The sequence below is a fragment of the Sceloporus occidentalis genome, unplaced genomic scaffold, assembly GCF_023333645.1.
Source record: "Sceloporus occidentalis isolate IW3139 unplaced genomic scaffold, rSceOcc1.0.p SCAF_135, whole genome shotgun sequence".
Classification (NCBI taxonomy): domain Eukaryota; kingdom Metazoa; phylum Chordata; class Lepidosauria; order Squamata; family Phrynosomatidae; genus Sceloporus; species Sceloporus occidentalis.
In genome coordinates, this window is record NW_028317115.1 from 1,405,126 (window position 1) to 1,465,157 (window position 60,032).

At 43.6% G+C, this 60,032-nt stretch overlaps 2 protein-coding genes across 2 annotated transcripts; one reads left to right on the top strand and one right to left on the bottom strand.

The window, feature by feature from the left end:
• Positions 1-11,941: 11,941 nt before the first annotated feature.
• Positions 11,942-25,641, bottom strand: LOC149281330 (O-phosphoseryl-tRNA(Sec) selenium transferase). The gene is made up of 10 exons (XM_089499433.1): positions 25,519-25,641; positions 24,501-24,655; positions 23,434-23,552; positions 23,197-23,355; positions 22,576-22,729; positions 21,859-21,961; positions 21,416-21,637; positions 17,127-17,220; positions 16,458-16,548; positions 11,942-12,248 (listed from the first exon to the last, which is right to left on the bottom strand). The coding sequence occupies exons 1-10, from the start codon at positions 25,630-25,632 to the stop codon at positions 11,942-11,944; spliced, it is 1,518 nt and encodes a 505-aa protein (XP_089355559.1). The 5' UTR covers positions 25,633-25,641.
• A 15,693-nt stretch (positions 25,642-41,334) lies between these two features.
• LOC149281331 (phosphatidylinositol 4-kinase type 2-beta-like) lies at positions 41,335-52,776 on the top strand. The gene is made up of 10 exons (XM_089499435.1): positions 41,335-41,632; positions 43,467-43,621; positions 44,424-44,624; positions 45,693-45,824; positions 47,706-47,859; positions 48,524-48,615; positions 48,907-48,997; positions 49,554-49,687; positions 50,551-50,610; positions 52,603-52,776. The coding sequence occupies exons 1-10, from the start codon at positions 41,335-41,337 to the stop codon at positions 52,774-52,776; spliced, it is 1,491 nt and encodes a 496-aa protein (XP_089355561.1).
• The last annotated feature ends 7,256 nt before the right edge of the window (positions 52,777-60,032 follow it).

Here is a 60,032-nt window from a genome sequence, read left to right on the forward strand (position 1 = left end):
GCTGGAGTGATAAAGCCACTTCTTCAAAACCTTACATTAGACTCACATTACACCAAATTGGCAAAGATAGTATTTACTCACACACATCCACCAACAGTGACTTTACCTTGGGCACGGCCCCCAGTAGTTATTGACTGGGGTATTTACACACTAAATGGACTCCCCATGATATAGTCAGCCATTACTGTCTGAACACCATAGGCATTGTAGACTGGGGTAGTTGTGGCTAAACTTTACCACCCCAGGTATTGTAAACTAATGTTTTCATGTTGTGCAGGTTCATGATTCTCTGCAGCTACTACTACTGTGATCATATCAGGTAGGCAATGGGGATGAGGTAAGGAGCTATTGGGGTGGAAGAGGAGAAATGTGGGGAGAATATTTTGCCCCCCCCCAAAAAAAATAATTCCGCGGACGCCATGCAATTCTTGGCATTATGCATCTTCAGCTTGAATGCTCAGCCATGGAAACCCATTTCATGAAGCCCCTGACGCACAGTGTTTGTGCTGATGTTACTTCCATGGGAAGTTTGGGGGTGCTACAGACGACAGGTGATTTTTACGAGGTAGGTGAGTGTGTGTGGTCTACCTCTTCATGGCTGTTACTCCTAGATGCTTCACAACCATAGTACCAACAGTGTACTGGGGCAGATCTGGCAGGGCAGAAATAGTCATATAGTATACTTGGAAGCCCTTTTGATTAATCAGACCCAAGACTCAACATATGGATTTTTATACCTATTTTCTGATCTAACAGGTCAGTGACTGATTATTAGATAGCATAACATGACTGGTCATGCTTTATCATGCAATAAAGACCAATTTATCGTATTACCTTCAGATGTTCCTTGGCGTGCTAATCATCTCCAACTCCAGTAGCCTGGTTGACATGGTGGCTGATAAATACATCATATTGTAGCATCCTGTTATTTATATGTCGGCAAAGATCCCATAGTCTTGAATTAATTGTTTATTAAGTCATACCATTTATTGATTATTCCTTGTAGTATTTGGTTACTAGAATGCTCTATTTTCTCAAAACCACTTCCTTTTTAATATTTTATAAGCTCTACCCACACTGGATCTAAATATTTTAGGCTTTAGATTTACCGGGACAGGTCCAGGTCTTAACTCTTTTTCTCCCAGAAACCACTGGACTGGTTCAATAAGGGCCAGGTAATGTAGTCTTACGTGACCCATTGGTAGTAGCACGGCAGCTCGCACTGAGGACAGCCTGAAGCGGAGACAGGCTGAGGCTTAATGCAAGGTAAGTGATGTCTGAGTGTCTGTGTGTGTTAGTGTAAGTGTCTGGGTGTGTATGTATCAGTGTCTGGATGTGAGTGTGTGAAAGCACTGAATATCACAAAATATATATCTGTGGTCTTCACAATGGCAGAGGTTTGTACCCACAGTAATATGTTTTTTCTTTATTATATTGCGCTTGTGCATATTGTAAAATATGGTACCATAAGACAGACATAAATATATTCATCTTATTCATTGAGCTATACACTTTTAATACCTATAAAGGTATGACACACAAAACCATTCTTTGCATAATGACATGGCACAAGTTGTTACTTCTTGAGTAGTTTTAATCTTCCTCTTGGGACTTTTGTTTTATTTGTATTGTTTTCTATTTGCTATTATGTACTTTTTTTGCATTGCACCAGTAGAAAACTACACACACACACTATACAGTACACTAGCGCACACACAGACTCTAATACTATACACTAGCGCACACACACACTCTAATATTATACACTAGCGCACACACACACATTCTAATATTATACACTAGCGCACACACACACTAGCCCTCATACACTAACACACACACACTAGCCCTCATACACTAACACACACACTTACTTAACTTCCAGGAAGAATACATTTAGAGGCAGCTGGCACCATGTGCCTCAGATACAGGGGTGCTGCAACTGCCTTAGCGTGCTTTAATGTAATGCTTATTTGCAGCAAAACAATATATGGTTATATAGCGCGATGGAATTCCTCATATGTATGCTTGTGATCCGTGTTTTTAAATAACACTGGCAGTAAGTATTTGCTGGATATGTGCTGACTCCTTGGTTTGTTAAATAACTCATTTTATAACACTTATCTGTGTAAATTCTGTCACTCTCTATAACCGCTTCATTAATCATGCCAGTAGTTTTCTGCAATCAGCACACAATGCTGCAGAATATACAGTAAAGGAAAAAATAGATGCACTAAGTGTGGCTAGTGTTGAACAGATGGTATACAATGACGATAGGAGATTCTTTACATTCTACAGAGCCAGGCTTGGACTGGCCATCTGACACACCGCGGCCAGCGGGTGGATATCCCCGGCTGCATGCTGCATAAGCGTAATAACGTAGCCACGGCTGTGTATATCCTCCCAGGGACGTCTCTTGTTCGCCAGTCCAGCCTTGATAAAGGCAATAATGTCTGATAATTTTCCACATTGTGGGTCTGTTCGCTCAGCCTCGTGCATACATGTATCAAAAAGTTTGTAAGGATTTCGAAAATAACCCTTGCAATACTGGCACCTTTTTGCCTTTTAAAATCAATTTTATCCAGGAAATTAACAATATCTACATTATTATTATTATTATGAAATTATATATACATATGCATTACCTAAACTACCTTATTCTGTCTTGCAACGCAATGCCGGCTCATGATAGTCTTGTGAGCAATTAATTACCAATGAGTTAAGTATTCTAGGATTGATTTGACAGATTCAAGTGAATAATATAATCCAGTGTACGAATTATAATGAACAAATTCATAATTTCTACTATTTATTTGGTAGATTCATGTTTGCTATTAACTATTTAATAAAATATATCCTATGTGATGACATTATACACTTTCTATCTCAGTATAGAATTACAATAACATCCTTCAATTGCATTCTAATTTGTTATTCCCTTTTTTTAATTCCTTTGAGTGACCCTTTTTTATGTTTTTTTTTTCTTGCCGTATATAATATTTTTATGGATGTTGTCTGCATTGTACCGAAGCCTCAAAACATTCATTAATATAGTTCCACTAATTGTTACAGTTTGTGGGCGACTGTACGGGGTCTGATTGCCCAATTGCACCAATAATCACTCATGGCCAGAAGAATGGAAGTCACTGATGTTCGGTGATGTTCAGCGCCCTGCTGGACAGGCTCATTTGTATTCAGCTCTCTGAAAAACAGCGATAAGGAGCCAAAAACTCCAAGGAAACAGCACCAATGAAACCACGTACTCTCCAAGGCGCGATATTTATAGAAACAAAATATCAGCATTTTCCACATTCACGCACAGCAATTTCAGTCCTTTGTACTCTGTGAAAAGAGCGTTCATTTGCATGACGTCTCGTACTCCACTTGAGTACAAAACGACCGCAGGAAGCTTTCAGCTTAGAATAGCCGATTAACTAAACCTAAACCAAAATTTGCCGGACACAGCCAATGAACATAGTGACGCCAATAAATAAGGAGATTTATAGAGTTGGATAACATGTAGCATGACGGGTGTTAGAATGCGCAAATTGTACAGTTTACATTGTTATTATCGAGCGGCCCTTTAACTGTAAGTGTTGGTTCTGGGTCGGGGGCACAGGTTGCCCAGTAATGTTTTGTCAGTACTCAGCCCCATTCGTTCACTTTGCGATGAATACGCACAGTCCCAGTTCATTCTCCTTTGCAGTGCGGTTCAGGTCCAATTTGACTGAATGAGCAATTAACATATCTTGAAGGGTTTTTAAACTTTGCTTAAACTGTGTGGAATTTTTGAAACCATGATTTTTTTTTTACTTTTTCCCTCTTCTCTGTATGAATAAATATTGCGGTACATTCTAGCTGGTCTCTGCGTTCCTGTATGCTATATGATGTCATATGTTGGCACCTTGCCTCTTAAGGACAGAGAGCACCAGTAAAGATACTATGGAGCCTGTCTAACTGGTCCTATTACATGGCGGATCGATGATCTCCCCAACTGGCCTTTTGAGTAACGGGTGCTCGGGGGATCGTGATCACCCAATAGGTGACCTGCCCCTGGTTATGCGGTAGAAGAGCCCCCCAGACCTGCTGGCCTAGGACAGAATACACTATGTGTATCAGTATGGTTTAAAAAAAAGCCCTTCTTGTCCTGAAAAGCAATATATTATTTGTCTGGTTACACTAAACATAGGAAAAAGGCAAATAATGGACTTTTAGGCATTTCCAGCTGTCTAAAATTTCCACCTGGGCCATTAAACACTTCCTTTCTCGTTCTCACCTCCCAGTGTTTTCATTTTCTCTCCTTTCCTCCCATTTTATGTCTCTCACCCCCTCCCTTTCCATGTTTCCTCCATCCGCAGCAACCTCTAGTCTCCCCCATCCAGTTTTTTCTAGTACATAGACACATAGATAGTGATGACAGAAAATAACTAATTGTCCTTAAAATCCCCGGAATTTGTCTTTAAGATCAAATCTATTTTAGGAACATGATACCTATTTTAGATTCTTGCAAATGTTCTCCTGTCGGCTTCTATGTACTAAAACACACGTCAGTTGATTTGCGCATGGCTTGTAATTGCTCTCTATTTTGTTTGCCGTCTCAGTGTATTTTTCAGCCAACTCAATTGGCCCGAAGTGCTTACGCTTTTAATTCCTGCATTTTCAGAGCTTCCTGAGCATGAAATGATCCAAAGGCGTAGGCAGCAGGTGTCTGTCTACATATCATTAGTTCAAGTTGTTTTGGGTCTTCGCTCTGGTTGATATGGTACAGATGTTACTATAAAGCGAGATTTAACCCTTTCATTACCTGCGTGCAAAACTTTCAACTAATCTTTTCCGTATTAGAGTGATAAATATGGCAGAACTGAAAGGGTTAACGAGTGCATTCAAACTCTATTTGGTTTGTGTTCTCTGTTTTCTTATAGTAAATATATCTTTAGATCTTAAAAAAACAACACAGTATTAAGCATTCCGTAAATGGATGTGAAATTTGATTTAAACTTAAGCCAAGCGTTAGGCGGTGTGTGATTTATAATGCTCGTTATTTCTTGGAATTTATTTTTTTTCATTTAATTTATTTTATTGTAAATAACCATACAAAGAATAAAACAAATAGCCGTTACACTGTATTAATTAGTTGCCTTGTCCCTATACATCTTCCTTATAATTAATCACCCTGTAAATACATTGTTAGAATGCTGTAACTTTGCCAAATACCAGACACACACACAAAAAATCCACCTTATTAGATATTACAGTATTATAAATTAACTTAATACTGGCTTGAAAAATGAACTGTGAAAGAGAAGAAAATATATATTATAAATATATATAATATATATATATATATATATACTGTATATATCCTCAAACCATTGTCAAAACGTCTGGTTAGTAACACAAGAGCTAGTATAACAAGTAAACAACAAGAAACCTTACTGGCCAGATAGAACACAGCTACTTAAAGAGGAACTCCCACCATACATTACAGTACAGTCTTTCTTCACTTAATGTTGCATGAAGGTTCCTGAACCTTTGACTTTAAGTGAAAGGACGTATAACATGCCGTATTTGCTCGATTATAAGAAGAGGTTTTTTCCCCCCATTTAACACCCCCCCACACACACACTTACCGGTGCTTCCTGCTGTATTGCCAGGGCAGTGGGTTGACGTCTACGCGATCCGCGTAGACAACGTCTGCTGCAGCTGGAAGGAGGTATGGCTAGCAGCGGGGGTTTGTCTGCGTCCGTCGCGCATACCTTCCCCGACTGTCAGAGATCTGATCTCTGACAGCCGGGGAAGGTATGCGCGACGGACGCAAAATTGGAAGCACCGGTAAATGCGTGTGTGCGTGTGTGCGTGTGTGTGTTAAATGGGGGCATAGGGCATTTCTGGAATGCCTTATACCCCTATATGCCACTCTGGCACTTAGGGGGTTAAAAGGCATATTATGGGGCAGAGTGGCATATAGGGAGTTATAAGGCATTTCAGGAGGCAGAGTGGCATTTAATAGAGCACTCTGCCTCCTGAAATGCCTTATACCTCCCTATATGCCACTCTGCCCCATAATATGCATTTTAACCCCCTAAATGCCAGAATGGGATATAGGTGTATAAGGCATTTCTGGAGGCAGAGTGGCACATAGGGGGTCAAAAGGCATACCATGGGGCACAGTGGCATATAGAGGGTTAAAAGGCATATCATGGGCCACAGTGCCATATTGGCGTGGCAAGCCTGGGGGCAGATGTGCGTAACTGAGGGACAGGTTGGAAAATACAAGGAAATAAAAACAAGAAAAATATTTTTCTCAATCATAGCTTTTATTTAAAAAAATAGTTTACATGAATTAACATTTACTGGTAAAACTTTTTTCCTTTAGGGTCGTCTTATATTCAGGCTTTTTCTTTTTTTCCTAAGTTAATATTCAGATTTTGGGGGTCGTCTTATAATCAGGGTCGTCTTATAATCGAGCAAATACGGTAATTCCAAAGTCTCCCTACTTTCTTCACCGACCGTTTCCGTGTCCCTGTCTTCTTTCCCGCATCTCTGCTTCTGATCTTGCATCTTCTTGTTCTTCAGTCTTCTATCTTCTTTCTTCTATCTTTGTCTGCTTTTCATAGTGTCTTCTTTTTTGGTCCGTTTGTCCGTAACTCAAATCTCACAGTGCCCTTCCGCAAACGGGCGTAGCTTCTGGGAACATTCTCTCTCCCGACTGGAGTAACAACTCTGATTCACAGACCAAGAAAGGAGACACTATGAAAAGCAGATAAAGAGTAAAGAATGAGAAGATGCGAGGCCACCAGCAGCGGTGCCGGAAAGGAGAAACGGACACAGAAGCGATTGGCAGAGAAATCCACCTAATTTCTTAATCTCTCTTCTTTACAGTTGCTTTACTTATTCCCCCAACCTCTTCAAATTGCTGCGCATGTTCATTGGGTGAAATCCTGTGGGTTAGTGTGTGGTGTAGTGTGAAGTGTATTAGGCTTCTAAAAGAGAAATGTGTACATAGGGTGTCCAAAAGCATAGCGGATTGTTACATGTAATCTTTAATACACAGGTTTGTATAAATACATTTGTGAACATGTACCCTCTACGGGGATTGTTTGATTTCCTGTGAAAAGCATCACTTCTTCTGTACAAGCAAAAAGCTCCCCTCATTCCAAAAACTCTCTTAGCAGATTAAACTGCCATGATTTCTTCAAAATAGCTTTCATTTAGAGTACACTTTGTTCTTTAAAGCATCCCAGATTTAAAGATTGTTATGTTATGTGTTATGACAGGTCCTGATTGTACCCCTGGCGTGATTTCTGCCCTCGCTATCCAGGTGTGCATTCGAGACGGCGTGATCACAATCAACGCTTCTTTCTAGAGCCAGCAAGTCGGACACCTGCTCCTCTCGTTTTGCTGAAGATATTACAGTTTTCAACAAGAATACAAATTGAGAGCGGTCTCTGAACAGCTGGCACTGGTAGCGCTCCACCTTTTTATAGATCACAGCCACCTGGACATTTGCTGACATAAGACTGTGGTAGAAGGGGAGAGGGATGGAAAAAAACCACGGTTAAGCTTCAAGTTACTCCACAAATATAAATAGCTGGCGTTTTTGCACCTGAATGTTTCTCAACGTCATATAGCTGGGTGATTTATTTGAGATAGCAGCAAGTGCGTATGGGGGTCATACTTGTTGCGAGTTGTGTACTAAGATTGTGTTGGCTTAAACGTCAATCCAAACAATTGGGCGAGCGACCGTCTTGGGTTGTTTTATGGGTTGGTGACAAGTATGTTCCAAGGATTCCTAAAAAATAGAAGGAAAAAAAACTACTTTTTTCTGTTCCATCAAAATATAATATTGGTTATGGACCTACTTCAGAATTAATACGAATTTAGTAATTAAGTAAACAATGCCTGCTACAGAAATCATCTTAATGTAAAATGAATAAATGCTAAAGGACCCTACTTATCTGATATAATAGATAATATCATCAACACGAGAATGCACATATAATCCCATTGCCCTATGTTGCAAAAATACAAAAATTGTTGGTTACTGTGGCTTTAACACAGAATTTATTAGAAGTCAGTGATTCCTTTATACAAAATATGTCTATATGAATGCAATCGTCTTTAGAAACCTGAAGCAAAAAGTGTAATTTGGGTGGTATGATGTTTACTTCCGTCGTAAAAGACAGAGTGTCAACATTGTGACCACCTGCCTAATATTGTGTGGGTCCCCCTTTTGCCGAAACAGCCCTGACCCGTGGGGGCATGGATTTCACGAGACCTCTGAAGGTGTGCTGTGGTATCTGGTACCAAGGCGTTAGCAGCAGATCCTTTAAGTTGCGAGGTGGGGCCTCCATGGATCAGACTTGTTTGTCCAGCACACCACACAGATGATTAATTGGATTAAGATCTAGGGAATTTGGAGGCCAAGTCAACACCTTGAACTCAAATCATACCTGCCAATACCATCAGGGAATACCGTGTCCAACAATGCTTAGGTAGGTGGTACATGTCAAAGTAACATCCACATGAATGGCAGGACCCAAGGTTTCCCAATGTCTGCTGTCTCTGCCAGCTTGCCTTCTTCCCATAGTGCATCCTGGTCCCATGTGTTCTCCAGGTAAGGGATGCACCCGACCATCCACGTGATCTTCTGATCTCCTCTCACTCGCCTAAGAAGATGTAAAGTCAGTGATGTTGGAACAGATACCTCCATTGTGGCCATATGATCACATTGCCACCTAGCAACACTAGATTCTAGTAAGGTGGGTGGGTGGGTGGATGACCCTTCTGACACTGCCCACTCTGTGACCTCCCCACACACATCTTGGGCCGGGCCCTTCCCGTTCCTCACTCTAGCTATACACCCCAAAACCATTAAATGTCGGGGGGGGTATTGTGACATCACTGTCATACCTGGGTATTCACCTGGGTGAAACTCTGCTTTTCTGTGAGTTACCGCGGGGTTACTCCAACATCGGCAGGCCCACCTACCCGCATCCCGCAAAGGGAGGGCTTGGGGTAGCCCAGTTCCCATGTTTTATCACCGTACCTGATGCAGGAAAGCAGAATACAAGAAACTATCTTTTTTCCTTAACCAAAACTCAAGAAAACGCAATTGTGTAGAAAACAGTTTAAGTATTTTAGAGGAGGAAAGAAAAAAGACTACTTTTTCTCTCCTACAAGTAAAACTTTTTAATCTTATTTTTACATTGTACGTATAATTTGCAGACATTTAATTGTTGGAAGTTTAATGTTAAGGTTGGGAATTTCTCCCTCGGCACTCAGCATCAAACAATATGCTAATGGTTCACACCCACAAGTTTATCTCGAACTATAATTTGGTTCAATAACACTTGATCATCATTTTCTTTCCTACTTGTTTAGAAATTGTGAAGTTTCGCGTTGACCATTATTTGTAAAAGTTGGCCATGCAATTAATCTTTCAATTAATCTCCAATTAGCTTCATCATTTCTTTTAGCAAAGAACAAAAAAATGCTGAGGTCGAGCAGTCTGGAGGAGTATATAAGTCTCTGGACTCCAGCTGTCCTGAAAATGATGATTATACACTACAAATGACTTTTCAATAATGTGCTTTCAGTTTGCATGGGCTGAAGTGCAATGCCAGCATTAACATTTGCAACATAATCTTTTTCTCCTCCCCCACCTACTGGGCTCTGGAGACTCCATGCATCTGGTCGCCATGCTATGATCTCTTCGAATAAAGAGCCCATTTCAATAAAAGCAATATACGCTGTAACTACCCAGCATATCGTACCACCCCCTGCTGATTTTATAGCCCGGTCGGACGGTCTACATTTTATTCTACATTGGAGTTATACAGTAATGCAGAAGAATAAATAACATGATTTCAACTACCCAGCCAATTCTTACATTATGGAAGCCTATTTGAAGGTCTATTCACTAAAATGTCATACTTTTCACTTGCCCCAAATGACCCCCAAGTTGCTTGTAAGTTGGATCTTAGACACGTTTTAATCAATTATGGGTTGACTAGAGCTCCCTTCTCTTACATCATTTACTTGTTTGTGGGTAGAGCTCTTTGGGGTTTATTCGCTAGAGTTGGATCCTAGTTACTTGAGTTCAATATACATTATGAAAAGCCAGCTCCTTGTATCGGGAAGAGCTTCACTGGCCCTGTTAAATGAATAGGTAAATCAGCAAGATTTCTCAAAGTCTCTTCACCATTTGAATTATGCATTATACAGGGCCAGCTCAGCCCTTCATACTGGAGAATTCTGTTGATGCTAAATCTTTGTATCGAAGTCCACATTACAAGTGATGGAAGCTCATCTGTAGCTTGGAGGAACAGGGAGTTGTTCTGGGATAAAGTTAATTAGGCCCAACTGCACCAGTACTAGTTGAATTAAGTTTTAGCCACAGGGTGCCATTCAGTGTGATGTTCATAAAACTTGGTGATCAGGTGTATATCAGCAGTGAACAGTTAAGAACATAATTCATCACACTATATTATCAAGCACTTAAAGGTCCGTACACGAGGAAATGCAAGTGTATTTTTGCACAGGGGCACCACTACAGAACAGGGGCCCTGATGGATGAAATCAAGAGGCTCTGAAAACACTTCCATCAGCATTAAGGCTAGAGGACCAAGATTTCCCTCTCATAGCCAAAATGCCTTGTAATGAGCAGCATTAGAAATACAAAACGCCTGGCTGTAGCCACCATCCTCACTGGGTGATCGGCGGCTGAGTGTGATGACCGTTCCAGCCAACAGCTGGAGTATGAGACAGGCTATCCAAACATGCTGCCCAGTGAATGCTGGCTCTTAATTCAACATCCTATATATTATTTGGAGTACAATTATTGTCCAGTAAAGTGTATTTTACTCACACATGTATGCATAGAACTGTACACTCATCGTACATTATTATTGGATATGTTCCAATAAGACAGTTTGCTCTTGTGTAGGGTCAATGCTTCATAGCTAGCTCTCCTTTGGACTGAAGTGTTATTTGGCTCTGCCACCAACGAGTATCTCCTTTCCATCACCTACCTGATGAAATCTACAAAGATTCCCTCTTTCTCTTACGTTCTGTTTAAGAACATAGAAAACTTGGAAGAGATGTCTCATAGGGTGGGTAAGACCTCGGCTGCATAGGAGAAGACAGGGAGTGTGTGGTTATTTATCTAATAAGACTCCCCTTAACACTAACAGCACTTTGTAAGTTCTTGCATCTACTCTTTTAAAGCAGGTGTGATTATTTTTGTCTTTCATATTTCAGTGTACAGTGTGACCATGGCTGAATCTAAACGTTCAATGTGTAATCAAACAATTCCTTTTTATACCATGTGTTGGGGGATGCACAATACTAGATAGTACGGTATATTGTATTGCATGAACATCATGTAATGAGACTGTAAAACCCAGAACAAGTATAAGGAAAATAGTACATTTTAAAACTGTTTCTTCTGTGGTCTGGGTTTTAAAGAATTACAAATATAGATTGTTGTAAGATCTTAGGGTTTTTTGTTTTTTTTTTTGATACGAGGAGGAGTCTCACATATGTGCTACTTGATTTGGGTATCAGATTAGTAAGCCATTTCCTAATAACAAAAGAAATAAGAAATTGAGCCACCAACATAAAATTTATTAATAATTCGCAAAAAAAAAAGGCACTTGCTCAAAATTGACCTGCTGCTGCTGCAAAGCCATGATGCAGATTATACTCCAAGTTTGTTTATTAGCAAAATCATTACCCCTCTGGGATGCTAAGGTAATATATACTTAGGCTAGAAGGTGATTTTTAGAACCATGTTTATGTGCAGATAAATGTGATGCAAACAAAAAGGACATATTCTAAAATTACATATATATTATATATAATTGTTCATTATGAGCATGTATACTGATCAACTGCATTGCAGTTCCACTAGAAAGTACTCCACGATCTCTTCCATGTATCAAGTAAATAGGTCTCCTTCCACAGCCTCCACTTGTAAATACTCTCCAAGGTCTTGAGCCAATTCCGAGACATCATCGCCTTTGGTTTGTAGAGTACATTCAGGTTCTTCCTCTGCTGAAGTTTTTTCTTTTGCGCAGAGTTTAAGGCACTTGTCAAGTCTTTTAATGAACAGGTCAACATCCTGCTTTTTAATGCCGATGGCTGATGCAGCATTCAGGTAAGCACAGGGGTAGTTATTACTGTGAGACATAAAACCCTTAAAGACGTACCCATTAATGGTCTGTGATGTCCCAAGGGGAACCACCCTAGAGGAAAAAAAGCTTGAGATGACATATCTTCTAACAACTATTTTTAATATAGTACATTAGGTTACTCAGTGCTTAAAACATACCTTATTTTAATAATAAAAAACTTTCTCCTGAAAATAAGGCGTTGCTTTGCTTCCTCCCTTCACCTGGCATTCGCACAGGCTTATGTGCGATGCCTCGATTAGTATACCGTATTGGCTCGAATATAGGCCGCACTTTTTCCCCCCACTTTAAGTCTTTAAAGTGGGGGTGCAGCCTATATTCGGGGTCTAGCGCCCGAGACATGCAGTCCCGGGCAGGCAGGGGACCTGCATCCTACTCTCTGATACACTCAGACAGCCTCTCCTGCCAGCACTTTCCACGGGGGGGGGTGCCGGCACGGGAGGTTGTCTAAGCGCATCGTGGGGACGGTCACCGGCTGCGGAGGTTGTTTACCCGCATCGCTGCAGCCGGTGACCGTCCGCACGATGCGTTTTACCTCTGCCCCTAAGACTTACCAGAGCAGACTCCCGGGCAGAGTGGCAGCATATCTCGGGGGTGGGGGAGACAGAGTGGCAGCATGTTTTTTTGGTGCTTTTTTAAAGAAAAAAACTCTTTAAAAAGCACCAAACTTTTAGGGGGCGGCCTATATCCGAGCCAATACGGTATTTATTGGATACTACTACGTGAATATACACTTTATTAGGTACGCCTGTTCAATTGCTTGTTAACACAGATAACTAATCAGCCAATCACATGGCAGCAACTCAAATCATTTAGGGATGTAGACACAAGCTGCTGAAGTTCAAACCAAGCATCAGAATGGGGAAGAAAAGGGATTTACGTGACTTTGAACGTGATTGGCTGATTAGCTATTTGTGTTAACAAGCAATTAAACAGGTGTACCCAATGAAGTGCCCGGTGCTGCTACAAAACATAACCGTCTAATTGCCCGTTTACTAGAATTACCAGGACCGGTGACAAAACCCCATCTGAATGTGATGTGTAAGACTGCAGGGACGTGGCACGGACGGGGATACAGCAGAGATGTTCAGAACAATTCAGAGTAATGAAGCATTTTGCCCCCAAGTAGAAATGTTCCTCAGCATTATTGGAGACGACAAAATCACTGAATTTATAGACTAAATATATACTTTCTTGCAGTGGCGGATCTACCGGGGTCGCAGGGGTCGCGACTGCGACCGGGCCCCGGCGGCAGGGGGGCCCAAGCCAAGGGGCCGCCCGAAATCTTTTTTTAAGTTTTTTTTTTATTTTTTTTTTTAAATAAGGCAGGGGCGTCCAACATGCGGCCCGCGGGCCAAATGCGGCCCGCGAGACCTCGAGGTGCGGCCCGCGTAAGATCGGCAGCCAGGGCAACCGATCTTACACGAGCCGCACCTCAAGCCCTGCTACTTACTTGTGGGAGGGTCTTCTGGACAGCACAGAGGAAGCGGAGTTCACGTGACTTCCTACTTCCTCTGTGCTTTAGCAGAGAAGGCAGAGGGAGGCCGCGCCCCCTGCTGAAGTCTGTGAGCGGCATCGAAGGGAGATGCAGTGCAGGTAAGGGGGTGGGGAGGGTGTTTGAATGAGTGTGTGTGATTAAGGGAATGAATCTGTGAATTAATGATTATATGAATAAATGAGTGTGTGTGTGTGTGTGTGATAGCATGGATGTGTAAGTGCTGGAACCTAGGCATGATGGGACTGTGATTGCTGTTAGCAATCACACTCCTATCATGCCAAGCCAGCCAGTACATGCTGAAACCTGGCCAGCTGCCCCCCTTGTGTAGTGATGCTGCCAGCAGTATGGGGTCTGCACTTACAGCCACCCTGTACCAGCGTGTACTGGCTGACTTGGCATGATAGGAGTGTGATTGCTAACAGCAATCACAGTCCCATAATGCCTAGGTTCCAGCATTTACTGGATGGATGTGTAAGTGCTGGAACCTAGGCATGATGGGACTGTGATTGCTGTTAGCAATCACACTCCTATCATGCCAAGTCAGCCAGTACATGCTGAAACCTGGCTAGCTGCCCCCCTTGTGTATTGATGCTGCCAGTTGTATGGGGTCTGCACATCACTTACAGCCATCCTGTACCAGCGTGTATTGGCTGACTTGGCATGATAGGAGTGTGATTGCTAATAGCAATCAGAGTCCCATCATGCCTAGGTTCCAGCATTTACTGGATGGATGTGTAAGTGCTGGAACCTAGGCATGATGGGACTGTGCCTACTGTTAGCAATCACACTCCTATCATGCCAAGTCAGCCAGTACATGCTGAAACCTAGCTAGCTGCCCCCCTTGTGTAGTGATGCTGCCAGCAGTATGGGGTCTGCACATCACTTACAGCCACCCTGTACCAGCATGTACTGGCTGACTTGGCATGATAGGAGTGTGATTGCTAACAGCAATCACAGCGAGCACAGTCCCATCATGCCTAGGTACCAGCATTTACTGGTTGCCTAGGCTAACAGCAATCACACTCCTATCATGCCAAGTCATATTGCTAATTTTGTCCAATTGTGTGTTACCTACTTTTATTAAACATGTGAGTTTTTATTATTATTTTTAAAAGGTGGGGGTCATTTTCGGTTTTGGCTAAGTGAACCCTGAATGTTTTGGTCCAGAATTTTCATTTTAGTTCATCCCTAGGATAAATCTAGGGAATCCTGAATTTGTAGTCGCAAAACTTTCAAGGCCCAGAAATCAGTGAGAGGAAGAGTAAAGGTTTTGTGTCATTTTACTTTATTTTAATCTGCATATTTTATTAAAGGCCATATTTTTTGTCACAGGGAAAAATGAGTGCGGCCCGCACACGTATACAATTCTGATGAAGTGGCCCACTGCAGAAAAAACTTGGACACCCCTGGATTATGCCCTTTGTACATGCGCCCCTTTTTCTTTGATTTTTTTACAGATATGATTCAATATGTAAATTGAATTTGTTGAATTAGTTGAAAAATAATTGTTGGGTAAAAATCATGTTTTTGGGGGGGAGTGGGGGGGGCCCTTAACAGATTCTCGCACCCGGGCCCTGAGGCGTCTAGTTACGCCCCTGCTTTCTTGCCCTGCTAAAATTACTCAACAAAACCGGAGCATGCCTAGTAAGGAGGTCCGATTATTAAATATAAGAAGACACCCACCTAGCATTTCATGTTTGTGTGAATGTGTACCACTTCATTTTATGGCAATTACCACCCAGGAAAAAATCTGCATTAAATGGGCAATTTATATTATTGTTTAACTAAAACCTAAATAAAAGCATTGATCTACAGCCATTAAGTACATTCAATGAAATAAAAACAAATGCTGCTGCTCAGTTTTAGCGAAATGCCTCCCGTAGCAAATGAGGTCACTGAATGATCAGCCGTCTTTTCTCTCTCTCACCGCCAAACTCTCCACATTTAAAAGCACATGAGACTTCACTTGGAGACGGAAGACTCTCATTTACATTTAGCCACACAAGACCGCGGCTGGAGGCTGGGAGAAGGCGGCTGATTAGCTCGGCAGGGTTGCCAGTTGGCTGCTACACAGAAAAACAAGCTATTTTCACCCCTATGTTCCTTGAAAAGGGGGGCTTCAAAGTCCCACCAAGTATGGAGTACTTGGTTTGCCTCCAGGGTCCACTTGGCAAATGGCGTATCCGTACGTGTCCGGCACTCAGTAATTCTACTTCCCGCAGTCAGCAGTTTTACCTCTAATTGTGCCCTGAAACTTCACACTTGAGGTTGAGGTTGAGTTTCTTGCACAATAATTTTTTTGCAGTTTTTTTTATTTTTATTTTATTTTAAGTTTGCATTTTATCCCCAAATGTGTCTTCATTAAATCTGTAGTATTTATTATCTGTAGTAACTTATTATTTGACCGTGTGGTCAGTAATTTGCCGATACTTTACTGGTGACAGCATCGCTTGGAGAATATTAACAAGGGGCCTTTGGCTGCATAGATCTCAGGAAGGTGAAGAGGGACAGAGAATTAATCCTCATCATTAGCTGGCAGCGTCACTACAAACTAGAAAGGCTGTCGGAGAACAACTTACAAATGAGGCTTCTATCGTGTGCAGCAAAACGATACAACACAAAATGCCTCTACAACATTGAAATAATTAGACAGACCTTTTGTGAAACATTAACGAGAATCAGTAAAACGTTATTTGCGGATTAAACGGCTGCCCGCCCATAAAGAGGAAACGTGCGCGGCCGGTGTATCAGATCCGCAGACTCACCTCGCGCCAGAAACTTGTCTCGTAAAGAGCATTGATCCAAGCTGCGTGACGGCAGCACCGCTCTGAGCGCTCAGATTGCCTAAAGACAAAGCTAAGGAACATAACAAAAACATGAGATAAACACGTTAAATGCATAAGTATTATAATGCAAAAAAATAAATAAATTACAAGAGCAATAGCTTCTCACCGGCCATGGGTAAAACTGGTAGGGGTACTAGTGAATTAAAGCCCCCCTTTTAAATAAATAAATAAATGATTATATATATATATATATATATATATATATATATATATATATATAATAGTGTAGGTGTAGTCGTGCCTGCACTTACTTTAGGTTAATAATTGTATGGCTGTGGAGTTAATATGGATCTGATAGCTTAGTCATACCAAATAAAATGGGCAATGTATGCAATAAAACACCTATTGTGTATGGCAGGGAGAAAGCACTAGCTTAATATCTGCATGACCCCCCCCCCCCCCCCAATATCTTAGCCTTCCTTTACTACCATGTTGCTGATTGTTGTTGATTGGCCGAGGAAGCCTTTTGAGGGCGCGGCTAGGAGATAGGCATGAGCTTCAGGACAGGAGACGCCTTCCCAGCCAGGCGACCAAGAAGTATTGTGGCAGATTGCGACACAGAGGCTTCAGCATTTATCCGTCACGTACCTAATGAGATTGGATTGTGTGGCGTTTCCAGTAATCGTTCGTTGTTCCTTTTAGCCAATTTCTTCAGTTCATTAGAAAGGTATGTATACATTGCCTGGAGGAAAAAAAAAAGTTTATAAATCAATCATTTACATTTCAGCTTATAAAAAAAAAAAAAAAAACAAAACAAAAAAAAAAAAAAAATAAAAAAAAATCAAATCCAAAGTTTGCTGTTCATCGAGTATTAAAATATTGGTTGCTACAGAGCTGAGTGCATCGGAACCTGGCAGGTGGAACCCTTCAGTGGCCATCGACAAGGCTTATATGCTATGTGGTTACATGTCTAGGGTACGCTAGTCCAAGGGAAGGCTAGCTTCTTCAACACACACTGAACCTCTGTGACTGTGGTGGGTATGGGGTTTATTCACTAAAGGGAATGTTGGCAGCACAGATTACAGGAAAGTTTCAACTCCTTCACTGCATTACGAAGGTGAACACTGGCAGGTTTCTGCAGCAAGAAGGGCTGAGCTGGCCCTGTATAATGCATAATTCAACATTGAGAAGACTTCTCATGGATTTAAAGAAACATTATATAGGGATAGTCACTGGGGTTGGCCCTTCATAATGTAGAATGAAGTCAAAGAGTTCGATGCACAACTCTACTGCAAGCTCTACCGATAATCACCCTTCTGTGATTCTCACTAGTTTTGGCTGACAAGAACCAGCGCTGGAGCGGGCCGACCTGATCTTTACACGAGCACCGCAAAGGAAATAGACCAAATATATAGAGGATGATTAGAGTGCATATGTATCTTCAAGTGACTAAAAGCATTATTTATGACACTATGAGCTCATTATAGACCTGGAATCACATGAGACTATATAGAATGAACATAGAGTGCTTTTAAAGTACATATTTAAAACGTGGTTTATTGACATCACCAATACGTCTACAATGCAACATATGCTTTAATATGAAGCTACAATTTACTGACTATTGCTTCTACTGACTTCACTTTGCAGAATGCCGAGCTGGCCCTGGACAATGCATGCAAATTCAAAGCCATCTTATTATGCAAAGTCAAGTTCAAACATTAATCTCTCCTGCAAACTCCTGGTTTAGTAAATGGAGCTTTTTATCTTATTTGCGGACAGAAGGCAGAGTCCTTAGTAGGTTGGGATAACTTCAGTGCTGCAATACGTTAATACAAAAACACAGAATCAGAGAGGCTTCCAAGACCACAGAGTTGACTTTTTGTTTTTGTTTCAAAAACCTTAAAATGTCATTTAAGAAACATTTTGGAAAATGCAACACTTCGGGGGGGGGGCACGCAGACATTGCAGTGATTGACATGCGTGCGGCCAAGTCTGAAGAAGTTTTGTTACTCATGATGAAGATCTTGAAGCGGTAAATCAAATGAGATAATTTTGTTTAATCAGATAGGAGGCAGAAAAAGCCAAAATTGTGTCTTCACCTTCAGCTCGACCGGAGATTCCTGCACCGATAGCTGCTCTGGCTTTTACCCATCAATAACATGTATTGGGTATCGGGCTCCTGTTCTATGAAACAGAATACCAAACAAGCTGATGCGATCAATCATTCTGACCGCTTCCACGTTCCAACTCCGACAATAACTTCACTGCTCCTTCGCCTCCAACGTCCGCGCATCCGGTCGGCTCTCGCACAAACACAGATGGAGATTCAATTTAACGTAGATTAATAGTGCTTCTGGGCTTGGCGCGTTTCTTTCTGGGGTCAGATCGATAACAGGCCTCTTTCCTGAGCGACTTCTGTGGCGATCGTAATAGTACCCCAAGCAAACATACAAGGAGAGGTCTTATTTCAAAGAAACGAGATGGCAAGGACATTGATTTTTATGTACTATATTTAACTCCGAACATTTCTAGTCAGATGAACAATCGGTAAATTCTCAGAAAGCCAAGGTGCGCCGTTTGCCTGCATACCAAACAGCGGCTTTTAGTTTGGTGGTAAAAGCCACAAAATAAATCAACGTAAAAATTGTTGAAGGTACTGCGTTATTTCTGTGTAAACAGAGGTCAGTATAAAGTGAACACATGATTTAATGCCATGCGTCCCAACATGTCCACTTGCCAAAGCAGGATACCCGTGTTGCAGACACACTCCACCAAAAGGATCAGATCACAACTGTGCAGGACAGAACCATAAAATTAGGACTGTTCCATGTGAATCAGGGAAGTTGAGATGCCCTTTCTACCTTGGTGCCTTTTCTCTACCATTCTTATTCACAATACTCTTCTCCCTTGAGTTCCTCAAGTCATTGTTTACCTATCAAAGAGGACAGACAGCGACACGCTGTTTCTTAATCTGTATGGATTCCACCAGAGGTTATAACAGGGGCGTCCAACATGCGAACCTCGGGGTGCGGCCCGCGTGAGATCGGTAGCCAGGATCACAAGAGCCCTGCTGCTTACTTGTGGGAGGGTCTATTCTCTGCTCCTGCTTCCTCTGTGGGGAGAGCGAGGGAGGCCACGCCCCCTGCTGAAGTCTGTGAGCGGCATCGAGAGCTGTAGAGCAGGTAAGGGGGTGGGGTAGGTTGTGTGAATGAGTATGTCTGATTGAGGGAATGAATCTGTGAATGAATGAATGTGTGAGTGTGATAGCATGGATGTGTAAGTGCTGGAACCTAGGCATGATGGGACTGTGATTGCTGTTAGCAATCACACTTCTTTTCATGCCAAGTCAGCCAGTACATGCTGAAACCTGGCTAGCTGCCCCCCTTGTGTAGTGATGCTGCCAGCAGTATGGGGTCTGCACTTACAGCCACCCTGTACCAGCATGTATTGGCTGACTTGGGATGATAGGAGTGTGATTGCTAACAGCAATCTGCTAACAGCAATCACAGTCCCATCATGCCTAGGTTCCAGCATTCACTGGTTGCCTGGGTATAAAAAGAGTGTGGTTGCTGTTAGCAATCACACTCCTATCATGCCAAGTCAGCCAGTTCATGCTGAAACCTGGCTAGCTGCCCCCCTTGTGTATTGATGCTGCCAGCAGTATGGGGTCTGCACTTACAGCCACCCTGTACCAGCATGTATTGGCTGACTTGGGATGATAGGAGTGTGATTGCTAACAGCAATCTGCTAACAGCAATCACAGTCCCATCATGCCTAGGTTCCAGCATTCACTGGTTGCCTGGGTATAAAAAGAGTGTGTTTGTTGATTTTTTTTTGTCCAATTGTGGTGTGTTACTTTAAATAAAAGTGTTGTTACACACTAAAATTGGACAAAAAATATGATGCCCAGCCAAGCAGTACATGCTGGAATCTGGGTATTTCTGAGATTGCTGTTAACATAATATATAATTTTTTTGTACAATTTTGGTGTGTAACTTACTTTTATTAAAAGTGTGTGGGGGGGTCACTTTCAGTTTCGGCTAAATTTTGTAATTGGATTTTAATTGCACATGTGTTGATGACGAGTAATCTCACCACTCCCCCCTTTTTGTTGCCTTACTTAAGGGAAACAAATTCAGTGGTGAGTTATCTGTGATAAAGAGCGGGGTACCGCTTGAAACGCGTCAGATTTGGGGTTTCCTGTATATTGGATGCACAGGTGTGAACTATGCTTTTTAATCATTAAGTAAAATAAAGCTGGAAGTTTTTTTTTTTCTTCAAATGCTGGATCGATCCCTTTGTTTTTTTTGTGTTCGGCTAAGTGAACCCTGAATTTTTGGTTTTGGTCCAGAATTTTCATTTTAGTGCATCCCTAAAATAAATAGAACTATTTTATTTTTACTTATACAGAATCCTGCATTTGTAGGCCCAGAAATCCCAGAAATCAGTGAGAGGAAAAGTAAACGTTTTGTGTCATTTACCTTATTTTAATCTGCATATCTTATTAAAGGCCATATTTTTTCTCAGTGAAAAATGAGTGCGGCCCTCGCATGGATACAATTCTGATGAAGTGGCCCACTGCAGAAAAAACTTGGACACCCCTGGGTTATAACATCTTTGCTGATCCTCCCAGGTCCTTTTTCCAAGCTTACCAACAGTACCCATTCTAAACAACCACGTTTTTGTTCCAAATCATTATTGTGAAAGCATCCTGTGGTTTGATGTGACCCTAACGCTTTGTTAGACCACCAGATTTTGCATTTTATACTGAAAATCAAATAAATGGACAGTCACGCTATTTTATATGGCCCTTTGGGGACTTCTCACATGGAAAAATGCCACTAAATTAAATAAAATAAAGAAAATAGTTCATTGCTATGCTATGGATCCCAGTCTCTCCCTTTCTCCACATACACATGCATATGCAAACCTACCTTTCTTTCTTTCAAGAGATCTTTATATCCCTTTGCACCAAGCGAAAGCAGCGTTATGAGGACATCCAAGGATGGAGAGGCAGATGCTCTTCCTGGGTACATTTTGCTGATTTCTTGAAGAAATGCATCGTTAAAACCAGCAATAACAGCTCCACCTACTGGAACCATGAAATTCTTGTCCAGGCTTTGAACAAAAGCATCAATCCTTCCAACACGAGCACCCTTATGCCAGGAAAATAAAATAAAAACACATTTATGCGCATTAAAAGTATAGAATAGGTTCATGATGGCCTTTATTACAGTGTGTCCTGAATTCTAAGTTGTTAATGACATCAAAGGTCAAACAGAATATTGCATCACTACTTTAATTCCAACTATTTTTAAGTGTATAAGTATACTTTGAGCAGTGAATTTCTCAAAGTAATGCTAGCAATTCTCAATACCTGCTGGATAAGATGCATGCACTTTGAGGACTGCACACCGTAAGCATTATTGACAATGTGCGGGATGCTGTGCTTGGCACAGATGACTGCCAGTTCCTCCAGCCTGTTAAACAATAAAATCGGGGTTACACCAAAGCTGTTCCAGATTCCAGCATTCAAAGACAAAATGTTTTTAGGTGTATCTTAACATATTGGGACAAAACAGAGACTTATAGTATAAAGCAGTACAGGTAGTATAGCAGTAGTGGGCAGGTTTAATTTACTGGTGGCTGCACCTTCTACCCCTTCATGCCCCCTCAATGTGTTCTCCCCATTCATGCCCCCTCAATGTATTCTCCCCATTCATGCCCCCTCAATGCATTTTGCCCATTCATGCCCTCTCAATGTATTCTCCCCATTCATGCCCTCTCAACGTATTTGCCCTAAGTACAAGGATAAGTACATTGCACTGTGCAACAAACACATCCAAAGAGAATGGCAGGACAAACTTTCATAAGAAACATCGTTACAGTATGAATGCAACACAACTTCAACAATGACATCATTTGAAATCTATAGTTACTATGTACCAGCACTGAAACACTGCATAGGTATTGATGTTATAAATGATGTTGTAACTTGGCAGAACCTGGCTCTTTGCTCTTACCTGAACACATTGGATAAAAGGAAAAAAGAGCAGCATTTTTATCTGAATGTAACGGATGATGTAAGGCTCACCTGTCAGGCACCCGAGGAGCAAAGCATGAAGTTGTAGAATGAATACACAGAATATTTTCAGCTCCCAGTTCCTGGATTTTTGATTCTATGGCCTCTAGGTCTGTGCGTAACTCATCTCCTTCCAACACATTCTCGATCACTACTGGCTCAAAACCTAATCGTGCAAAGATATTGTCCCTTTTACGCAATATATATACCTGAAGTATATCTACAGTATGTAATATGATTATCCTTCTACATTTCTAATATTTGGGTATTTATGCCGTTATTGGAGATGTTTTGTATGTTGTTCTAGAGACTTTACAATATTTGCACCAATTACCCTTATTGTGTTTGGCGCACATGAAGTCAAAGGTTACGGTGGGAGGAATTTGATGGTAACGCGACTGCGATGGAACTTCAAATATCAAGAATGATCTTTTTAAGATCTTTGTCATCTTGGCAGAGCAAAACTAGAGGAAGTTTGGGAAGAAGATTAAGCAAGACCTTAATGAAATCGAGGAGCCAAGATGTCCGAGGTAAGGCCTATGGGACAACAGTTGCCTTTCTGTACACTTGTTGTTAAGTCAAGGAAAAATAAAATATTTAAAAATACATTGATAAGTATATACAAAAGGTTACCTGCTGTGATCATGGATTTAAAACAAGACTTCTGGTCTATTCTGGGCCAGATAATGTATTTAGCCTTTGGTCTCCTATGCCGTAATGTCAGAAAGCAGAGGGTTAAGCTCATCCCAGTTGCCATGGGAACCACAAAGCAGCTGGTTACGGACTGTACACCTAAGATGATAAAACAAATTAATAGAATTACTCGGTGTGTTGACGTGTTTTGGGGAGGCAAAAGTTGAATGTACTCACCGGCCATTTTTAGAATATCCAGCATGACGGAGTTTGTAAGTTTGTTCAGAAGACTCGAGCCTGCGGCCTTCGGCTGGACAGCAGAAATATCTCCTGACCTTCCTATTCCATGGATAAGCCTAGGGGGGGCGGAAATACAACTACTTCAACACTCATTATACTAAGCCGGAATCTAAATATAAAAGCATAGTCACGTCTCCATTTATCTACATGCTAAAGAGATGAATAATTCCACCTCACCTTAGTAAATTTAGTGATTATATCAGGATTAATTGATACGATGATAATATACACTGCTGCAGGAGGGAATTTAGCAGATTACATAGTCTTGCAGAAAGGACAACAACAAATGTAATTTGGCACACTTTGAATTACCCTCAAACCTATATTTTGCAGTCTATACGAGTTGTGTGCTCATTGGTAGAATACCAATGCACCATTAGTCAAGGCAGCGTGTCAAAATGAAATAATTTCAGTATTGGAGCAGTGTGTGAAAACAGCCGACATTCCCAAAGCATTTATAGAATTGTGTGAAAAAGAAAATAAAGATATTTGAATTCTATGGTTTTACATATCAGGTCTAAAAATTAGGTAAATACTACCTCAGACGAACAACACATGACATATTACACCGGGTTATGATTTATTCAACAAAAATAAAGCCAAAATGAAGAAGCCATGTGTGAAAAACTAAGTACGCCCTTACGCCAGCCAAATTTCCTCAACAACAACGTAAGAGACTGATAGTCATACAGAAAATGATTACTTACAAGTAATTGCTGCTAAAGTTGGTTCTCCAAGCTATCAATGGCTTCTCTATTTCAGCTTCATTTTTGTTGAATAAATCATGACAGTGTAACATGTCATGTGCTGCTGTACTTATCTAATTTTTAGACCTTTTAAGGAACAGATAATATAATTCAAAGAGGGTGTACTTTCTTTTTCACACAATTGTACATACATGAAAAATGGGCATCACTGCACCTTTAAGAAAGATGTACACCACAAAGCTATAACATAATGTTACATTCGCATTGAGTACAGTGAAACACTGGAATGAGGAGTACCGATAGTGACGACGGGAAACCATACCAGACGCAACTCTTCCTTCGCGCTCACCAACACCACAATTGCCAAGGAAATTATTGCTATCCATGACTGCGAGCTCCTGCAGGAAGAGTTCAATGGTGCTCTCATCCCAGGCATCTGGTGGACACTTCCCCTAATTTACAAGATATTGGGTGAAAAACAATGTTTAGCACAAATGCACCGTATCCCGTACCAGTGCTGGGTCACACAAGGAAGACAGCCCACATCCCTTTAAAAGGGGGAAGAATCCCACCCCCAAAAAAATCTTCCCACTGATTTCAATGGGAGCACATTCCTGCCACCGATTGGCTGCTTAAGCCAATGACAGTGCATACGCCCACTGATTTAATTAGAAGTACATACTGTCACTGATTGACAGCTTAAACAGCCAATCAGTGGCATAAAAATTCAGATCATATAGAATCAATAAGATTTTGCAGCGTGGCTATAACGATTGTGTCAGGTATCAAGCCTCACTCTGCACGGTACATCTGTGAGCGAGTTACTAAAGCAACCTTTTATGGTGACCAGATTTTAGAGCTCGCTCCTCACAGGTAACAAACGATATGATTTGTGGCTGGGGCGCCCGTGATTCCTAGAACCTCTAACCTGAATGTAACAGCTGATGGCCCGCTAGTTCCCGTTACAACAATATTTACAATTACGATGGACATGTAGGACACGGACCATGACATGAAGACATGCAGGTACAGAAGACTCTTACAGCTTACCGGGAGGTTTGGGGGGAATGAGAGAGGGTGAGGATAATCTCATTGTAGTTAAAGTTATGCAGGACAGTGGTGGTTGCAGTCGCAAGATACGTATGGTGTTGCTTGACTATTTACTAAGTGACTGAAAATCAGACTTAATAACAATAACCCCCAAACATCTCAAGACCAGCAGGGAGCAACCAAACGAGGACTACAAGTACCAGACTGCTTTGCAAATGAAGGGTCACGTGACTGCGTCATGAAGGCCCGCTAGCGATTCGCTTACTTTTTCTAAGAGAAGCCGTATAAGCTGCTCGTGACTACGCCGAGCCTCTTTACCCTGCCGGATATAGGCTGGGGACACCAGCTTCTCGCCGGCTCGCAAACTCTCCCCGTTCATGACAGTCACCACGTTACAGCCGAGGAAAGCACCACACCGGGTATGACACAGCGGTGTCTGGCACCGCCCTGTTTAGCGTGATAGCCAATAACGATGGAGTGTCACAAACCAATCGCAATTCAACAGGCAGATTGACAAGCCCAGCCAGGAAAAGGGCGCTATAGGCTAGATTGACACGCGACTTTGCGGCTCACGCCTCGTTCCTATAAGCGGCATCTTGCGCTGTGGTTGGCTGAGGCGAATGGGCATCCGATGAACCCTTTAGTGTACTGGTGTACCGCAAGTATGTACATCTACGGACTGGACCAACACATGTACCTGGCGTGAACTTGCTGTAATGCGGTAGTGTTTACGGGAGCCGTTTTGTTAGTGCATGATTAGTGCTCCCTGAGTGACCTGAATTAGGACTTTATTATAATGGGTTCTCATGGTTCTGGTTGATGTGCGGCCCGGTTATTCCTCTATAACCCCCGTGATTTATTCTGCAGGTAGCTTCATGCAGTCCGGAGGATTTGTTCATTGAGGTGAGTTGCAGTGGAATAATGTCATCGTCATTATTGATTGACAGGTTCCTGGAAAGGACTGAGTTGCATCTTTATAATAGATAAAGGTGAACTCAAAAAGTAATATTTTTCTTATGCATATTTTACATTGATTTGTTATGTGTTGCCACAGCCCCTCCCTCATCGAAGCGGGTGTTCTTTAATCTACATATAAATATAAACATAGTTACAAGATTTCTCCAGGGCTGCCCCTATCCTCTGGAATGCCCTCCCCTGGTCTCTCAGTCTCTCGCCCTGCCTTCGGTCCTTCAAAAAAAATAGGTTAACGCTCTGCATACAAACTGTACCACTCCCATTGAAATTAATGGGAGTAGCAGCAACAGCCAATCACAGATACTCTATCAGAACATTGATGAGCAACTAGAGACAAAATGGTCAAAATATTTAGTAGCATACGTATTTTTTGTCTTTGAGTCTTATAATAATAATAATAATAATAAAGCCTTCTCACTGTTGGAATTGTTGGTCATGCTGGATAGGGCATATAGTGCTGCTATCCATCGTTCTTGAATAAGTATTAGGTGCTGAAGGCCTGGAATAGTTGCTGCATGCGGTGATTGGTGATATCACAGAACAGGACACAGGAGTCTCCAGCTGGATGAAGAAAGATAGCGGGAGAAAGGGAAAAAAATAGCTAAAAAGGCTTGTTTGGCGCATCATTTTAACATAGGGCAGTGTGCTACTCATATAAGAGGCCTTATTACCGTATTTGCTCGATTATAAGACGACCCCCCAAAATCTGAATATTAACTTATGAAAAAAAGAAAAAGCCTGAATATAAGATGACCCTATAGGAAAAAAGTTTTACCAGTAAATGTTAATTCATGTAAACTATGTGAACAATTGTTTGTTAATAAAAGCTATGATTGAGAAAAATATTTTGTTTTTATTTGCTTTTTTTACAACTTGCCCCCCCAGTTATGCACATTTCAGGAGGCAGAGTGGCATTAAAGGGGTTAAAAGGCATTTCACAGGACACTCTGCCTCCAGAAATGCCTTACACCCCCCATTTAACACTCCCCCTCCCTCCTCCAAACTTACCGGTGCTTCTGAGTTGGGGGGGGCGCATAACACAGGAGGATCCAGGTCCCCTGCATCTGAGCCCCTGGTGGTTAGTCCGGGCAGCATGTAGAGCTCCACGCGAATCGCGTAGAGCTCTACACGCTGCCCGGACTAAGCACCGGGGACTAAGAAGCACCGGTAAGTTGGAGGGGGGGGGCATAACACAGGAGGATCCAGGTCCCCTGCATCTGGGTCCCCAGTGCTTAGTCCGGGAAGCGTGTAGCGCTCTAAGCACTGGGGACTCAGAAGCACCGGTAAGTTGGGGGGCGTAACACAGGAGGATCCAGGTCCCCTGCATCCTCCTGTGTTATGCCCCCCCCCTCCAACTTACCGGTGCTTCTGAGTCCCCAGTGCTTAGTCCGGGAAGCGTGTAGAGCTCTACGCGATTGTATTGTGTAGAGTTCTACGCAATTGTATCGCGTAGAGCTCTACACGCAGCCCGGACTAAGCACTGGGGACTCAGAAGCACCGGTAAGTTGGGGGGGGGCATAACACAGGAGGATCCAGGTCCCCTGCATCTGGGTCCCCAGTGCTTAGTCTGGGACTAAGCACCGGGGACTCAGAAGCACCGGTAAGTTGGGGGGGCATAACACAGGAGGATCCAGGTCCCCTGCATCGCTGCGGGGGATCTGGATCTTAGTCTCATAATCAGACCTATTTGAGGTCTGATTATAAGACAACCCTGATTGCTCTGGAAAAAACCTCGTCTTATAATCGAGCAAATACGGTATTTCAGTAGTAGTAGTCTTAGAGTAAAGGGATTTCTTTTTCTTTAAGAAACTTATTAAGCCAACTATGGCGTGCTGTCGGATTCTCACTTCTGACTGTAATGATCCAAAACTCCAATTTGTTGACCGGTCCACTGGGACAAAGAGAAATTGCAAAAAACACTAAAAACAAGTTTACAAAAGAAAAAGCTTGTGATGTCTCTGTAACATTTCTTGTATCATAACATAACCTTCAGTATCAGTGAGAGTGACAATCTAGATGCTACTTAAGCCTCCAGGATGGACTAGGTTTTTAAATATGCCGCTTCACATTGTTGCTTTTTCACAAGCTAAGAACCCAGCCATGCTGCAGACCCTTTAAACTCAACAGAACAGAATTTTTATAATAGCAACCAGGGCTGGGGCCCCAAATATGTAGTTTCTTTCAAAGAATTTTATATACTTCCTACCCGCTTGCTTTTTGACTTAAGGGAGGAGGAATAATAAAACCTCTGTTGAAGTGAATCTCAATTTGAAGAGAGTAGACCAGTACATAATTGGGACTGTGTTCTCTGCACAGCACGCCAGGTATCATTTTAGAGGAATTGTGAACTTCAGACATAAAAACAAAAAAAAAAATCTGCCCCCCCCCCAAAAAAAGCGAGTAACCCCTCATTAACCTCAGCCATAGCATCACAGTCTTGTGTCGGTGCGGGGTCAATTTTCCATATGCATGTCTTCCATTTGAACTATTTATCCATTGTCTATGGACAGAATTGTTTTGTGCATTTTTATTTTTTTAAAGTGATGATAAACTAGCAATACACACACTACAATATGATGGAAGAGATTTCACCAGCTAATTCAAATGTTTTCATAAACTTCTTAATTTATATAAAAAGAAAGGCATAATGCATGATTTCAGGATGACTGCATCAATGTACAGTAAGTGTCCAGGAGCAGTATTTAACTCACTGCTAAGTGGTTTCGCCACACGATGGCACCATAGGCTCAGAAGTGCACTTTAAAACCTCACAATTTATATATTGGGACAAAAAATACCTATAACAAAAGGTAAAGGTGCGTAAAGGTAGAAGTATTATTAAACACTCATCTACAGACACCAGGCAAGCCAGAAGGTTTGTTTTTCCCTCAGAAATCTAATGGTGCTGCCACAACCACAGGGGATTCTGGGTAGGAGCATGCAAATAAGGTAAACAATTATCACCACTTTATACATGGAACCCTTGAAAGTAATATATTAGGACAAGAAGCGATCCGATCAGGTCCAGCAATATGCAGCAATCATCATGCCCGGAAATTACATCGCTTCTCGGCAGTGAGAGAGAGGATGATTGCTGTACATTCTAGGTCCGGATTGAATTATCGCACAGTTAGGGAGCTATAGGCCACAAGGAACATACAGGACAGAAGTGCAAGATGTATGTACCGTGTGTATATATATATATATATATATATATATATAATTAAGAAAAATGGGCACTCACGGGTCTTTGTAGTAAAGTGCGTTTAACACCAATTTATTTAAGTCAGCACAGCCAACGTTTTGGACCACCTCCGGTCCTTTCTCAAGGCACTTTACTATTCTAGAATCTATTTAGCAGGTTTTTTATTAGCTTTTGTAAAACAGTAAAAGATTTTTCAAATAAAAGTGTAAAGGTGCTTTTTTTTCAACTTTTCATAGTTATTTTTTTTTAAAGAAATCTCTTCTTGTTCCGAAAAAACTTACGTAGGTAAACGAGAGAGAAGAAAATGACAGCTAAACACGAGCACCGCAAAAGTGTTAAACAAAAAAAACCCTTGGTCACGAAGGGTTCAAAAAATAACAAAACAGCCTGGTTCTTAAGGGGTTAAAACTGTATACATGTGTTCTGTCACACAACTATCCCCATGCAAATGAACAACAGCCTCTGCACGCTTTATATTTACCACTCACAATCAGTGTTCCCTCTAAGCTGTGCGCTTGTGTGCACGCACATAGCTTTTGGAGAGAACGCACACATCAAAAAATTGTGCGCACAACCAGTAGCATACCTAGCAGGGGGCGGGGAAGCCCGCACGGCATCCCTCCAGAGATGTCTGTCGCTAGAGGAGAAGGCTCGGTTGGGGAGATCAAGGATCTCCCTCTAACCGGCTTAAAGACAATCAAGGGAGCGGGAGGTCTGTTAATGGAGACCTCCGATCCTGCTCCCTTGCGATGCGCGCGGCAACTGATGCTGTGCGTCGGGATTTGATGTCGTATCCCGGCGCACAACACTGAAGCCACGCCCACCACCTTCCACACTGCACTGGGACAGGACACAGAAGAAGAAGAGGAGGAGGAAAAGTGACAGTAATAGTGAAAAGGTAGGAAAACATTCAGTGAGAGTGGATTAGTAAGTGTGTGAGAGTGATGGGTGTTATGCTGTAGATTAAACTGGATGTTTGTGAATGAGTGTGTGTGATAGCATGGATGTGTAAGTGGGGTGGAATAGCATGGCATAGGAAGGCTGTAATCAGATTCATATCATGCCCAGGCAGCCAGTACATGCTGGTGTGATTGCTGTTATATATATATATATATATATATATATATATATAATATTGTTGTTGATTTTTTTTTTGTCCAATTTTGGTGTGTTAACTTTTATTAAGAATTCAATAATAATATTAATATATATATATATATGATTGCTAACAGCAATCACACTCCTATCATGCCCAGGCAACCAATACATGCTAGATCTTGGGCATGATAGGTGTTTGCTATTATATTGTTTGCTGTTAAAAATTATATATATATATATATATATATATATATATTAATATTGTTAATGATTTTTTGTGTCTAATTTTGGTGTGTTACTTTTTTTTGTTTTTAAAGGCGGGAGGGTCATTTTCGGTTTTGGTCAAGTGAATGCTGAGTTTTCCGTTTCAGTACAGAATTTTCATTTCGGTGCATCCCTACTATATACTTTGTCCGAGTGGACAAAGTTCAAAGGTGCAGGCCTTAGTTCATGGCGCCCTTTGTCAGAAGCATCCAGAGAAGGTGGGCCAGGGCCCTGGTTGCCCAAAAAGATAGTCAGTAGTTCTCTGTGAATTGGAGGACGGTCCCAGCTCAGCCGGGGGCACATGGCTATCCCCCTCACCAGGGTAACAGGGGCACCTGGAGACTCTTTCTCCCTAGTCTTGGGAACTGAGTCTGGGGCAGCTGCCAGGCCAGGGCGGTTGCATGGAAGGAAAACCCTGCTGATCGGGCCGGGGGCACTCGGGGAACCAGGGAAACACGTAGAGGTAGTAAGAGGGGCCTCTACCGGGACACTGGAGTGACCTAGGGGACACACTGGGACAGGAACAGGTGCCCTTACAGGGTTATTGGGTGAGCTAAGCAGCTCTGCAGGGTACTCAGGGGACCCAGGGGAATACTCCGGGGCAGGGACAGGTGCCAATACTGGACCACCGGGAGGGTTAAGCAGACCCTCGATCTTTCTCTCTGGGACAGGTGCCTCTGCCTGGGCACGGGGAGAGTCAGAGGAACACTCTGGGACAGTGACCTGGGCTTCTAGGAGGACACTTGGGGAACCAGGGATCACTTCGGAGAACACAGGGATAGGAACCAGGGCCTGCGCCAGGCTACTGAGAGGACCCAGGGAACTCGGCAGCCCCTCTGGCGTCCTCGCTAGGTTAGGGAACGGTACCTCTACTGGGTCACCGGGGACTTCAGTGGGAACCTCTGGGGCAGTGACCCGGGCTTCTCCCAGGACACTCGGGAAATCAGGGGGACCGTCTGGGGCACTGGCTTCTACAGGCATAGCTAGGGGTTTGGTGAGGGGAATTGTGCCACTTACTCGGGCGGTGGGGACAGTCATCTCTTCTGCCGGGGTAGAGCAGCCAGGGTTGTTGGTGAGGACTTGGGTCGGAGCTTTTGGCTTCCTCCTCCGCTTCTTCTTGCTGGCGAGGACCTCGGTTCTTCTCGCCAGGGCAGGGGCCGCAGAGTAGGTGAAGAGGACCTCGGTCCCACTCCCGCAAGTTGTAGTATCATGCTCCCAGTCTCCTTGTAACTCCTGGAGCTCCACTCTCCGCAGCAATTCTTTATAGTCCCTCTCGAGCTGCCATTCCTCTTGGACCAGGCAATCCATAACAGCCTCCAGCTCGGGGGGAATAGCATAAACCAGGACTTCTGCACGGTTGTCCCAGATTGTATCCCTGCGGTACTGGCAGGGGCTTCCGAAGGACGAGTCAAATTGGAAGGCATCATATATCAGTCCTGGGTCGACGGGGCTATACAGCATCAGAGGGTCGCTGTGGTCTTCACCTGCTAACTGCTGGGAGAATCCCTGGTAGCGGCTCTGGAGGTCGAGCTCTGCATATATGAGACCCCTCAATTCGTCTTCCCACTCCGGCAACGGGTTCTCCCCCAGGAGTGGAACTCTTATATCCCACATTGTCCAGTACTGTGCCCAGTATGTTTCAAAGTGGGGATGGGAGAAATCATCCCTCCAGTCTGCAGGCGCAGACTCTATCTGCCATTGCTGGTGTTCCAGCTCACACACCTCGGCTGTAACCCGGTCTCTCTCACCCTCGGGTTCTCGGAAGGGTTGGATATCCTGGTATGATATTTTGGGGGTCTGTTCCCCTAGTCTGGGAGATACAGACCCACTCTGGCTCAGTTCCCGGTGACACATTTTAATCACCGCCGTCACTTGCTCCGATGTAGCCCCTCCTGGGTACAGGGATAGGTGCCATAGAATGTTCTTTTGTAGAGCACTCAGTCCGAGGCTCTCCTCTGGGGCATCCTGGTGCCGGTCCATCTCTCTGCAGTCCGCAATCAGAGTAGCCTTTCCTTTGCTACAAACCTCCAGGAGCTCTCTTGGTGTCTCTCGTCTGCAGTCCCAGTTGGTGGTTTGGATTTCACCCAAGTCGTGGGATTCTTCCCACCGCTGCCAACCAATGTTACAGGGTCACCGTACCCAAGGCTGGGTCCCCTGTTTGAGGGCTGAGGAATCACCAGTCAGTCCCTCATATGGATAGCACTCAGCTATCCACGGATCATCCAGACCACCATTCGTAGTAAACCAAGAAGAACTCTCTTTATTACAAACACACAGAACTTATATACAATCTCAATGCAATGTGTACCGAACCCAACCCCCAATCCCATCACTCACATCCCATCACAAATCCCATCAGTATACAGGGGATGTATCAGGTGAGGGGATTACAGAATACAATGGGTTCCCCCACCTGTGTTATCCCCCCTGTAGTGCGGGGGCCGTCTGGGCAGACAGGGCTGTGTTGGCTGATTAAGAGCCCCAGCCAGATTATAGGATCGTCTCTTTGAAGGCTGGGGCTGAATCCACATCAGTCTCTGGGCCGGTTACACAATAAACACAATATAATATATTACCGGGTCACGGTATACAGAACCGACACAAAAGTGCTCCGTGACCCGGCTAAACTTCATATGACACATGAGCCAGCTAGCCTGGCCCTGTCACAAGGACTCAAAACTTTAAAAGGGCCCTCCCCTCCTACTAACACCAGTGTTTTTTTCCTGCCCTACCAGGTAGGGGACTCGTCTACCTTTTATTATTTTCTAGGCTCTAGGTTGAGCCGTTTCCCCGGGCTAAGCCCCCATTCCTGGGGGATACCTTGCACCTCAGCCTGATGGCTGGTGCTGCGTCGCCCACGCTTGTCCCGGTCGCGGCAGTGTTCGCGGCTTCGGCAGCACCGTCGTCCCTGCGGTGATCGCGGCAGCACCGTCGTCCCTGCGGTGATCGCGGCAGCACCGTCGTCCCGGCGGTGATCGGGCCGCGGTGGCGCCGGCGGTGATCGTGGCCGCCGTCCTGGCGGTTAGCGCAGCAACTCCTCCGGCCGTGTTTACGGTGATCCGGCGGGTTGCCGGCTCCTCCTATAGCCGGGGACGCCTGCCGGTCTGGCTGTTCGGCGTACAGATGCCGCTGTTGCGGCTTACTGGCTTCGGCCAATATGGCGTCTGATGTCTTCCGGTTTTGGGCTTCTGCACTTCTGGTTGTGCGTTCCAAGCCTCGTTTTGGTTGTAATTCAAAATTTTGGCGCCAAACTCTCTGCTGTTGCAGATTCCAGCCTAATTTCAGCTCCCTTCACTGTATATATATATAGAAGGTAAGTGATTTGGATGTTGTGTGTGTTCCTGCTGTTTTCTTTTGCTCAGGTGCTGTTGCATCTTTCATCATGTCGGCCCCTGATAATTCTGAGCCGCCCTCTGTTGAGGACAAGCCTAAGAAAGCTGTTATGAAGTCTAAACATTCCCAATGCTCTGGGTGTCACAAGGCTTTGCTCAGGGTGTCACAAGGAAGAAACTCTGCTCCGCTTGCCTGAGGTCTGTAGCGGATTCTGAGCCCTTTGGGGGTAGGGAATTTTTGGTCTGGCTTAAAGAGGCGATGCAGTCTACCTTCTCTGCCTTCCGTCAGTCGGTTCCTGTTCCTGTTCCTGCCTATCATCACCTTCCCGCGGTACAAGACCCTGCTCTTCTGGGGCGTCAGCCCTTGTTCTCAGACTCTGAGTTTGATTATCCTGAGGTAGAGGAAGGTTCCTCAGAGGAAGGAGAGATCCGGGAGGAAAGTTCTTTTTTATTCCCGGTGGAGGAAATTGAGACTTTAATTTCTGCTGTGAGATCAGCTATGCATTTGGAGGAGGCCTCCACCCAGGAAAATGACTCTTTCTTTGGTGCCAGCTTCTCCAAACAGTCTGCCTCGTTTCCTGTTCATCCTGCGCTTTCTGACATTATCAAGCAGGAATGGAACCACCCGGAAAGGAGGGTTAACCTGTCCAGACGGGTTAAACGCATGTTTCCCTTTGATGAGAACTTTGCTGATTTTTGTGCTACCCCGCTGGTGGATACTGCTGTTATGAAGGTCTCCAGGAAGACTACTCTGCCGCTTGAGGATGGCTCTCATTTTTCTGACCATATGGAAAAGAAAGCCGAAGCTGCAGTTAAGAAATCTTTCGAGGCTTCAGCTGCGACCTTTAAACCTGGAATTGCTTCTGCCTCAGTTTCCAGAGCTGTCAAAATTTGGCTCTCCCATGTCGAGGAGGATATTGCTGCCAAAACCTCCAGGGAGACTATCCTCAAGAATGTTGCTGCCGTGAGATTGGCTGTGGATTTTCTCTGTGATGCCTCAATTGAAAACATCAGAATGACGGCCAGAGCTTCGGTGCTTTCGGTGGCAGCCAGAAGGGCCTTGTGGCTTAAGGCCTGGGCGGTGGATAATGCCTCTAAGAACAAGCTTCTTAATATCCCTTTTAAGGGCAAGACTTTATTTGGGGAAGAGCTGGAGTCCCTTTTGGAGAAGACCACAGGGGACAAGCATTGGATGCCTCAACGAAAGCCTCCTTCAAAAAGACGGCAGTCCTTTCGGCCTTTTTTCCCGGGACAATCTAGAGGCCATAGTTCTAGGTTCAACCCCTCGTCTAGAGAACAAAACTTTCGAGGCAGATTCCCTCGCGGAAGGGGGAGATTTGACAGGATCGCCTTCCCCAAAGCGTTTCAAGACCCCAAGAACGCTGCATGACGCCTCCTCCATTCCGGTGGGAGGAAGGCTCCGTTTTTTCACCGACAATTGGTTCTCACTCACCCGAGATCCCTGGGTGAGAGCCATTGTATCACACGGATATCAACTTCAATTCCGGACCAGACCTTCAGACCGTTTTTTGATCTCCCACCTTCCTCCAGACCAGGCAAGGCGGTCAGTCCTGTTATCCACCATTCAGCAGTTGTCAGACCTCAGAGTCCTGGTTCCTGTCCCCTGGCCAGAACTGGGCCAAGGGGTTTATTCTCCGGTTTTTCTGGTCCCCAAGAGACCGGGTGGTCTTCGCTTAATCATAGACTTGCGTTTTTTGAACAGTCACCTCCAGTTCATCAGGTTCAGGATGGAAACCGTAAGATCCACCCTCGACACCTTATGCCTCAACGACTTCATGGCTTCATTAGACCTAAAGGATGCATATTTCCATGTTCCCATCCATCTGTCCCATCAACGTTTCCTGAGAGTGGCGATTCCTCGGGGTTCAACTTTCCAGCATTTCCAGTTTCAAGCCCTTCCATTCGGATTGTCGGCGGCACCAAGAGTTTTCACAAAACTTCTGGCAGTCGTGGCGGCCCATCTCCGTGTCCAGGGAATCTCAGTCATTCCTTATCTGGACGATTGGCTTATCCATGCCCGGTCAGCGCAGATTCTTCGAGTTCATCTTTCCACGGTGGTCAACACATTACAGGATCTCGGCTGGATTCTGAACTGGGACAAATCCTGCACCGTTCCCTCTCAACATCTAGTGTTCCTGGGTCTTCGTCTGGATTCCTGCTCCGGGAAAGCTTTCCTTCCGACTGCCAGAATAGAGGGGATTCGATTCCTAGTACGCAGGATTCGCTCTGCGCACCGCAGCTCCTTGCGGTTATGTATGTCCCTGCTGGGCAAGATGGTCTCCAACTTATGCAGTACCCTGGGCTCTGGCCCACATGAGAATACTTCAGGGATTTGTCCTCAACCTTCTGGAAGACAACCCATTGGCTCTGGACAGGCGTGTCTGTCTTCCTCCGCAGGTCAGAGCTTCCCTCTCCTGGTGGCTCCAACGGAACGTCCTTGCCGCAGGGAGAAGATGGTCTCTTGTCTCCAAGGTACTTCTCACCACCGACGCCAGCGTCAAGGGATGGGGAGCTACGTATCAGGACCTGTTTGTGCAGGGTCTCTGGCCTCCAGCTACGAAACTTCTTCCCTCGAACTGTCTGGAGTTGCTTGCAGTAGAAAAAGCTCTGCATCACTGGGAGCATCTGCTCGCCGGCAAGGACATTTTGCTTCGTTCCGACAATCAAGCAGTGGTAGCCTATATCAACAGACAAGGGGGCACAAGAAGTCCTCGGCTTCTTCATATATCGCTCAGGATTTCCTTTTGGGCAGAGTACCATCACATGACTCTGTCCGCCATTCACCTCAGAGGAACTTTGAATTCTCAAGCAGATTTCCTGAGCAGAACTCCTGTGCTAAGCGGCGAATGGGCTCTGCATCCGATGGCCTTCAATCTAATCGTCCAACGGTGGGGCTTACCCGAGATCGACCTGATGGCATCCAGAGACAATGCTCAGATTCCGGTCTTCTTTTCCCTCAGGCCTCAGGATCATCCCTTGGCAATAGATGCCTTCTCACAAGAATGGAATTTCCATCTCGCATACGTTTTCCCTCCGTTTGCCCTAATCTCCAGGGTCCTACAGAAGATCAAGAAGGACCACGCCTCCGTGATCCTGATAGCACCAGACTGGCCGAAGCGGGTCTGGTATTCCGACTTGATCGCTCTAGGTCTCTCTCCCCCTCTGAAGCTCCCAGCTTGGAAAGACCTTCTACATCAGGGTCCATTCCTACACCCAAACCCTGCCGTGTTCCACCTGACGGCCTGGAGATTGAACGCGGACTGCTGAGAGCTCAAGGATTTTCTTGTCATGTGGCTGAGACTCTTCTGCAGAGTAGAAAGAAGGTTACCTCTCTGCGATACATTAAGATCCGGAAGAGATTTCACAGTTGGTGTTGTTCCAAGGGGATTTTGCCAACTTCCTGTTCCTCTGCCTCTGTTCTGGATTTCCTCCAGGAAGGATTCGACTGTGGACTTCAGCCTTCTACGATCCGGGTGCAGATTTCTGCCATCAATGCTCTCCTCAGGTTCGAGCTTATATCTCTGCCTGTGATCAGACGTTTTGCCAAGGCCATCGTCAGGATACGTCCTCGTTCGGTCACCAGGATGGTTCCGTGGGACCTGAATCTCGTCCTTCGAAGACTCACATTACCTCCTTTTGAGCCTCTTCAGTCGGTTTCTCTGTATCTATTATCGCTGAAGACAGCCTTCTTAGTAGCGATTACTTCCGCTCGTCGGATTTGTGAACTCCAGGCTTTGTCTATGAAGGAACCGTTTCTCCGTTTTTTCCCGGATAAGGTGGTTCTCTCTCTGCCGCCAGAGTTCGCACCCAAGGTTCAGTCGGCTTTCCACAAGAACCAGGAGATCGTGTTACCTACCTTTTTTCCTGCTCCTGGCTCAGATGAAGAAGTTCTTCACACTCTGGATCTGAAGAGATGCCTCACCATCTATTTGGAACGGACTCTACCCCTGCGTAGGTCCTCTCGTTTATTCGTGGCCTCTTCAGGGCCCAACAGGGGCATCAGTATCTCCAAGTCTTCCATCGCTAAGTGGATTGTTGCAACCATCACCTTGGCATATTCTGCAGCCGGCCAACCTACTCCTGTGGGGATCCGTGCCCACTCTACTAGGGCAGTCTCCACTTCCTGGGCTGAAAGATGTTGTCTTTCGCCCGATCAGATCTGCAAGGCAGCTACTTGGCGGACTCTCCATGCTTTTGTGCAGCATTACCGTCTCGACCAGATGGCTCAGGAGGACTCTCTTTTCGGTCGGAAGGTCCTTGAGGCTGTTTTGTCTCCTTAGTTTGCCCTCCCTTCTTCTTTGGTAAATCTATCCTAGTGTCACCTGGGATGGCAGGGAAACAGGAAGTTCTACTTACCGAGAGCTTCTTTTCCCTGTCAATCCCTGGTGACACGTTTTTGTTCCCTCCCTTCTTTTCAATAAATTTTGTTGCATCAGATTGCTTTGCCTGTGTGGTCTTTGGTATTCACTGGTGTTAGTAGGAGGGGAGGGCCCTTTTAAAGTTTTGAGTCCTGCCCTATCAGGTACGGAGGAGTCTATCCTAGTGTCACCAGGGATTGACAGGGAAAAGAAGCTCTCGGTAAGTAGAACTTCCTGTTTCCGGCGTATAAGACGACTTTTTAATCCATGAAAATCTTCTCAAAAGTCGGGGGTCGTCTTATACGCCGGGTACTGAAATTCAACGAGCCGGACGATTCCCCACGAAGCTGTAGCATATCTCTAGCAGAGGGGCGAGTGGAGAAGCCGCCTCCCCTGGGCCAGTCTTCAGGGCCACGCCGAGGTGGGTGCAAGATCTTGATCTCCCCAACTAGCCCTGATCAGCGATGAGCAGAGCTGGTTGGGGAGATCACGACCTCCCTCTAACTAGCCCAACATTAGGGAGCTCGAGGTCTGGCACTTCAGACCTCGGCTTCCGTGCTCCCTAATCACTACGCGCCGACTATTGATGCAGAGCGCAGGGATGACGTCATATCCCGGCGCTCGGCATCACTTGCCGGCACGTAGTGATGAGGGAGCAGTAAAGCAGAGGTCTGAAATGACAGACCTTACGCTCCCACAACTGGATGGAAGAAAGAAGATGAGAAAGGTAAGAGATGGGGAGTGTGTGTAAGAGCAGTGTAGGTATTTGTGTGTTTGTAAGCTGGTGTGTGTATATATATATATATATATATAATGTGTATATATATATATGTGTGTGTGTAAAGGCATGGGTGTGTGGTGAGGGCAGTGTATAAATGTGTATGTATGGACAGGCGTATGTTATTATGTGTAGATAGAGATATATATATATATATATATATATAATCTATATATATGTGTGTAAGGGCAGTGTATGTATGTATATGTCTGTATAACAACCAGCCAATCACCGGTAAGGTACATCGCTTGCCGTGATTGGCTGGTTGTTGTATACTGGGTAGAGGGGTAGTCTTATACGGCGAGTATAGCCCAAACTCTATATTTTAACTGGAAAAGTTGGGGGTCGTCTTATACGCCCAGTCGTCTTATATGCCGGAAGATACGGTAATACTATATTATCACACTATAACGTAGTGCATGAGCGAGCTGTACCAAATACATAGACTAAAAATTGAAATGTAACATTTGCAGAAGCATATTGTGTGCACAAAATTTTGGCTCTGGAAAAAATTTTGCACAAGACAAATTTTCTGCGCACACCACCTAAGCAAAATTAGAGGGAACACTGCTCACCATATTATGACCACCTTTTAGCGCTTACATAAAAATGGTCAAATGATACATTTATGTAATTTACACAGTGGCCAGAAAAAGTAAATTTTCTCAAATGTGTTCAGTTCTTTTAAGTTTTTGACTGTCAGAATACACAATATCTTCTTGGGAGCTTGAATTAAACGTGTCTGAATCACTAGGACTGTTAATGCATCTCTTTAGGAATAATTCTTTGGCGGCTGAGGTTCTGGGTATAATGTGAAAAACGTTATCCAAATATTCTATAATGGAGATTTTCTTCCCTTTCATGGTTTAAAAAAAAAAAATTACACTCTGGACAAAACCGATGGGTAAATAGGTGCTACATAACTTATAACTTCTTATATCCAGTAGGAGTTGGATGATCACACTGAGCATAGGCATTGGGATCCACAATACATGTTTTTGTCATAGCTACAGGAGACAAATACTTCTATATTTTGAAAAGGTTCATTTTTATGTAGATACATCTACTAGGCGATCATTGTGATAAGCAAATAGTTTTGTCTATATGTTTGCATGTCTTCGGGCCAGAAAGGATAAAGCCTTAATAAAGAGGAAGTTTGATATGTCCAAGAGTGACTGTGAATTTCTTCCCCCACGCTGAGTAAGGTTTTCTATAATCTTCCTTGTAGAAAAAAGATGAACTCTGTAAAAGAAACATTTCTAAGTAAATATTTCTTCATTTATATTTATATCATGTATATTTACACTGTAGTCTCCAAAAACACACATATATATATATATATATATATATAGTTCTGTTGGTGAAAAAAGCATGGGAACAAATTTATTTTTATATATAAAATATTTTGCTTTTTTTCGTGGAAAACACACACACATATATATATATATATATATATATATATATATATATATATAATTTTTTTTTAAATATAAATAGGAAGCTAGCTGAATAAGAAGCAACTTTCCTCCTCATAACCACAGCCGTAATTTGCATCCTTTTCTGAGCCTGAAGAAAAAATAATCACGGTTTTCATTTTGTCCAGTTAGGGGCTCTAAATGAAGGTTCCGGAACCTGCAGCCGTTATGGCTTCACAGGCAAGGAAACGACATCAGCCGATAATAAAAACACATGTCAAACCTGTGGCGCCAGGTGGCAGATTCCGCCCCAGCACACAGTAGTAGAGCCACTATTTTGTAGAATTACTGGCGACCATTTGCACGGAGACAAAAGCAAGCGGCTCCAAGAAAATGGCATTTTTCGAGCTGTCAGTCACTACGCAGGCGCACGCAGAGAAACACTAGGAACAGGCCTGTGATTAATGATTAACCAATAGGAGGCGGCGAGGCCTCTGCAGCCCTTTTGCTCGGCGTTGCGGCCAGCTGATGACGTGTAAAGGGCGGGGGTTTCCATCATATCAGTGCGGGAAGGCTGGTATTGCCATGGCTCCGTGTAAGCAGTGATTGAGCGGCTCGAGACCCTCACACACACCATGGCGGAAGGGAAGCCGGAAGAGCGTGGGGCTACTCCGCCGCTCTTAGTTTTTCTGGATCCTTCTCCGGTGGACGGAGCCTCCGCGCCGCTGGTACCTGTCCAGCCGGTAGACAGTGGCAGGGCGACCCCCGGAAGCGCCGTCAGGTTTTTCTCTGGTAGGGTTAGGGAGGATGAGGAGGCCGGGGAAGAGGAGCCGTTGCTAAAGAGGAACGCTGCGCTGTCACCCAAAGCGGGCAGGAAAGGGAGAACGCGGCTCAGCTCGTCCTCGGACCGGGACAGTCTCCTCAACAGCGCCGGTAACGTTCCTCCGCACCGTCTGCCGATACACACTGTACTGTGACACTACACCTCCTGCTCTGCAACTCCCAGCACGCTTAGCCAGCCAGCAGCTGCAGTTCCAGCGATAAGATTATTGAGCATTCACTAGCATTAGTGGAAACATTAATGACATATACCGGTATACACACACACACAAATGAGCTAGCATGGCGGCTCTCCATTTTACGTCACAGATCGAAGTGTAGATATTGGGATCCCGGTGGCCCTCTGTCGCTTAAACACAAGGCAGAGAATAGTTTCTTGAGTCACGTGACTTCTAATCATCACAAGTTAGCTGTCTAAATTTACCTCTTGCACACCAATTTCAGGTGGCCCTCTGCACTCTGATTCTCTCGCTCCTTTAAAGGATTCTTGAGGCTGTTGATCTCTGAAGCATGAATTTTGAAGAAGACGGTCCCTTTATTGTCCATCTGAAGCGCAGCGGATTGCAAGCCTACAAGACTATGTATTTGAGTGCGGAAGAAGTATTTTCTTGGTGGCCTTGAAAGCTTGCAATCTGTTACACCGCAGTCAGCCAGTAAAGGCTAACATGGTGCAATTCTTTAGCTTTATAAGGGAATGGCAGATGGTTATTGAGCTAGGGCAGTAGGTTAGCTGTTGCTGAGAGTGCTGGGAGTGCCTTCCGTTGAATGGCTCTTTGTGACGTATCCAAAGCCTCGTTTAAGTTCCTCCATGCCTGAGCGATGCACGCGTTTGCTGTTAGACTGGTTTATCGCGACCCCAGTGCTGTGTGTTCGTAATGGATAAAGGATTGCGTCAGGGGTGTAAAATAACCGTTTTTTAGGGTTTCAGAGAAGAATGTAATGAGTGTTGAGAGTCTGAAGCTCCGTGGCCTGTGTGGCCTACCTGGCAGCCCTTCGGGCTCAGGGATAAGACCGTAGCGTTATATGTGAGTGGCCTCTCCGCATTCGTTCCGCCATCGTGTGCCAAAATCTGCAACACTTTAGAGCATATAATGTAATTTGACGCGCTGTATATCAGCACGGCTGGCAGATTGTTTCCTGCCGTTTCTGTGTGGGGTACGATGGTGGGTTTAGACTGCGGAGCGTTGGATCAGCTCTGTATATCCATACGTTCGTATATAGGGAACTCTGTGATTTGTTGCTGTCTCTGGCTTAATGGAAATGCACATTTGGTGATAGAACTGGATTAAGTATTGTTTTACAGAATGTCCTCTTTGATTGGCTAGTGTATTACCCAATCGCGACTCATCATTTTCATGCGATGGCCTATTTTATCTATTGCGTAACTGTAATAAACTTTACATCATCGCTGTGAGATATGATGTAGGACTTTGGAAGCTGACCTGTTTATATATGTTGCATCTTTGGGTCAATGTGTCAGAAACAGACGCACTTGTGATTTTCTTACTTTCAACAACCTTATATTGGAAAGTGACAGAGTGTTTTGGTGACTTTGCTTCACTTTGAATGGTTTTATTTATTAAGTTTTTTTTTTTAATATATTTGCCTTGTATAAAGACAAAACAGTTAGGTCTTGGTTCAGTTAGAATGCTATTGAATTGGCAAACGTTCCTTTAGGATATGTACCTGACTTCTGGTTGGTGATATTATTAGTTAAGTGGCGTAACCAGTCTTTGCGTGCGGCCCCGGGTTTACTCACAAGCAAATCTAGGATGAAGCTTTAAGTAAACATATTGCTGGCCGTCCCCGGGCTGAAAGCTGCTGCAAAGAAGTGCAAACAGGCTCCGAGTATAAGGAGTGGGCTCTGTGTTGTGTGAATACGTTTTTGTTTTGGTGCTAATTGTACGATTGTCCCTTTGCTTTCTAGGCCATAGCGGAACTGGGGAGTTGAATGTAATTTTGGATGATGTGGAATTTGCAGACATAATCCACAGAGCTGAGCAGGCTGCTGAAAGCGGGGTCCTTCCAGAGAGAATCTCCCAGGGGTCCAGCGGAAGCTATTTCGTTAGGGATCCAAAGGAGGTGGGTGTTGGTAATAATAGAAAACAGTGTGTGTGTATATGTGCATATATATATATATATATATATATATATATATATATATATATCTCTATCTATATATATCTCTATCTATATATCTATCTATATCTGGTATCACAACCTCATGCTGACGAGTCCCATTAAGGACGAAACAGCTGTCCATGAGTGGTGATCTGGCTATTGCATCTGTTCCTGTGTTTTGTCTGAAGGCTGTCTTGTACAGCGGGCAATTACTTTTAAGGGTTCCATGTATAAAGGGGATATAGAGGCAAAAGATGCTCATTGTTGACCTTATTTGCATGCGCCTACCCATAATCCCTTGTGGTTGTGGCAGCACCATGAGATTTCTGAGAGAAAAAACAAGCCTTCTGGCTTGTCTGGTGTCTGTATATAGATATAGAGGTAGATATATCTCTATCACTCTCCATGTAATATATTTGTGTGTCTGGCCATATTGTGTTAAAAATCGAATTTTGTAGTATATACTAATTTCCCGGCTCCTGAAAAGGAAGATAATTTTTTTTTAAATTTCTTTTTAAATGCCTGACATGAGCAACGTCGGCAGTTTAACTTCCTGACTCTTCTACAGTCGTTTAACCTTGTTAGGGCCACTTTCTTAATTTAGATGAATGCAAGTTTACGACTTCTAGTACAAACTAATATTTTTGCTTACCTTTTTGCAGTCAGCATGAGACCAGCAGGGTGGTTAATATAATCCCTGACTTTTAATGTATAAATGTATTTATTTATTTTAAATTCTTTTTTTCCGCATTTTTGAATGCAGAAAATCATTGGAGTCTTTAAACCAAAATCAGAAGAGCCTTACGGCCACCTTAATCCAAAATGGACCAAATATTTTCACAAGATCTGCTGCCCTTGCTGCTTTGGCCGTGGCTGTCTCGTTCCCAACCAAGGATATCTTTCTGAGGCCGGTGCCTATCTAGTAGACGAAAAACTGGGATTAGGAGTTGTACCAAAAACTAAGGTAAATGTCATCTTCATGATATTGATTCATAGATTAGAGATGGTTTGTATGGCACTTGGGAAACATTTAGGGCCCTGTCAAATAGTTTGCGCATGTGAGCTTCATCTACTGTAGCTTGGTGTAAACATGCTTTAATAATTCAAATAGTTGATTCAGATTTAGGTCTATAACATTTTTAATGTGTCAATTCTGGCTTCTTATGATCTAAATATACACACATTACTAAAACGTAAGAACCAAGCTGAAGAGAACACTGCTGGAGTTTATAATGTTGGAGTTCTAGTTCGGAGTGCTCCATTCTGGTCATTCTTCTTTGCTAGACTTCATGAAAACCTGCAGATCTGCCTTTGCCTTGCACTAGTCTGCTACAACATGATGGGTCTCTGGAGATGTGCGGGTTAAACTCTGCTTTTCTTTGTAGTGTGATTATTCACAGTTTGGGTGTAATATTGCAGAGTTACAGCATGGAAGCGGTGACAATGTGTGAAAGTAGGTATAAGAGCGAGTTTCTGCACACGGATGTCACATGCTTCGTGAAACACAGAAGTGCGAACATGAATTAGTTTTATTTTTGTGACTATTCCATCACTCCTAGTATTGTATATAATTATAAGAATGAAGGGGGGGGGGGCACATGTTAATGAGAAATATCTGACATACTATAATTATAATCTACCTAAATAGAATCGGTTATCTGAAATGTATCGGGTCCAGGACCTTGTAACGATTGTAACTAGCTGCAGCCTGAGGCTACCAAGTTAGATTTTGTTTCTATGAAGTTTCTTTTCCGTTACCCGATGACATGGTGTATATGTTGAATATGTCAGCCTGTAGAAGGGTAGACTGAGGGGCAGGTGAGGTAAGCAAGATTTTCCATCATCTGCCCCCAAATGCAGCAAAACAAATAAATGGTTTAGTTATCGGTTATCTCTGCACAAGCTCCAGAAACAAAACGCGTTCCTTTGGATGCAGCGCCTGGCCGGCAGTGCTGTTAGTCCTCCTATATAATCTGTAGTTGGTCACTTTTATAAATATAATGTATATTTTTCTCATTTGTTTTTATTTAAGGTAGTCTGGCTTGTCAGTGAAACATTTAACTACAATGCGATAGACCGGGCAAAATCTAGAGGCAAAAAATATGCTTTAGAAAAGGTGCCAAAAGTGGGAAGAAAATTTCATCGCATAGGATTGCCTCCCAAGGTAAGGAGTTAAGTATTCTCTCTGCCCGGTATTCCATAGGTTCTGCTTAGATATCTGGTCAGTGTTCTTTGTTTGTGTTTCTTTGTTGTGTTTGGTTTTAATATCACTTAGATTAGACGCAGGCCATTATTTAAAACTACCGTATTTGCTCGATTATAAGACGAGGTTTTTTTCAGAGCAAATGCTCTGAAAAATACCCCTCGTCTTCTAATCGGGGTCGTCTTCTAATCAGACCTCAAATAGAGTCTGATTAGGAGACTAAGATCCAGATCCCCCGCACCGCTGCAGGGGACCTGGATCCTCCTGTCTCACCCCCCCCCCCCCCCCCATCATACACACACTTACCGGTGCTTCCTGCTGTATTGCCGGGGCAGCGGGTTGACGTCTACGCGATCCGCGTAGACAACGTCCGCTGCAGCCGGAAGGAGGTGTGGCTAGCAGCGGGGGTTGTCTGCGTCCGTCGCGCAAACCTTCCCCGACTGTCAGAGATCAGAGTTCCCCGCACCGGTGCGGGGAACTCTGATCTCTGACAGCCGGGGAAAGTATACGCGACGGACGGATACAAACCCCCGCTGCCAACTCCACCTCCTTCCGGCTGCAGCAGAAGGCGACGTCAACCCGCTGCCCCGGCTGGAAGCACCGGTAAGAGAGGGCTGAGAGGGGAGGGGAGAGTGTGTGTGTGTGTGTGTGTGTTAGTTAAATGGGGGTATAGGGTGTGTGTGTGTGTGTTAAATGGGGGCATAGGGCATTTCTGGAGTGGCGTTAAGGGGGAATTTAATAGAGCACTCTGCCTCCTGAAATGCCTTATACACCTATATGCCACTCTGCCCCATAATATGCATTTTAACCCCCTAAATGCCAGAGTGGCATATAGGGGTATAAGGCATTTCTGGAGGCAGAGTGCTCTATACAATGCCTTTTAACTCCCTTAATGCCACTCTGCCTCCTGAAATGCCTTATACCTCCCTATATGCCACTCTGCCCCATAATATGCATTTTAACCCCCTAAATGCCAGAATGGGATATAGGGGTATAAGGCATTTCTGGAGGCAGAGTGGCATATAGGGGGTATAAGGCATTTCTGGAGGCAGAGTGGCACATAGGGGGTCAAAAGGCATACCATGGGGCACAGTGGCATATAGAGGGTTAAAAGGCATATCATGGGCCACAGTGCCATATTGGAGTGGCAAGCCTGGGGGCAGATGTGCGTAACTGGGGGACAGGTTGGAAAATACAAGAAATAAAAACAAAAAAAATATTTTTCTCAATCATAGCTTTTATTAAAAAAAATAGTTTACATGAATTAACATTTACTGGTAAAACTTTTTTCCTTTAGGGTCGTCTTATATTCAGGCTTTTTCTTTTTTTCCTAAGTTAATATTCAGATTTTGGGGGGTCGTCTTATAATCGAGCAAATACGGTAAATGCAGTTTCCAACATAATAACCGTTTAGTACAGCGAGACTGCTTTCCCCGCAATAGGTTAGAATGACACTTCCAATATGTTCCAGCAGACAAGCCACCCGACCTACAGTGAAGGAAAAAATTATTTAATCCCCCTGCTGGTTTTGTATGTTTGCCCACTGCCACAGACATGATCAGTCTATACTCTTAATGTTTATTTGAACAGTGAGAGACAGAATAAAATCAAGACTAACGCATTTCAAATAAGTTATACTGTTGCACAGATTGCTTTTATAGTTTAACATTTTTACTGTGCAGATAAACCGCTGTAATCTGTTTGCTTGGTTGACTGAAAATAATTTAACACGCTAATGTACATTATACATGTTACTGGAACATTGAAGCATAAACATACAGTATATTGGGTACTATTCATAGCAATATTCCAACCTTAATTGCAAATTATATTTGCTTTCAGGTTGGGTCTTTTCAGCTCTTTGTTGATGGTTACAAAGAAGCCGACTATTGGCTTAGAATATTTGAAACGGATCCGTTGCCCGAAAACACCCGCAAGCAGCTCCAGTCCCAGTTTGAGAGATTGGTTATACTGGACTATGTAATCAGGAATACTGGTGAGTAAATGGGTGCAACATAAAATACTGTGAGAGTGAACTGTGCTTTGAATTATTATTATTATTATTATTATTATTATTATTATTATTAGTCATTACACCTTTTATAGAGTGCCTTTCCAAAAATACAGAAAGGTAGTCCCCTAGCTGGACGGATTGTCTTGACTCGAACTGCGCTTTATTTCATGGTTTGATACTATTTGTCTTGCTTATAAAAATATTACTACTTGAGATTTTGTGCGTCGGCCCCACAGCCCACCTCCCTGCTCCATCCTTGTTGTATTCATAAAAAACGCAAAACAAAGTAAACAAACTGCTCCTCGTTCCCACTTTTTCTTGCGCTGTCCTTTTTGACGGTGTGCCCCTGTTGGCTGCGGTTTGTATGCTGCTGATATACAGCGTGTCATTTGGTTTTGTTACGATAAGGTAGGTCTGCCAGACAAATGATAAATCCAAAGTTGACCAACCTGTAACTTCAGTAAATGGTTCCTCAGCTGCAGATCTTATCAGTATATCGATACCTTCCCTGCCTTTATATTTCTGTTTCATATATTGAATACTTATATATATATATATATATATATATATATATATATATATATATATATATATATATATATATATATAATATCACGTACATGATGTAACTGAATTTTTGTTTCAGATCGCGGTAATGACAACTGGCTAATAAAATATGAAAGCCAGGATGACGATGCTGATATTTCAGAGAAGGGAAGCGATTTGCCCGTGTCAAAGGTAAAGCGCACTGAATACCCCTTCTTCTGGTTGTAGCTTATAAAAACTTGCACGTACATAATTAACATTAGTATTGGCGTAATATAAACAGTTAAAGGCTTACATGCTTTACGTGCTCTGAGACTGCTGCTGTTTCTGCCTCAGCCCTCCTCCCAGTCCATGCAATCTCTAGTATGGGACATAAATATAAAGAGTGGAGGGCTGGATCTTCCTGAATGCCTCTGTAAACACCGGAAATTATCCTGGTATATTTCAGCAAGCACAAAATAACACTTGTTTCCTCTCTATCAGGATTGGGCAACTAAAGAACCGCTCATCAAAATTGCTGCGATTGATAATGGCTTAGCATTTCCATTCAAACATCCTGATGAATGGAGAGCATGTAAGTACTGGTCTTTAACGGTCATCAAACTGTCCACAAAGATTCTGAAATAAAAATATGAATATACATGCATACATCTTTATAATAGTGTAAATCATGTTTTATTGAAAGGGAAACGTTCAGTTTTGTGCATTACAACCCCTTTTCTGTGCTCAAATATGTGTCTAAACAGTTGCACGCTACTGAGGAGCCCATGTAACGATGGGTAAGGGATCAAAGTGACTTTCCTTGTGTCCTATCTGCATGTCTCCTCTTAGAATGCCTGATATGCTTGCACAGTTTTCAGATCTGTTCATATTGGCTTTCGTGTATTTAATGCTGCTCGCTGATAGAAAATGATCAGTATTATTGAAGCAATTTTATCCAAATTAAGCGGACATCAAAGGTTGTACTGTGTTGGTTTAATTGCCAGGTTCTGAGACCTTGTTTTGCGAACATACTTTATTATGTAGTAACACATAAATGAAATAGCCTGTGGACAAACAACACACATCGTACAAGGTGTGTAATGTATGGTAAATAGTTTTTTTTTTTTGTTTTTTTTCTCTGACAATAGATCCTTTTCATTGGGCTTGGCTTCCTCAAGCTAAAGTTCCATTCAGCCAAGAAACTAGAGATTTGGTTCTTCCTCGCATCTCGGATATGAATTTTGTACAGGACCTTTGTGAAGATCTGTATGAGTTGTTTAAGGTGAGTAATTGGGGGTAAAGGTAACAGTTTGGCATGGTTTCTTAGAACCAAATCAGAAGTATTGAAATTCACCGTTTGCTTAAAGAAGGTGAGAGGACACAACAGGTGCCGTTTCTTGGTATCGGTAACACCACTCAGCGGTGAGTGTTATAGTAATGCTAACGAATGCTGTTCCTCCATGGACTTTTTTCAGTGTCTGGATGGGTGATTAAAGGGATGGTGAAATGTCCCAGACAGCATCACCAATGAAGAATAAATGATGTAGAAGTTGTAGTGGAACATCTCCTCTGTTGTTCATTTCATGCCAATCATCTTCAGCAAAGCAATCCTATGGAAAGTACTTGGGGATGCTTTCTGTGCATGTGTTTGGGGAATCTAATTCCTCTACATGCCAAGCCAACACTGGAGCGGACTGGCGCTAGGTGTATCGTATGGCTGGGGCGGACTGGCGCTAGGTGTATCGTATGGCTGGGGCGGACTGGCGCTAGGTGTATCGCATGACACAGAAATTAGCTGGGGATTAGGAAATGCACATGCAATATTCTGCGGAATACCCCTAGGCGTTTGCAGCAGACACTAAGTAAATTAACCGTGACCTCGGCTATCGTATGCATATGACGGCTGGAGTGTCCCTTTTTTAGGGTTGTGGTGTATACTACAGGTAGTAGTAGTGAACAGTCGTAGAGGGCTATGATAACACAGAGAGAACATGTACGTATAGCTAATATGCGGCTGCTTGAAAACCTTATGCAAACCGGGTTCCCCTTTAAGGTATTTACTACATTTTAATGAAAAATATTTATTTTCCCAATGCTTTTAGTTGCCAAACCCCTTTGGTTCACTCTTATTTACCTTTTCTTCAGGCTGATAAAGGATTTGACAAGGCAACGTTTGAGAAACAAATGTCTGTGATGAGAGGGCAGGTATGTAGATTTTTTTTTTTTCCTGTTACATTGAAACCTAAACCAGATGAATTTATTGGTAACCATAACTGTCTTTTGTGAGGAAGGTGCTAATTGAGGAACAGACAGCTTTGACACTCCAGCTGTTATAATTCTGTCTGTGTTGGGGAAAGGGTGTGATTAGCGCACCAGTAACGGCTGCAGTCCCAAAGCTTACCCTTTATATAGCAGTCCTTTCACATCTCGGTTTAATCACCTCAGACATTCATGTAATACAGAGGGGCAGGATATTAAACCTTACAATTTTGTGCAGCACTGGCTATTGTCTCTGCCGTGGAACTCGCAGAAAAGCTACAGGACACGTCACGATGTATGAGACCTTGAACACTTTGTGCATGACGTATGCAACCATCTTCTCCCTGATATAAGGGTTATAAGTCCCTCTGGTTAAAAAAAAAAAAAAAAAAAACCCGCCAGCATAGGCAGACCTAAGGCTGTACAGTTAAATGTATGTAGAGATAGAGCCTCTGTTTTCTTGAGATATCTGCATCGGGGTCCTAAAGCTTTTCATTCATGGCTTTGGTGCAGTCCACTTTTCACATGATAAAGTCTGTGTCTGTCAAACCGTATCCTGAAGCCCCTTTTTCTCAGGCCCGCGGAAGGGCCTCCGTTACTGCCCTTCACTTACGCTGAGGCTTCTATGAAGTCAGTAACGGAGCCGAGAGAGAGGCAGAGTGATGTATGGGAGGGGGAGGAGTCAGAGGGGTGTATGGGAGGGGGGGAGAGAGACGGAAGCGAGAGACCGGCCGACAGTGAGGGGAATCCAGGTCCCCTGCAGCGTTGCGGGGGATCTGGATTCTAGTGTTATAATCCGATCTCTGTTTGAAGTCGGATTATAATTTTTATAATCGATAAAAATCGATTCGATTAATCGATAATGAAAATCATTGACAACGATTTTCATTATCGATTTTATCGATTAGTAGTTTCAGCCCTAATATTAACAGAACCCAGACATGGAGAAGATACTCTAAACTCTGTTTCATATCCAGGTCCAATGAATGACCTAAAACGCCCAAGCTCTCAGCTTGATTGGTATTTCAAGCCGTCAGAAGCTGCTATACCAGAGCTAATCTGAATGTTCCGTGCTTCCTCACGGCTCGCTCCACTAGAACTGTAGCTACTTCTGGGTGGAAAGACATCTTGTCGCTTCTGAGCGGATATGCAAGGCTGCTACTTTGAAGCGCTTACCCCCATTCTCCAAACACTACGGCTTGAGTCTTCACTCAAGCTGTGCCACCAGGGATGGCAGGGAAATGTTGAATTGCACTTACCGTTTGTTTTCGCTTTTTATGCCTTGGTGGCACAGGCTGCGCCCCCCCAAGTTTTTTTTATTTATTTATATTGCCTGTCGTGAGGGCAAAAAGAGTGAGCAGCCCATTTAGGTGCTGAAGTCTATCTCCACTGTGCCCCCAAGGGATTACAGGGGGAGAGCTACGTTTACTGTAAGTGGAACTCGGCATTTCTGTATATGTGTATTGTTTAGCAGCGTTGCTTCCTTATTTATGGTCTTTTACTTTTTGTACATTCTTTGCATTTTGCAAGACAAGTTAATCTGGAATGGATGATTTATGTATACAAAAGTTAACAGCCATATAAAAACACCTCACTGACAAATCTACGCGCCTTAATAAATGCGCCAGTCATGCGTTCTGCGACGGCAGCTTCCCTTTTGGACAAATCGGCCTATTTTGAAATGTGCTGAGCTTTATCAATTTGTTCAGATCTGCCATTTCAAGAACTTGAGTATAGTTAATATAATCTATACCTGCACACACATATATATTATATTTAGCGTAATATATATATTACACAGATCATGGCATTTTGTGCATATATAATCCACTGTTATAAATATTCTAAAATCAAGCAATTAATCCTTGAGATTATTCTGTATCAAAACAATCCAATTTGATAACTTTTTTTTTTTTTTTTTCCGGATTTTGTTTCTAGATCTTAAATCTGACGCAGGCGTTAAAAGACGGCAAAACCCCGATTCAGCTTGTGCAGATGCCGCGAGTAGTCGTGGAACGAAGCCGCAGCGGAAGTCAAGGAAGGATCGTTCATCTGAGTAATGCTTTTACCCAAACCTTTCACTGCAGAAAGCCGTTCTTCTCCTCGTGGTGAAGCGACTGAAGGCTGCACGGTCGTGAATTTATAAAGCTGCTCTTTTGCACAAAGTACTGCAATAGTTGAAACCTGCTGTCCGATATTACCAGCTGCCAAAAACCTCTGGATGTTTGGGAATGTTTTTGAATGTAATTCTTGTTCAGTTACATCGGCCATCGTACAATCGTTTTGTCGGGGAATGAGGCAGGGGCTGCGTTGGCTCGTACTGTATTTTTCTAATCTGTCGGATTTATGATTTTTCAACGTTCGGAGGGACATGCTGTTAAATGTTTACATATGCTGGAAATTCTAATCCGTGAAAACAAACTGCAGATTTAATTTCTTTTTATAATGTGAAAATATTTTGTAGAAAAAATTATATATGGATGCCACATTAAATGAAGGAAGATGGAGATGCACTTTTTTTGCCTTTGTTTTCCCAAAAGTGCCCTATCACTGTATTGAGGGATATTTTCACTTGTCACAGCTTATAGGGACCAAAATGTATATTTCACCTTCCATCAAGTTAAAATCCATTGTGTCTTATTCATTAAACAAGTGTGTAAATCCCCCCCCCCCGGGGTCTTTTTAAGGCTTGTACTGAAAATACATTGTCATCGGATTTAAGATCTAACCCTTGCGTGTCGTACCTCGGCTTCTGTGATTTTAATATATCGACCTTGCTGTTTACTGTAACATCTTCAACTTGCACATACTTTACTCAGGGTTTATAAGTAAAAAGTGAATCACAAACCACTTATCCACTAGGGTATCTCGCGGGTGAGTGGGCTTTCCGAGTGCACAATACTCCAATAACACGGCCTTATCTCGAGACCACGTGTGCTGCGCTTCACAGAACAGTCCACGAGCCTCGATAGTTCATGTCTGCCATAAAGGTAGCAGGATACCTTCTCTTCCTAAAACTGTAAATGTAATCTCGCCAAGTACCCTTTTTTTTATTCTTTCATGCGGAAAATGTGAATGGGAAGAAAACATTTAACTTTCTGTACAATTAAAACACTGTCTAAAGAAGATTTGGGGGAATCTTTATTTCCAAAAGGCTGAGTGTTGGGTTCTGTATTTAATTACAAATGTTGAATGCCTTCATACATCTTCTATATATATGTATATAATGGTTTTGAATGTAGTTATGGAAAAATAAAGGTTTTCTTCAAATGCTGCTTTTCGACTGAACATTAATAACCTATAGATGTATAAGACGTCGCTGTGAAACGGTTAACAGGTGATAAAGGGGTATTTTTATTATAATATTCATGTGGCTATAATGTCTAATCCTTGGTTTCCAAGCTAACTGTAGCACGTGTGTGGCTAGGGGTAGAGACCACAGACTTACGTTTTAGCGAGAAACCGATGGTTTGGTCAGGAACAAACATTTTTGTGAACTTTGAAAAGTAAATGCATTATTTATTTTTTTTTACCGGAAGATGTGGTATATTGGTTATTTCTATCTTCATTTTGGGATTGCTTTTAATATGTATTCTTAAAAAATGGGGGGGTTAAAGAATACACATAAGATGGTAGCAGCTGCCCTCCTCGGTGGTCCAACGATTCCGCTAGTTAATAGCTTAACTTGCAGTTTTCGCACATGCGCACCAGGGTCTCGGCCCATGCTGTAGCCGGAGGTAAGTATCTTGTGCGTGGAAATCTGCTTAGCTCAACAAATCTCCTCCACAGTATGTAGCTGGGGAAAGGGATAAATTATCCTGAATGGTGGGATTCTCTTTTAAATGCAGTGCTGCGTGCACTAATGTAGATTAACACTGAAGAAAATGTGATCTCGTCATATTGTTCCGATACCCTTCCCAGAGGCTGCCATTGTATGCAGTCATGTGATATTTTGGGTGACGTTTCCTACCCAAGCACCACACTGAGCCGTATTCTTTGTGCTAAAGCTTGATGCGTTCTGTTTCTCCATAAGCTTTAGTCAATGAGCAAATGGGTGAATTAAGCTTCAGTCATTCTATAGTTTCCCACATAGTTTAAAAAAAATGTCAAAACAATATTTTCCCGTCGTGTAGTGTCAGTACCACGGGGTGTCGCTCTTCCTGGGACAAGGACCTAGAACCGAAGAGGTTAAGATACCTCCTAACCCCTCCTACTCCTCCCTATAAGAGCCCCGGCAACCCTCATACCTCCAGTTCTTTCCTTGTCCCTTGTCAGGGACGGACCTTGTTTTTTTGTTTTTTTCATTGGTGGGGCACACGGGTTGTGTCCGGGGGTTCCCTCCGATTGCTCCCCGGGTGGTGAGCAGAGCGAGGAGTAACGTCCGCATTGGCGGACGTTACGGAGCCGTTTAGACGCCGCGCTCTTATGCCGGCAGGTTGGAGCATGCGCACAGCGGTGGAACGCACGCCAGAGGGCGCTGCGTTCCACCAAGAGTACTGACACGCTATTGAGCATGCGTGATTGTTTCTCTTGTTCAGGGCGCGAAAACTAACTGGTTTTCACATATATATAGCTGTGCTGCCCAGTCTGACAGCAGAGGAGCTTGTCAACACTGGGATTTCCGTGTCACCAGCCCCCCCACACGGATTGAGGAGTTGTAAGGTAGGATTTGGTTAATCTTACCCTGTCAAATCCTCTGCCCTGTATATTTTCTACTAAAATTTTTTTTTTTTTTTGTGTTTTATATTAGATGTCTGGTCCGGTTTCACCAGATAGGCCGGATAAAGAGAAATCTTTTACACCTGCTCCAAAAAAGGCTGTGGGTAAAACCAAACATTTATCGTGCACTGAATGTGCCACTCCGTTGCCGGATGGTTGTAAGAAGAAATTTTGCAATGCCTGCTCTGCTGAGAGTTTGGCAAAAGAAAAACAAAAAGACATGCAGTCTTTTTTAGGTTGGTTCCAGGACAACCTGGCGCAAACGTTTGAAACGTTTAAAGCAGCAGCAGCTACACCTGTGGAACCCGTTAAACTTAAATCCCACAAACGTAAGAGGGTATTATCCCCTCATTCTGATTTATCCTCTGGGGAGGTTTCTAGTTCATCCTATTCAGCTTCATCTAGTGGGGAGTCAGAGGATGAGACCAATTTTCCTCCACAGGAGCTGCGTAAATTTGTTAAGGAAGTCTCACGGCTTTTTCAGGATTCAGACCTGTCAGCGCACCCCAAAGGGTTGCCCATGTTATCTCACATGCAGAATCTCATGTATAGAGAGTGGAATAATCCAGGCAAAAGAGCCTTTATATCAAAGCACTCTAAGCAGCTTTTTTACCTTCAGGGCGATGAAAAATGGGAAGATATCCCTAAAGTAGACGTCCAGATAGCCCAGCTTTCCAAACGTACGACCATTCCCATTAGTGAAGTGGCTGGTCTTAAGGACCCTATGGATAAGAGGGCAGAAACGTCTTGCAGACGGATTTACCAATCATCTGGATTCCAGTGTAAAGTGGCGTTGTCTAGCGCATCTGTGGCTAAAGCGCAGGGTGTCTGGTTGCAGTCCTTAGAGGGCAGTCTTTCAGAATCTATGGATGAAGGTTTGTCTAAACTATTTAAAAACCTGACACTGGCTAATAGCTTCCTGCTGGAAGCTGCAGAAGAGGGCCTTAAGCTTTCAGCCTGTAACATGGGTTTGTCTTCCGTTGCCAGAAGGGCATTATGGCTACGTTCCTGGGCAGCAGATACTGCCTCCAAATCTACTCTATGCGATCTGCCCTTTGAAAGAACCAAGCTATTCGGTTCTTCCTTGGAGGAACTGATCAGACACATGTCTGATACTAAAAAGGCACTTCCTCAGGATAGGAAAAGCAGATGGAACAAGCGATACCAGTATAGACCTTCCAGGCCTTTTCAACCAGTTTTCAAGACTCAAGCCTTTCGTAAACAACACGAGAGAAAGTTTCAGGAACACCCTAAGAAACCAGAGGGTAGGAAGTTCTGACGGTGTTGGAGGTCGTCTGCAATGGTTCCTACCAAAATGGAGGCAAACCACAAACAATTCCTGGGTCCTCAGGATCATTGCGGACGGGTACAGGATAAAGTTTTCCAGTTTTCCTCGTCCTCTGTTCCTGATTTCGTGTTACCCCTCTCAGGTGAAGAACTCAGCACTGTTGGCCGAAAGCCTTACCCTTCTAAAAAAAGGGTGTCATAGAGCCTGTTCCAAAGTATCAGGAGTTTCAGGGAGTTTATTCCCGTCTCTTCCTGGTCTCAAAGCCGGATGGGTCCTTCCGTCCAATTCTGGATTTAAAGAAAGTCAATGCATATATTCCTTACCGTCACTTCAGAATGGAATCCATTCTCACGGTTACCCGCCTGTTGAGACAAGGGGACCTTATGGTTACGTTAGACCTAAAAGATGCCTATCTCCATGTGCCTATCGCCATAGCCTCCAGGAAATATCTCAGGTTTGCCATAAGAGTCGGGACAAGAGTTCGTCATTTCCAGTTTACTGCTCTCCCTTTTGGCCTGTCGTCAGCTCCTCGGATCTTCACAAAGCTTTTAGCTCCTATTGCAGCGGCTTTACGGAAAGAGGGGATCACAGTCGTCCCTTATCTAGACGATTGGCTGCTAAAAGCAAGTTCTTCTCAGGAGCTCCGGGCACATCTCAGCTTTACGACCCGATGCTTGGGGGAACACGGCTGGATCATAAATTACAAAAAGTCCAACCTGATTCCAACTAGGAAGATCCAGTTTCTGGGGCTCATAGTGGATTCCGTCTCTTCGAGACTTTATCTCCCACGCTCCAAGATCAAGAAGATAAAGAATCAGGTTTCCTTTCTGCAACAAAATCCAACCCTTTCCTTCAGGTTGGCTATGAGTATCCTGGGCAGTCTTACAGCGTGTATTCCGGCAGTAAGCTGGTCCAAAGCGCAGTTGAGACCCCTGCAATGGGACATCCTACAACAGTGGTCCAGGAGACCGGAGGATCTAGATGTTACCTTCACGGTATCCAGGGAGGTTTTACTCCGGCTGAATTGGTGGAAAGCAAAGGAGCGCCTCACCCAAGGGCGATCTTTTCTACCACGTCATTGGATCACCCTCACCACGGATGCCTCCAAGGTAGGCTGGGGAGCTCATCTACTCGACCTCTGCAGTCAGGGCAGTTGGTCCTTAATCGATCAAGCCCAATCATCAAACTTTCGGGAACTGAAAGCTGTGTTCCTGGCACTCAAGACCTTCGGTCCAAGATTACGGGGGAAAGCTGTGAGAATCCAGTCCGACAATGCCACCACAGTCTCATATATAAACAGACAGGGTGGCACTCGGATTCCAAGGCTACAGGACCTTTCAGACCATCTCATGCGCTGGGCCCAAAGAAACCTGGAGGATTTAGCAGCGACACATATCAAAGGAGTAGACAACTGTCTGGCAGACGATCTCAGCAGATCTCGTTGCTCCCAAGCAAACTGGTCCCTGGACAAGAGCATTTTTTCTCTCCTAGTTCAAAGATTCGGCCTACCAGATATAGACCTTATGGCGACCAGACAAAACAGGAAATTGCCAGTTTTCGCCTCCCTTTACAGGCAGGACAATCCCCCCCTGCTAGACGGAATGTCAGTGGTTTGGTCTTTCAAGATGGCTTATGTGTTTCCTCCAGTAGCCATGATTCCTCGGATCCTCCTAAAGATTCGGGTAGACAGAGCCAGGGTTTTAGCTATTCTCCCTTATTGGCCGAATCGAAGTTGGTTTTCGGAGCTGCTCAGTATGGCGATTTCAGTATGGGAGCTGCCAGTTTCCTCCCATCTTCTGGAAAACAAGAACCTGTCCAAGGATGTTCTTCTGCAGTTCAGATTGACGGCCTGGCTGCTGCAAGGATGATCCTCCAGAGCAGAGGCGTTTCCAATTCTATGTCAGAAATCCTCTTGGGTTCAGTACGAAGATCTACGTCCACTATTTATCTTCGAGTCTGGAATAAATTTCTCCACTGGTGTGTCTCCAAAGGTTTGGATTTCTCTTCTCCCCCCACAAGTTCTGTTCTGGATTTTTTGCAGGAAGGTTTTTCAGCGGGTCTCACAGTCTCGACGCTTAAGGGACAGGTTTCAGCCCTGAGTCATTTTCTCCTGTCGGAGTTGGCGTCCCAAGTTCTCGTCAGACGTTTTTTTAAGGCTGCCATCATTCAACGGCCTCCCAGACGTTCGCATTTTCCCTCCTGGGATTTGTCATTGGTCCTCCAAGCACTCTGCTCTGAACCATTCGAACCTTTGGAAGAGGTATCTCTAAAATTTTTATCCCTCAAGACGGCTTTTTTGGTGGCCATTACCTCAGCGAGGAGGGTCAGTGAACTTCAAGCTCTTTCCGCGGCTCCAGAATTTACTATTTTCCACCAAGATAAAGTCGTCCTGTATGTTAAACCTTCTTTTTTGCCCAAGGTTATCTCTGAAGCTAATGTCAATCAGCCATTAATTTTGCCCTCTTTCTTCCCGTCTCCTTCAACTCCGGAAGAATCACTCTGGCACACTTTAGACGTCCACAGAGCTCTACGAATTTATATAGACCGCACTGCTTTTTTCCGCTCCATGGATCAATTGTTTGTTAATTATTTTGGTAGATCCACAGGCAATGCGGCCTCCAAGCACACGATATCTCGATGGCTTTCCGATACTATTCGCTTAGCCTACTCTCTCAGTGGTCAGGTTCTTTCATCCCGCATTACTGCTCACTCCACCAGAGCTATGGCTACATCCTGGGCTGAAAGGTCTTCGGCATCTCCAGAAGAAATATGCAAAGCAGCTACTTGGTCTTCCTTTCACACGTTTATCAAGCATTACCGGCTAGACATCTTCTCCTCCTCTGATGCTGACTTCGGGCGTAAGGTGCTTCAGGCAGTTACCTCGTGACCGTTTTTTTCCCCACCCAGGAGGGGTCATCTTGCTATATCCCCGTGGTACTGACACTACACGACGGGAAAAATAGTAATTTTACTTACCGTAAATTCTTTTTTCCTTAGTGTAGTGTCAGTACATATATCCCTCCCTGTGCATTTTTGTATTAAAATTATTTTTTGCAAGCTATCTTGTGTTTCTTGGTACTTTCTGAAGGTATGAGGGTTGCCGGGGCTCTTATAGGGAGGAGTAGGAGGGGTTAGGAGGTATCTTAACCTCTTCGGTTCTAGGTCCTTGTCCCAGGAAGAGCGACACCCCGTGGTACTGACACTACACTAAGGAAAAAAGAATTTACGGTAAGTAAAATTACTATTTTTTGGATATTTATTTGAATCTGATGTCAAGCTATGAAGAACAAACACCCAAGTGAGCTGCTTGGGGGGGGGGCATAGATGGCAGTGGACTGGTAATGTGGGAGATTTCTTAATA

Bases quoted from the DNA above. Each gene is read 5' to 3' on its own strand.
- LOC149281331 (XM_089499435.1), top strand. From the start codon at position 41,335: ATGGCGGAAGGGAAGCCGGAAGAGCGTGGGGCTACTCCGCCGCTCTTA. The intron at 44,625-45,692 runs GTAAATGTCATC...TTTTTATTTAAG, and splicing joins GAGTTGTACCAAAAACTAAG to GTAGTCTGGCTTGTCAGTGA. The intron at 45,825-47,705 runs GTAAGGAGTTAA...ATTTGCTTTCAG, and splicing joins GCATAGGATTGCCTCCCAAG to GTTGGGTCTTTTCAGCTCTT.
- LOC149281330 (XM_089499433.1), bottom strand. From the start codon at position 25,632: ATGAACGGGGAGAGTTTGCGAGCCGGCGAGAAGCTGGTGTCCCCAGCC. The intron at 24,656-25,518 runs GTAAGCGAATCG...CTTGTAAATTAG, and splicing joins TACGGCTTCTCTTAGAAAAA to GGGAAGTGTCCACCAGATGC. The intron at 16,549-17,126 runs GTACGTGACGGA...TATGTTCCTTAG, and splicing joins ACACAATCCAATCTCATTAG to CTTTGTCTTTAGGCAATCTG.